Raw genomic sequence first — 72,089 nt, 5'->3', positions numbered from 1 at the left:
TGCTGGAGTATACAAGAATTGTAATTGACTGCTATGCCTAGTGAAATTGGTCACTATATCGCTATTGTAGGTTTTTATTATTATTTTTTTGTTGCTATGCTGAATAAACAGATTAGCATAGCCAATAGGTCTCGCCTTTGGGAACTTATAAGTGTTTAACCAGAGATATTGACTTTACCTATGTCTTTAAGCTGTGCTGTACAGAAGTTTGCAGCATGCTGAAAAGTTATAATAAAAAAGTGTCATAAGCATTTTTGTCATCTTAGATATGACCAAAAAAGCATTATGCATGACTAAACGACCATATTAAAAAAGTAATAAAAATAATGTCGAGGTTTTTTTTGTTTTTTCAATGCTGGCAACTTGTATCTGCATGTCCCAATGGTTGCTTGTTGTGTTTCTTTTTGTTATGGGGGGCATAAATAACAGGAGGGTGAAGGTCAGTCAGTCAGTCAGTGAGAGAGAGTCAGTCAATGAGAGAGAGAGGTAGTCAGTCAGTGAGAGAGTGAGAGTCAGTCAGTGAGAGTGAATGAGAGTGATAGAGTGAGTCAGTCAGTGAGAGAAAGAGAGTGAGTCACATGGTCAATTGGGCACAGAAACACCAGGGATTGAGTGGGTAGAGGCACTAATGACTGAATATTTAGAGAGCTAAAGGACTGAATGGGCAGAGGAAAACCAAGCACAGAATGGGAAGAAAGGGGCAATGGACTGAAGGGGCAGAGGGCGGGGAGTCACGCATGGCACAAGTCATATGGAAAATAGTCATGGGGCTAATTACAATTCTCACTCAAAGATTAAGGGACTGGTTTTTTTTAACACACATTTACATAATCATAAAGAAATGTGAAAATAACATTTTTAAGGTTTACTTTTTATAGGTCATGTGTATTTTTCCACATATTTAAGTTTAACTGAGCTCGAAAATGGTTGAAAGTAACAGACACACGGAACTTGGCAATTACATATTTTAACAAGTTTTATTGTGTAAACTAAATATTGTGGGTGGGTTTTTTAAACATTAAATGTGTTGTGAAAAGCCGTTTGTTGTCTACTGCTGTTCTTTATCCAGCTTCTTAGCACAAAAGTTACTCATATTTGCTGTAAGCAAAGAACGGTTAATGGTGAAAAATTCTCTATTCCTCGGATTAGAGTTTGTAAAATGAACCTCTTTCTGCTTCTTTCTCTCTAGTAAAAGGGACGCTACCAGTGGAATGAAGGCTTACAAACCACCAGAGGCAGGGCTTTAAGTGGGCCGGGCCCTGCCAGTGCCCAGCATCTGAAGTTCTAAAAAACAGGTGCTTTGACGGGTCCCTATCGGGCTCCCCGTTTTTGCCTACCCCATCAGGGTAAAACGGGTCCCTATCGGGCTCTCCATTTTTGCCTACCCCATCAGGGTAAAACGGGTCCCTATCGGGCTCTCCATTTTTGCCTACCCCATCAGGGTAAAAAAAAAAATCTTAACTCTGTAGCAGTACCACCCATTACTGCCTTTGTTTGTTTCTTCTTAGAGACTCGATATAGTACTTTCACAGTCCTACCATTACAGTACTGCAGCAATTTCAATGTTATATGCTGCAGAGCCGTAGTTGTTGCTTATTTATCTTATGCAACTAACATCCACTGGCAAAACCAATAGTTCTTGCTTCTTGTAGGTGTAATGTTACTTGTAGTATTATATATCTGGATGCAGTCACAGAAGCAGCAAAATGCCTTTCGGGCGACACACTATGCTCAGCACAGATTGTTTACCTTATGTGTTTTTTTATCCACATACTTAATTTGACCATGTCTTTGAGAGACACCCCGCCCCAACCCCCTTCCTCAGTTTTTTCATCCTACTTAAAAGCCTTGTCCAGAGGCCGAACAAAGTTTGCAGATGCAAGGTGACATCTCAGCCTCGGACCAAGGGGAACGAAGTTCTCTTTCCATTAGTATGGGTTGTTGGAAGGGCTCTTTAGGCCCGCCGCCCGCATTCACCCTCGACTTGTGCCATGGGCAGGATGGAAAAGGAATTACAGTAATCAATGATATTTTTGATTTCGACCTAAAGAAGTCATGTATTGGAATTGTAGGAAGAGGGCGAGGACTGAGTGGTCCCGCGAATTTAACTTGTATGAAAATTCGGAGGAACCGCTTGGTTTCTCTTTCGGTACTATGCAATACCCACCATGCTTTATATGTGACATATTGGTTTTTGTTCATCCAGCCGCACTATGTTTACAAGATCATCACGTTATGGGTCACAACAAGTGTATTTCTCAGAGTTTTAATTTAATTTAAATGAGTTGTTTCCGGGTTTCATTTTCTTATAGTAACTGTCATGTTTTGTAAATGTACTGCATGTCTATCATATGTGAGATCTGCAATTGAATTGATAGAAAGATGGACCCTCATTTGTACATATTATCTTTACAGATTCCCCTGACGAAGTACCTGCTATAGGTACGAAATGCATTGGGAAAAGCTCTACACATATATACGGATTTATGATCATGTTATACTTCACGATGTGAATTTCAACATTGAGAATTGATGAAATAAATCAAATGATGATTCAAATTTGATGAACTTACTATCCATTGGTTTTATATGATTTACAATAAGAAAGAGATCGCAGTGTCGATCCAACACAGCAGCGCCCAGAGGGTCGCTCCCAAGATAAAGGGAACGCTTCTTTCAACATAGATTATCACACCTGATGTTCGACTAGGTGATACCTCCGTGGCACGCTACATTCTTACAACCGCTCAACATTAAGCCTGTGCCCAACCGCCCCCTTTCTAATACCCCGCAAATTTAACGACATGAACAAAGGACAGGAACTGAGCTCAATTTATGGATGAGTAACGACTAGCAAGAGAGGCCAAAGACTGAATGGGCAGAGAGCACTCTATAAGGATGGAATGGCTCTGATCTAACATCGTCGTCCCTGACTTTGGCTTCAGAGCATGAGCCAATAAGATGCGGCCTTTTAGGAAGGGATGTGTCACTCACCGACTGCGGACGTGATAATAAAGACATTTGTGTCTCAGGCCGCGAGGGATTCCCGCGGTCTCGCTCCTTCGCCAAACTCTGCACTCGCGACTCCAAGTTTATCTGTGAAAATGGTCATTTTCTTACCCCCGCTTCACGGAATGCTATTAAAATGCTAATTTAAGAAGCACTCGAAAAGGCCCTGGAACGCACAAGAGAGCCACTGATAGCAGTTAGCACATGAAGTGTACATTAAAGGCAAGACTCTGCGCCATTTTTAGGCTGACTCTGGTCTTAAATAACTGAACAGCTCTTTCAGTGCGATTTTTGCTACCTCAAGAACAGAGTTAAATATTGCTTGTCGCTGGAACTTTAAAGGCATTTGGCTGTGAATCTAGCAGGATATTTTGACATCTCTAAAGCAATGAAACATCGGAAATAGCACTGTATAATCAGTGATAGAAGTGGGCGGGGACGGAAGGGCACGGCGTGCCCCTACTTCTAAAAAATTGTTCAGTCCGTTCCCCTACTTCTTGCTTTCAAAAAAGCGCCCCGGGACGGCAAGAATAGTCCAACTTTAAAATGATAACTTTTTTCTTTCCGCTTCCAGGGGCTGCTCGCACTTCTCTGTTGAAGTCCAGAGGCTGCAGCAGCCCCCGCCCCCCCTGAGCTCGCGCAGGCCGAGGGCAGGCCATTGTCATTCCGATTGAGGCAGATTAGCCCCTTTAGAATGACAATGCGCCCGCCCTCTGCCTTTAACATATAGTGCCTCTGAGATCGGAGTTGATTAGTGAGGAGCTTTCCCCAAGCAGAGTACTGTGGGATACTTGACACCTTGGTGTTATGTTGTGCTTACTTTTATTCCATGTGTTTTGCTTTAAGGCTCGTGTCAAGAGCGAGCCACTCTGTAGAATGTAATTACTGCTGTAAGGTTCGTATTCTATGTGTGGGCAGTTGAAGCCTTCCTGAGCAACTGATAAGCTGTGCTTCCTGGCTCCACCTGTTTAATCTTCTATCTCAATAAATCCTGTGACATTCAAGCTGCCTCCATCTCTACATTACAATTGGCGACGATCGGGATCAACACCCTGCAACCTACAACCTTGGATTAATTTTTTTTCTTCTTTTTCCTCGCATATCAAGAAGAAGAGAATCGATTTACGGAAAAGTATTTTTATCTCTCTCTACTATCAATTGAGCCATCTATATTTCAACGATTCAAGCTGGTTCGTATTTTAGCCTTTTTTAGGGTAACAGAGACTTATTGACTTACAAGTTCCGGTTGGTCGCGCATGCCGGCATCTTTTAATCGGGAGCCGAGTTCCAAGCGCGATCTCCCAACGCGCGACCACAGAATGTCTTGCGTCTGTCACACGCTCCCAGTTAATCGCGTGATGACGTATTCGCGCTAAGGTCACGCTGCGTGACCCAGCGTGGCGGCCATTTTGAATTGGTCGGAAAAAAATCTCGGAAAGTCATTCACCGAAGCTCACACACCGAGGGAGTTCAAAAAAAAAAAAAAAAAAAAAAAGACAATTGAACTTTATTGAACCAGCGCTAGTCTACCCTTGGCTCACAATAATTGAATAACGTTCTTTCAACTAAGGAGGATAAGATAAACAGGTGAGATTGTCGGGGCACTTATTTTCCTTTTAATCAACCAAGTGTATTAATTTAAAACAAGATACTATTGAACAAACCCTTTACATATTATATATATATGGATTCTGGGGATCAATCTCAAAGTGAAAGTGGTTCTGAAGAAATAATGGCTCAACAAAGTTTTGTTATTAGTCCCCCACAGCCTTTTTGGTCTACTGGTTCACAACCTGACATGAAGTGGGTGGAATGGAAGGAATATTTTAATAACTACATATGTGCAATTGACGAAAATGCTAAAATGAAACCGGAACAAAAGAAAAGAATACTCCTACATTCTTTAGGTCCTAAAGGTTTAAAAACGTATTCACGCATGCAAAAACTAATGGATGCTGATTCAAGTGAATTTGATAATGCCATTGCGGATATGGACAGATATTTCGCACCCAAGGTTTGTATAGGTGTAGTGAGACATAAGTTCTTTCAAAGGAAACAAAAAAAAGATGAATTAGTTGATGAGTGGGTTGATGACCTCAAAAAACTTGCTATTGACTGTAAGTTTGGAGACCTACATGACGAACTAATTCGAGATCAATTGGTTATGCACAACGACAATTCTCCGATTCAAGATCGCCTCTGGGTAAATGGTGATGCACCTCTTGACGATGTACTTGCGATAATGAGGAAATCGGAAATGTCGGGAAGATGTGCTACTGTAGTTAAAGATACTGTTAAGGATTCAGACAAGACATCATCTTCTGTCTTTAAAATCCAAGGAACACCTAAATATCAGAATAAGCAAGTCCAAAACAAACATTTTGGTCAACCTTTCAAGACTCAAGGAGCGGATAACAAAATGGAGGATAAAAGATGTTACCGTTGTGGTAGCAAAGAACATATGGCTTACTACAAGTCGTGCCCTGCTCTACGGAAAAAATGTAGTGTTTGTGGTCTCATAGGCCATTTTAGCAAAATGTGCCGCAGGCGTACTAACGTCAAATGTATTTGGAATGAGGATGTGAATGTTAATGAAAGTAGTGAAGAAGAGGATGGTTGTGTTAAGAATGTGAGAGGGAATTACATGTTGAGCATTACTGAAGAAGGCAATTACATGTTAAATATTACTGATGAAGCTATGGAAGGCAAACCTATATGTGAAGTTTCCTTTGGTGGTGTTAAAGTTAAGGTATATGCAGATTCAGGATCTCCATATACGATTATCAACGAGGAGATATGGAAAAAATATTTCACACAGAAAATAGGGGATAAGTTAAATGCCTCAGATGTTACTCCAGTGAGTTATACAGGGGGTAAAATTGAACTTTTAGGCTTCAGATGGCTCACCTTCATATTCAAAGGTAGGGTGACCAGGGGCAAGTTGTACATAGCAAAAAAAGGTCCCTCTGTTCTGGGGTGGTATGACCAGAAAAACCTCCACATCATTCTAGACCCCAATAGCAAGGAGAAAGTGCTAGTTGTAGATGAGGGCAGTAAATTGGAAGATATTTTGAAGAGTAAATTCACCAACGTAGTAAACGGACAGTTAGGCAAACTTATAGGTTTTGAGCATAGAATCATGCTCAAAGCAAATGCACAACCTAAAGTGCATAAGGTCAGGCCTATTCCCATGTTGATAAGGGACGAAGTCAAAAAAGAGATTCAGGGTCTATTAACTAAAGGCGTAATTGAAGAGGTAGACTCTTCTGAGTGGATTAGTCCAATAGTCGTAGCGAGGAAACCCAACGGAAAAATCAGTTTATGTATTGATTTACGCCATCTTAATCAAAATATTGTGATTGAACGTTTCCCCTTGCCCAAAATTAATGAAATGGTTTCCTCCTTAAGGGGAGCGACTTGGTTTTCCACAGTAGACCTTTCCGCTGCATACCACCAGGTAGTCTTGGATCCTGAGTCTAGGCATCTAACAGCCTTCATCACACCATTTGGCTGTTTCCAATTTATAAGGATGCCATTCGGCCTTGCATCAGCCGCGGCTGTATTTCAACGCCTAATGCACAAATTGTTTGGTGATATGGATGGCATTTGTTTTTTTCAGGATGATGTTCTGATTGCTGGCACTGATAAAGAGGATCATGACACCAAGTTGTGGAAAGTTTTTAACACACTAAATTCTGCTGGGTTGACTGTTGAACTGTCTAAATGTAAAATTGGGGAAAGAAGCGTTTCATATCTTGGCCATATAATTAGTGAAGAGGGTGTCAGACCAAAAGCCTCACTGATAGAAAGTATTGTTACCTCACCTGCACCTGATTCTAAAGAAGGAATCAAATCCTTTTTGGGTATGGCTGAGTATTGTGCCAAGTTCATCAAAGACTTTGCTTCAAAGGTATATAACATCAGATCACTACTGAAGAAGAATGTGAAATTTGAATGGTCTAAAGAGTGTGAGAAAGAGTTTTCTGGGATCAAGTGGGAGTTGCAAAAAGTGAGCGCCTTATCTAGTTTTGACCCTAATTTGGATTGTTGTCTGACAACGGACGCAAGCGACAAGGGTTTGGGCGCAGTCTTATCACAAGTTGATGAAAAAGGTAAAGACAGAATAATTTTATTTGCATCAAGAGCCTTGTCACCTGCTGAAAGCAGGTACCCTATTATAGAAAGGGAAGCTTTGGCTTGCGCTTGGGCGTTAGAACACTTTCGCGCATTTGTTTGGGGAAAAATGGTTCACATTAGGACTGATCACAAACCGTTGGTCCATATTTTGTCCACGGAGGGCACTGCTACCGCTTCTGCTAGGTTAGCAAGGATCTCCATGCGTATGAAAGAATACATTTATGAGATTACATATGTGCCAGGAAAAGACAATGTTGTTGCTGATTGCCTATCAAGACTTCCTTCCCCCCTAGAAGAATGCGTAGATGACCCTTGGGGAAGCGTTAGTGTAGCATTTATACACGATTCTGGGTTTCCGGCCATTAGCAGGGAGTATTGGGTAAGAGAACACAATGCTGACAAGGAATTGGTAGAGGTCTCTAACTTTATTTGTCACGGCTGGCCGAAAGAGAAGTTTTTATCTGGCATTGTGAAGCCGTTTTGGGAGGTGCGTTCTGAATTGTCATTTGAGAAAGAAGTTCTACTGAGAGGGGACAGGATTGTTCCACCTTCTGGGCTAAGAAAAAAAATATTAGAGTTGTGTCATGAGGGACATTTCGGCATAGTAAGAACTAAGTTAGCTGTTAAAAATTTGTTTTGGTGGCCCAAAGTTGATAGTGAAGTGGAAACTTTTGTCAGAGGTTGCCCTGTTTGTAGTTCTGCAGACAAATCTTTGAGGACTCTGAGACCAGCCATGAGTGATGGACTCATCCCTAGCATGCCTTGGGAGACTATTGCTGTAGACATATTTGGTCCTATAGGGGACCCGAAGGAATATGGTTTAGTTGCCATTGATCTGTTTACCAAGTGGCCCGTAGTTAAGTTTGTAGATAGAGTGGATACTCAGGCTATGTTGAAGTTTTTGGATAAAATTTTTATGGCGGAAGGTTTACCAGTTAACATCTTGACAGACAATGGTGTACAGTTCTTGTCCAAAGTTGCTAAAGATTATTTTATGAAGTGTGGTATTACACACAAAACGACCTCATTGTATAATCCCAGCGGGAATGGAACTGTTGAACGCTTCAATAGAGTTATTAAGGGAATTTTGCAAGCTGCAAATTACAAAGGTTTGGATTGGAAATTGGAAATACAGAAAGCTGTGTGGTCCTACAAAGTGACTTTAAATAACTGCACAGGAGTCTCCCCCTTTGTGATGATGCGTGGCAGGTTACCTAGGTGTAAATTCAACCCTGGTTGGTTATTCAAAGATAATGTCCAACGATGGTCACCTGTGGAGGTCAAGAAAAATTTGGAATTGGTGCATGACAAGAGCAAGGCTTACTATGATCAGCGCCGTGGTGTGAAAAATGTAATTGTAAGAACTGGTGATTGGGTCAGGATTAAGAAACCGTACAAAGTTTTGAAGGGTGAGAACAAGTTTGATTCACCTAAACAGGTTCTTGAAGTTCTTAGGAACTCAGTCAGGTTGAGTGACGGGAAGGTTTGGAACCTGAAAGATGTGGCTTTGGATATTTGCCAAAACCATGATGCGATTGAGAGTGTGAAAAGCAAACTTACTGATTGTGAATTCTCACATAGACCTTACCATGTTGAACAGGTACCCAGCTCAGTTGACACTAGTCACGTGCGTGATAATGTGACCTCTTTTCCCTATGTAAGTTCTTCTTCTGTTAATAATGACACTGTTCCAACACCCACATTACCTACTGTTAAGGTTTCCAATAGGAAGCGAATTTTGCCTTGTTGGCTAAAGGATTATGTTCAGTAGTATATGTTAAGTAGTTATTAATTCCCTTTTTATTTTCCTTCCTCCCTTGCCTTTTCCCTTGCAGTTCTCTTTGCCTATTATTGTGAGGGGGGGAGTGTGTTATGTTGTGCTTACTTTTATTCCATGTGTTTTGCTTTAAGGCTCGTGTCAAGAGCGAGCCACTCTGTAGAATGTAATTACTGCTGTAAGGTTCGTATTCTATGTGTGGGCAGTTGAAGCCTTCCTGAGCAACTGATAAGCTGTGCTTCCTGGCTCCACCTGTTTAATCTTCTATCTCAATAAATCCTGTGACATTCAAGCTGCCTCCATCTCTACATTACACTTGGTCAATGTTGTACACGGAGAGAAGTGAACTGGGCAGGAGCAGTGACCACAGTGACAGGACAGAAGAGGCGACAGGAAAGGAGAGGTACTAGGGCAGGAGAGGTGTCAGGGCAGTAGAATTGACAGGGCAGGAGAGGTGACGGGGCAGGGGAGGTGACGGGGCAGGGGAGGTGACGGGGCAGGGGAGGTGACGGGGCAGGAGAGGTGACGGGGCAGGAGAGGTGACGGGGCAGGAGAGGTGACGGGGCAGGAGAGGTGACGGGGCAGGAGAGGTGACGGGGCAGGAGAGGTGACGGGGCAGGAGAGGTGACCGGTCAGGGGAGGTGACCGGGCACGAGAGGTGACGGGCACGAGAGGTGACGGGCACGAGAGGTGACGGGGCAGGAGAGGTGACGGGGCAGGGGAGGTGACGGGGCAGGAGAGGTGACGGGGCACGGGAGGTGACGGGGCACGGGAGGTGACGGGGCAGGGGAGGTGACGGGGCAGGGGAGGTGACGGGGCAGGGGAGGTGATGGGGCAGGGGAGGTGACGGGGCAGGAGAGGTGACGGGTCAGGGGAGGTGACCGGGCAGGGGAGGTGACGGGCACGAGAGGTGACGGGCACGAGAGGTGACGGGGCAGGGGAGGTGACGGGGCACGGGAGGTGACGGGGCAGGGGAGGTGACGGGGCAGGGGAGGTGACGGGTCAGGGGAGGTGACGGGTCAGGGGAGGTGATGGGGCAGGGGAGGTGACAAGGCAGGGGAGGTGACGGGGCATGAGCTAGAGCGGTGAAAGGACAGGAGCGGTGAAAGGACCAGGAGCGGTGAAAGGACCAGGAGCGGTGAAAGGACCAGGAGCGGTGAAAGGACCAGGAGCGGTGAACGGGGCAGAAGCAGTGAACAGGGCAGGAGCAGAGAACAGGACAGGAGCAGGGAACAGGACAGGAGCAGGGAACAGGACAGGAGCAGGGAACAGGACAGGAGCAGGGAACAGGACAGGAGCAGGGGACAGGAGCAGGGAACAGGACAGGAGCAGGGAACGGGACAGGAGCAGGGAACGGGACAGGAGCAGGGAACAGGACAGGAGCAGGGAACAGGACAGGAGCAGGGGACAGGAGCAGTGAACAGGGCAGGAGCAGTGAACGGGGCAGGAGCAGTGACTGGGCAGGAGCAGTGAACGGGGCAGGAGCAGTGAACGGGGCAGGAGCAGTGACTGGGCAGGAGCAGTGACTGGGCAGGAGCAGCGACTGGGCAAGAGCAGCGACTGGGCAAGAGAAGCGACTGGGCAGGAGAAGCGACGGGACAGGAGAAGCGACGGGACAGGAGAGGCGACGGGGCAGGAGAGGCGACGGGGCAGGAGAGGCGACGGGGCAGGAGAGGAGACGGGGCAGGAGAGGTGACGGGGCAGGAGCAGTGAACGGGGCAGGAGCAGTGAACGGGGCAGGAGCAGTGAACGGGGCAGGAGCAGTGAACGGGGCAGGAGCAGTGAACGAGGCAGGAGCAGTGACGGGGCAGGGGAGGTGACGGGGCAGGAGAGGTGACGGGGCAGGGGTGGTGACGGGGCAGAGGAGGTGACGGTGCAGGGGAGGTGACGGGGCAGGGGAGGTGACGGGGCAGGAGAAGGAGAAATGACGGGACAGGAGAAGTGACGGGACAGGAGAAGGAGAAGGGACGGGACAAGAGAAGGAGAAATGACAGGACAGGAGAAGGAGAAGTGATGGGACAGGAGAAGTGACGGGACAGGAGAAGTGACGGGACAGGAGAAGGAGAAGTGACGGGGTAGGAGAAGTGACGGGGCAGGAGAAGTGAAGGGACAGGAGAAGTGAAGGGACAGGAGAAGGAGAAGTGAAGGGACCAGGAGAAGGAGAAGTGAAGGGACCAGGAGAAGGAGAAGTGACGGGACAGTAGAAGGAGAAGTGACGGGACAGGAGAAGTGACGGGACAGGAGAAGGAGAAGTGATGGGACAGGAGAAGTGACGGGACAGGAGAAGTGACGGGACAGGAGAAGTGACGGGACAGGAGAAGGAGAAGTGACGGGACAGGAGAAGGAGAAGTGACGGGACAGGAGAAGGAGAAGTGACGGGGCAGGAGAAGTGACGGGGCAGGAGAAGTGACGGGGCAGGAGAAGTGACGGGGCAGGAGAAGTGACAGGGCAGGAGAAGTGGCGGGACAGGAGAAGTGAAGGGACAGGAGAAGTGAAGGGACAGGAGAAGGAGAAGTGAAGGGGACAGGAGAAGTGACGGGGACAGGAGAAGTGATGGGACAGAAGCAGGGCCGGACTGGCTACTGGGCAGTTAGGAATGCTGCTGAGCTGGTGGTTGATTTCGATAATGGGCGCCTGCGTGAGCTAAACGAAATTCGTTTTGCTTTCAGGATTTCGCAGCACACGCAGGTCTCCATGGACGAAATCCGCCTCCACTGCAGTAAAATCAGGCAGCAGCTCGGCAGCATTCCTAACTGCCCGGTAGCCAGTCCGGCCCTGGACAGGAGAAGTGACGGGGACAGGAGAAGTGACGGGGGCAGGAGAAGTGACGGGGGCAGGAGAAGTGACGGGGGAGGAGAAGTGACGGGGGCAGGAGCGGTGACGGGGGCAGGAGAAGGGAGGGGGCAGGACTGTTCCAATTGGGTGCAGAATCTAGACTGATTTGCATATGGCTGGGTCCAAACTGGAATGGCATGGTGAGCAAAGAAACAATGGATTTAGGCCCAGATCTCTGTACTGGGGTGAATGTATGATATTGTTCTGCATTCAGTTGTTCTTTTTGCTATATTATGATTGAGCAGCTAGCTGGCGACAGGAATATGAAGGAGCCTTTGTGGGTTTCCGTGAGTATAGATTCTCCTGAAGAGTTCCTTTCTCTTCTGAGCCCTGCATAACACGTGTACAGGAGGAGCCCTGTATTCATGACCTCAATGTTTGAGACAAAAAATAATCATGGATTTCTGAACATTGAGTAAAAGCATTAAGGTAACATGTTGTTCCTGGTTAGTGTTTGCTTTTTCCTGAATTAAACCTCAAACATGTTTATCCATTGTTTTAATTAAATAACGTTATAAGCTGTAACTGGTCAGTGAAATGCTAAACGTACTAAAAATTGGTATGTTTTGCTATTTCTAGCCACGCCCCTGACTCCGCCCACTGATTCAATCTTCGGTTATTCCCACCCCCTGATTCTCCACCCACAGTTCCCCTACTTTTTTTCCCCACTTCGACCACTGTGTATAATAATACTCGAAGTAACATAACACAATTAAAATATCACAGGGCACACCTAAACAGTCAAAATGCGAACACAAAACAACGCCCACGGTAAACACAACACAATCAAGTTGCAATAATGCGCAGAAACATAGCACAACAAACAGATATAACAACAACAACAAGAGCTGGAAATAACATCCTTCGGACGTTTTTACTGGTTTAGGAGATCCGATTACTGCTCTTCTGCTTAATGACCACACACAAGCTAAGCGCGTGTAAAACTCTCCACAATGTTTGCAAACACAGCACTACATGTCCAACAGCTTCCGAGGACAGGGCTCAACTCTGTAAACACTGATCTAATACTTAAAGGTTAACGCTGGCTAATGTTGTCCGTCACTGTTGCCAGGCACAAGTGCAGCATTTGTAATATCACCTTAGCCCTGTGTCTCTCCTCTGGGGAGAGTATCTAGGATTCCCCAGTGCCCTGACAGAAATACAGTGGGCTCTTTTTGCACGAAGTAATGTGAGGGGGGGAGGCGGGGCACTTATTGCTGGAGATCACAACCTGCCCTGTCAGGACGGAGAGACGCCACATCCTTTTAATAATGCTAATTACTTTGAGACTTAGATAACTGGAGCACTGACTTGCCTTCAATGGGATTTTTTCATGACATTTTCAATACAATTACCATTAAGATTGCTGAGGTCAAGTGTTTAGTGGTCCCAAATCAACTCACCATGCAGACCTGAGAAGGTCTAATACCCAACAGCGGCCAGGGCAGACCCCAGTGTTCGGTGCCTTCAGCGGGATACCTTTCACCACTAACAAGCATCCTCATTTTAAAGACACCTTCATGTCTAAAACCCCCTCCAACTGACATTGGCTAGTGCTTTCCCATTTGATAAAATAAAACGTTGTACCATTAAGCCAGCGGAAACGGGATCTGTGTTGAAAGGTTGACTCCGTGTTGAGCATTGGGTCTTTTCTCCTTTTACATGGTTTCATTGTTTTAAGTTTCACCCTGTAAACCGCGTTCTCTTCCCACTTAGTCCTGCAATGCCTGGAAGCACGACCTCAACATAATTTCTTATGCCGACGACACTCAGCTGATCATCTCCCTCACAAAGGACCCCATCACCGCTAAAAGCCAACCTCCACGGTGGAATGAAGGCCGTCGCCGACTGGATGAAGACCAGCCGTCTGAAGCTGAACTCGGACAAGATGGAGGTCCTCATCCTCGGCTCCAACCCTTCAGCCTGGGACAACTCCTGGTGGCCGACGGCACTAGGGGCAGCCCCGACACCCACCGACCACGCACGCAACCTGGGAATCATCCTCGACTCAACGCTCTCAATGACCAAGCAAGTCAACGCCGTCTCCTCCTCCTGCTTTAACACCCTCCGCATGCTCCGCAAGATCTACAGATGGATGACGACAGATACAAGAAAGACAGTCACCCAGGCCCTCGTCAGCAGCAGACTCGACTACGGAAACGCCCTCTACGCGGGAGCCCCGACCAAGCTCATCAAACGACTACAACGCATCCAAAACGCCTCGGCAAGACAGATCCTCGACGTACCACGCAATGGACCACATCACCCCCACCTGAGAAACCTGCACTGGCTCCCCGTCAACAGAAGGATATCCTTTAAGTTCCTCACCCACGCACACCAGGCACTCCACAAGACCAGCCCAGCCTACCTGCACAGACGGCTCTCCTTCTACATCCGCAACTGCCAGCAACGCTCCGCCGACCTCTCACTCGCCACCGTCCCGCGCATCCTTCTCCCACCTCGCCTCCAAGACATGGAACACCCTCCCACTGAGCCTACGACAGACCCAAGACCTGCTGACCTTCAGGAGGATACTCAAGACCTGGCTGTTCAATCAGTAGTGCCCCCCCGCCCCAGCACCTTGAGACCCTCGCGGGTATGTAGTGCGCTTTACAAATGATTGATTGATTGATGTAGAATCGCCTCACAACGGCACCACTTGCGATTTGGCTGCACTCCAGGCTTCCACAAAACCCAGTTTTGTATATATATGTGTGTGTGTGTGTGTGTGTATATATATATATATATATATATATATATATATATATATATATTCATTTTCACATCCTCCAACAAGACACCGGGACACCGTGACAGCGGTGCATTCCAGGGTCAGAGGTACGGGACCCACGTCTGGGCATACCCTTCCCACTGGAGTCAAGCTATCCTGACTGAAGACGGCTGATAGCCAGAAACCGGTCCTAGGATGCTTGATTCCGGTCCAGGAAAGACATGGCTTGGCAGTTCGGGCTGGACTGTTCCCATGAGGCACAGGGTCAAGGCTGATTTGCATATGGTCATGTCTGAACTGGGGGGGTGTGGAGTGCAAAAGAACGATGGATTTAGGCCCAGATCTCTGTACTGGGGTGAATGTATGACATTGTTTTGCATTCTGTCCATCAACTGTTGTTTTGCACAGATCACAGTCTTTACCAGCTTATTGTGAGGATGGCACTGAAAAAGCGCAAGCATAACTAAAGCAAAGACATATATTGGACTTCTTAAACAGTTTATTTTACAGTTTTTTATATGTAAGTCCATATATAATATATATGGTCAATGTATGGAGCAAGTACATTTTTGTGATGAGATTTCTGAGGGCTGATTTAATCACTGAAACACAAACGCAATCATGGTGATCGATGATTTTGTGCCCCTTATAAATAGTATCATTATATGGGTAGCGTCTTATCTCTTCAACTGGTATCATGGTATCTCATCATTAAGACCCAAGGTGGACGCCACCATTGTTGTGTTTTTGCATTTGGACTTGCAGGAAACGTCTCCAACACGGTCCATCTCATATCATGAACTGTGTGGTGAAATTCCAGAACATGCGCAGTGAGTTTAGTTTGCATTGGATGGTGCTTCTGTGGTCATCATTGATGCATATTTTCACTTGTCTACTAGTCATGACAATGTAACATTGTCTACAATGACAAGTCATTAAATATATACATCACTTTGTTCTTTGTAGTGAGTTATTTCACTGCAGTTTCTTCGGAGACGGAGAAACTGTCTGTGTGGGAGGTTTTACCATACGGCTTGGAGATGGTGGCTATTAAACTTTAACAGACTGTTGAGGTTTGTGGGTCTCTTGCGGGTTTTGTAGACATCCATCCATTTGCAATGTTGATTTCCTAGTTCAAGAATGAGAAGCGTTCTTCCGAAGCTTTCAATAGGAACCTAAAATAAGGGTCCAGGCTGTTAGTCCATGTTACAAAGGTGGGTACCATATTTACTGGTCCGTCAGATAATCAGAATATCATCTACGTATGTGCCCCAGAAGTTTTAACATGTCCTTATAGGGGTTTCCTTGCGCATATATGTGCTTAATTTCAAAATGCTGCATATAGAGCCTGTCAAACTTGGAGTGAAGGCATTCCCCAAGGAAGTACCTTGTGTTTAGAGATAGGGTGTCCTCAAACTTAAAGAAATTTTGCTTCAGAGCTAAGGTAGCATGATTTTACAAGACTGATTGGGATAATATGGTCACAATCAGTATGCCCTAGGAGTCCATAGTCTACTGCTAATGCCTTGGGGAATACTAGTGTATAGTGCTTCCAAATTGAGTGGAAATCATTCTGGTATTATTTTCCTCATTGGGGATTTGATAAGGTTGAGATCGTTTGTGTCCTTAAGAAATGAGGGCAGGAATTTCACTCGTGGTCTGAGGAAGAAGTCGCAGAAGGTTGATAAGAGTTTCAAGGAGGGCTCCTATTCCCAAGAAAAAGGGCATCCTAGTGATGGACTTTTCCCTTTATGTATCTTAGGCAAGGTGTACAAATATGGAATCACGGGTCTGTTTTGATCAAAAAGTCTGCTTTTCTTTTTAGAATCCACCTAGAGGTTTCAGCCTTTTTTACCATTATCCTGATTTATTTTGCAAGCTTCCTTGTTAGGCCAGAGGTTAGGATCTGGTAGGTTTGGCAATCGCTGAGTAGATCTAAGCACTCTTTTCTGTACGCATCTGTTACCATAATGACTGTTGCGCCAACCTGGTTGGCTGGTTTAATTGTTGTGCTGTCATCACTCGATAGTGACTATATGGATCTCTATTCTTCTCTTATTGTGTTGAGACAGATGTCTGTTGGTGATTTAATATCACCTCTTTTATTACAATCTATGCAAATGTCTGTATCTAGGCTGGGATTGTTGCTGTTGGGGAGCTGAATGTGGAACGGGTGCGTAAGCTGATGTTATTACCTTCTCGTGTTTCCAGTTTGTCTTTAAAGAAGGCATATAACCAATTTTTTTGGAAAGAAGTTTGACAGTTCTTACTGTAATTTAAAGTGGTCAGGTTTGGGTGTGGACAACAAACCCAAGACCCTTACCCAGTATCCTACTTTCTGCTTCTGTTAAGATCCTCTGAGACAGATTAATTACAAGGTCTTGCTGGTACTGGGCGTCACTTCATTCCCTCTGCTTCTCATCACCTTCGAAGGTTCCTTCTGCCATTGTACTTGCTTGACGGACCGCTAGCACACTCCCATTCCCACTTCTAATTTCTGCCATGGGCACTATCTCCAGAAACACTTGCCACAGGCTGCAGGCTGGAAAAACTTTAGCCACACATCTCATCTCACCATGTGTTTAGAAGTCACCACCCAGTTTTTCCGCAATCTGAAGGAATATTCTAGGATAAAGTCACATTTTGGCATCCACAGAAGTAATCCTAAATCCCTCTTTGCAATTAGTATCACCCTGAATGATAACTTTATTTTTCAGTTTTTTAGAACAATACAAAGAAACCAATAAGCAGGCAGTGGTGGATATGGTAGTAGACAAAGTGCACATAAACCAAATACAGCTTTACAATCGACATTGCCTAAAGTACTGGGCACATCAGACTCCACATAAGAAAATCCAACCTCACCTCACAGGGTTGGACCCACCTCAACCTCAGCAAGTCTGGGCCATAACCCCCTATCAATGTCGTCACCCTGCTATCATCAGCCTCATTGCTTTCCTATTAGGGTCCATCCGATGTTGGATTTAGGAGTACTTCACATAATTCTTTCCAGTCCTTCAGATCCTTTGCTAACTTGTTATCTCGTCTGCTAAGTGTCATATGGGTTGCCTCCACTAATGTCCACTCCAATATGTACTTGTGCAAGTGTACTATCTCAGGCGCTTGCTGATCCATCTAGGTGATGGCAACCTTAAGTCTAGCCACCACCAATACTAACTGTAACAAGCATTGCTAAAGCAATGCTGTAATCGAGACCTAAAAATGTATATTGCAGTTTCCTACCTTTTGGTAATTTGACATTCCCTAAATGGAAGCACTGTGACGAGAGAGTCGTGTGGTCCCGGCAATATCAGCAACTACCTGGTGCCAGAAGGTCTGCACCAGGCAGCAATGCCAGGCTAAATGCAGAAAGTCGGTGCCTTCTGGACTACATCAGGAACAGATGTCAGAATGTGTCCTGGTCAAGCGGTGCAGGGCCCTAGGAGTAAGGTAAGTCCTGTGAAGAATGTTGTAGGGTATAAACTTAAATCAAGCATTATTCGAGATAGAGTTGGTTAGTTTATTGACCCATGTCCAGTCCCGTCAGTCAGTGGGATGTAGAGGTCCAAATCCCAGGCCAGGCGCTCCTGGGGGAGACACCCAGCAGCCTACGCACACACGGCTCTGTGGAGTAAGGTTATTAGGTGGCGACCAGTGCTGCAGCTCGGTAAGACCCCAAATATTTGTGAGGGGATGAGGGCTGCAGGGTATGAAGGTCAAGTGACCCTAGCTATTTCAGTCAGGCTAGCATGTTGCAAAAAGTGACCAGAGCCAAGTGTAAATTCTTGTTGTGCCTCCTCAAAAGATATAAATGTTTGTCTGGGGTATAAGTCCCCCAAAAGCGCGCACCTTCCCTCCTGCCAAGTCTGGAAGGATATATTGTGTAATAACTGCCTAATCGGTTTCAAAGTCCAAATGCCAAGCTCCCTGTGGAACTGGGCCAACTTCAGGACAGTCTGAACAAAGCGCTGCCAGATGTAAGTAGTTTGTCGCACTATATAAGGGAGATCCGCTGAAGTGCCTGCACCCTCCATCAGTAATTCCAGCAAGTGACCCACGCTGCACTGCCTTGCGGTAGCCTTTTCTCCCAATTCTCTCATGAATCGCACCATCTGGCTGCGTGTTGAAGGTGTGCAGTATAATAATATAGGTCTAGTCAAGATAATAATATAGGTCTAGTCAAGGAACCTCTATTCCCCCATCTTAATATTGTTTTAGTTAAAGTCATCAGAGCCACCCTGCTGCACCGCCCTGCCCCTAGCAGTAGGTTTAGAATGGAGTCAAGCTGATTCATAATCATGTTCGGAAGAAGACATGGTGAGTTCTGCAGTACATAAAGACACTGTGGGAGCAGTACAATTTTTGTAATAGGGAAAAAAACGTTAAAGCGGGGTCCTAGGGCTATTTTAACGACCCAACGCACACATGCCCTACTGACACTGTATAACTAAGAAGAGTGTCCGGGGGTCTAAAAAGAAACTACGAATCTACTATTGAGACATCAAAATGAAAAATGTTATGTGATGTGACTATGTGTCATACCGCACTCAAATTCCTATTCTAGGAAAAAAGTGCCCATCAGTTCCCGCCTGATTCCGCCCTGCATCATTTGGGCTCTCCTTGCCCAGGAGAAGGTGCAGTATGTCTATCAGTGTGATGTTGATCAACTTCCAAGGAAGTTTTTGGGACTACTAGATTATTTTTTGCGGGTAACTGAGTTACAGTGCCAAAATTAAATGTGAAAAATAAGTGTAATGTTAAAATTAGGTAGTTATTGAGTGGAGACAACCATGTTTTATTAGATTCCCTCAAAACTCCCAATATTAAAATGTGAAAAGACTATCAGATTTAACATAATATCTGATATTCAGTAGGGTCAACATGTTTCAGCAGATGTGACGCTAAATATGTCACTGCTTTCATCAGGACCTAGATGTTTAAGGCTACTGTATAAAGAAAAGGAAAAATATCACCTGTATATTTTTCTCGAGTTCATTCGTTCTTCTCCACTAAATTTAGTAGGAGGAATAGCATCACCCCACCTGGCTGCTGCTCAGGTAAGAGGAGCACCGCTCTTCCTGTCGGTACCCCGAGCGTCCCTCTGGGCAATCTGGGGGGGCCAGAAAGCAGTGACATGTTTAGCGTCACATCTGCTGAAACATGTTGACCCTACTGAATATCAGATATTATGTTAAATCTGATAGTCTTTTCACATTTTAATATTGGGAGTTTTGAGGGAATCTAATAAAACATGGTTGTCTCCACTCAATAACTACCTAATTTTAACATTACACTTATTTTTCACATTTAATTTTGGCACTGTAACTCAGTTACCCGCAAAAAATAATCTAGTAGTCCCAAAAACTTCCTTGGAAGTTGATCTATCAACATCACACTGATAGACATACTGCACCTTCTCCTGGGCAAGGAGAGCCCAAATGATGCAGGGCGGAATCAGGCGGGAACTGATGGGCACTTTTTTCCTAGAATAGGAATTTGAGTGCGGTATGACACATAGTCACATCACATAACATTTTTCAATTTGATGTCTCAATAGTAGATTCGTAGTTTCTTTTTAGACACCCGGACACTCTTCTTAGTTATACAATTTTTGTAATAGCCATCCAGCCCGTTAGGGAGAGGGGCAAGGTAGTCCAGAAAGCCACGGAGTCCTTAAATCCTGCAAGACCCTCTCTACATTTAGGCATAGCTCCAGAGATCTGGTGTTTGCCACCTTGAGCCCCAAATATATCAACAGCATCAGATCCCAAACGTAGGCCCAAGAACGGCAATCGATCTACCGACGTGCCTATATGGGAGGCAAGTGGAAATATTAAGGATTTATTGCGGCTCAGACGAAGTCTCAAGATGTTTCCAAAATCAAGAAGCAGCTGCAAGAGCCACGTCAAGGCAACCCTGGGTGAAGAGATTTTGTCGGCATATAGTGTCGCCAACTAGCCCAGTCCTGCAGTTCCCGGCGCGCCCATATAGCTAACGGCTCTATTGCTAATGCAGAGGAGGAGGGAAGTGGGCATCCCTGGCAAGCTCCCCCATCGAATGTCTATGCCTCCGAGCGGCAATGACCCACTCTTACCCTTGCAGTCAGTTCTTTGTAAAGGAGCCAAACCCACCTGCAGGATCTAGGGCTGAAACCCATGACCTGTAGCACTTTGATCAAATAACCTCTATTTATGGTGAAGGACTTTTCCAGGTCGACTGCCATGAGCACCAGCTATTCATTAGGATGTTCTGTCTCCTGTAAAACATGCGTCAGCCACCTAAGGTTCATGCTGGTGCATCTTTCCGGGATAAAACCACACTGGTCCTCATGGACCAGATGTGGCATATGTGGCTATAAATTAACAGCCAAGGGCTTGCTGAGCATCTTCACGTCACTGTTTATCATTGAGAGGGGCCTATACACTGTTGGGTCAGTGGCATTACCTCCTGGTTTAAGGAGCATACAGATCTCACCTAACTGCATAGTTGGCATTAAAAACACCCAGCTCCGAAGCCTCTGTGAAGACTTCTATGAGGCCTTGTGTTAACCTTGTTGAAAATGCTTGGTAGAATTAAGGCAGGAGCCGAACAATACCCAGCGTCTTGGCTCGTGGGAGCATATTGAGTGCCAATCTAAGCTACTCTAGCCCTAACTGCTCATCCAGCTCCTCTGAAGCCACCCATTCCAGTTTGGGGATAGCCAACCCTTCCAAGAAAGGGGAGTAAATGCTGATGCTAACGTTCTTGTCTGCCGTGTATACGTGCCGAAGATGCGCGCAAAACACTACCACAATACCTGCCCTAGAAGTAACCCTGGCCCCATCCGGGGTAACCAAACTCAACGTAACCAGGAGGGAATGCTTCTTATAAAAGATCCAGGCAAGTAGGCTCCCAGATTTGTCACCTTCACAATGTAATCACTGCCGGTTTTAAAGTATATTTATCTAGTCGGCCACAAATATCTGTGATATGTCCCTGTATGTCGCGTTCTTCCTGGAACTGAGCTAGGTGGGTGTGCTGCCCGATTTTGAGCCAGCGTGTGCTCCTCTTTGCCCAGCTTGGCCTTGAACGGTCTACGCACCGCCCAAGTTAGTCCCATACAGGCACCCCCAAGTATAGGTTTGAGTGCCTCCCCTTCCACGAATATATTCCCTGTGGTGCCCTAGTTCAACTCGAAATAACCTGCTAGGGAAAACGATAGAGACGCTCACCCTGTAGGATCTTCTAATATAACCACAGGCATCTGCCAAGATCGAGCTCCCATCCATGCATCCCCCAAGGCAACAGTACAACAAACCCTGGTGTGGTCTGATAGGAACCGTGCCAAGTGCGTTACTTGAACATCGTCCAGCCTAGGGAACCCTGAAACCAGTACCCTGTCCTATCTGCTGCATGTATTATGTGTGGTAGAATAACAAGTGAATAAGTTGCCATCTGGATGTCTCTGCCACTATACGTATTGAAATTGTAACGTGCATCGTCTACCCTCCCCGTCCACTAACGCTCTACCGCTGAACCACTATAAGATTCAAACAACATGAACTGCACACGCTGCACACCCATGGGCGAATATAGCACAACCATACGACTATCTATTTCCACCCATTGCATGTGCCAGGTCTCACACCGCATCACCAGCCAGTCAAAATACGACTAGCTAATACCCAACGTTCAGACAGCATCCCGATCAGTCAACAGAATTAGCAATCTTCGAATCCTATATGTCCTCATTCACATGCAACAAGGTGGGGCACACGGCACAGCAAACGAATGAATAGCGTATGTGCCCTTGACCCGGAAAGCCCCAGGCACACCTATCCCACCCAATGCACGGGCACAGAAACTTCAGACACTATGCCAACCATCCTCGCTAGTACATACATTCCCAACAGTCGGGCATGCAACCCACATTTTAACCCCTCCTCTGCATGCATTATCAACCATACTTCTCATACGCCCCCGATATCACCCTCCGTGCCAATCAGGTTATCAAGAAAAATGTCTTGCACTTGACAGGAGAGATCCGTATCAGTTTCATCCGGCTGTGCCTGTGGGTCCACATCCCGTGTATCAGTTGGCCGGTCCATGGTAGTAGCATATTGCCATCTTCACTGATCGTGATTTTTCGGGGCCCCAGAACGTGAGAGTTAGGGCTGGTCGCCCTCCCTTGGGATTGTCCTGAAAGTCCTCTGGTGTGCATCCCCCATGTCTAGCACCTGACAGGTAGTATGCTGGTTCACCTCTAATCTCAAGAGATTCCCAGACATCCTCCGGTATCTCAAAGAAGTGGGCCTTCCCTTGGTGTAGGATTTTGAGCTTTGCTGGGTACAGGAGCATATACCGAAGGTTGAGAGCCCTCAACTTCTTGTTGACGCTAAGATACAATTTACATCGCTCCTGCATTTGCTTTGTGTGTTCCAGAAAAATGGCAATTTTTCCACTGCCGAACTGGGGGACTGACCCTTCAATGAGCCGCCCAAAGGATACAGTCTCTGTCACGGTAGTTCAATATCTTGCCAATAAGATCCAGTGGAGTGCCCCAGACACAGAGGCGTCTTCAGGGCCCTGTGCGCCCTCTCCACAACTAACAGTTCAGAGAGACCCTGCAGTTTAAGTTCTGTCCTCACCCAGTTCTCCAGAAATTGCTCAGTTAAGAACCCTTCCAATTCCACCAACAAGCCCAGAAGTCTTAAAATACTCAGATGATAGCGGCCTTCCGCGTCTTTAGTCTGCCGTGATGGTGTTCATTTGCGCTACTTGGCACTTGAGGGACTTTATCTCCCCCTTGAATGATAATAGTTACTTCAGGACCAGCCAGTGTACGATAGATAATGCAGTAAAGCAGCTGCTGAAGGACTTCAATTCTTATTGGTCATTTGAAAACACACGAGATGTACTGTTTTCATCACACAAGTCATGACATCATGGAAGTGATCAATGATAAATCTACCACTTCATACAGCGGAAGCATTATCATAAGGCCTATGCTGACAATCCTTGGGAGTTTCATGAAATGTTTGTCATAATTCTAGTGCATATATCTAATTTCAGGAACCCGAAGACTGAACATGCCATTTAGTCTCGCTGTATGAAGCCATCTGTGCCTATTTCTTGAGAAGCTTATTAGAATAAAACAATAATTGTTCAAAGGGTGCGAGGAAAATAAATGCTAGAACACTAGGGGTAGTGGCACTTTATTCCCTGCATGTTCCTATCATAGGGATCTCATTTTCTTTATACTCACAATATAACAAACTACATGCCTAGTATGTACTTTCCTTAAGGATAAGCAGACTCCATTACCATAGCATAGAAAACAGTTTTATTTTTCTCATTGGGCATGGTGACGAATCTCATTCCTACAGAGGTTACTGCACTTTTTGCTGATGGTATGTTTCAATTCCCTAAATATGATTTTGAAGGCTCATCGCTTTGGGAGAAAACAAACAAACCAATGCGCCCTCAGGTTTGCACTGATCCAGTGGGCTCCTCAACCTAATCGAGTTATGATACTGCTAAGGACTTCATCTTTGGTTTGCCAATTATGATGTTTCTTCCACCCTTGCCTCTGTTAAAGTTCACAAGCAAAGTTACGTCTCAGGGCAATGACATGGAAACTTGTCAGTGTAACCTTTTCTTTTAAGATATTAGCATGAACACCAAGACTAAGAAAAATATTTTCTGTGTCCAACATTATTTGCTCAGCTCTAAAAATATATTGTATTGTCAACAACAACAGGTCCAAATTAGTGCTCGCTCAACTCCGATGAACTTCACAGACCAATAACTCACACACAGTACTATTAACTCATCTTAATGCAGTAACATTCTTTATTCTATTCCTTTAGCGCTACAGGGGTTTTACTTTGAAAATATGCTACATTTTATGTTCAGTTCAACAGAGTTCACTTCATTATCCACAGCCGAAGAGCCTCCCTTTACTTGGCTGATGTATGATTTCCTCACTAAACCACTTGCTACATTTGATTACACTGGTTGCTTTACAGCTTAATTCCAAGGGATGGTTCGAACTGATGAATTCCACATCTACAGCATGAACACAATGTTCCTTATGTTCAGTATTCCATACTCAATTATGCCCCTGCTATCCTAAGTACATCCTAAAGTCCAAACTCTGGGACATTTATTGATATGCAACTCTAAACCTTTCACAGTTTCTACAATCGCAGCAAGCCTAACCTGGCTTGTCTTGCCAACTTACAGCCATGTGTTTTCCCCTCTTCTAAAGTTGCAAGCCGTGATGGACAATGGTAGTTGTGTTCTCAGGGTAAATTTCTCCTACTGTGGGTTGCACCCTTGTTTTGTGGATCTGTTAACTCAAATGTCCCTAATATCGTAACATTTCTCTTTTGCCCACTCCTCAGAGCTTCTGACATCCCCTTTTCGAGATAAATTGGGTGAAATTATTGATATTTTACAGCACAAAAGATGTGTCTTTAACATTCACAGCTCATTAACAAACACAATGGCCACTCTGCATCTGAAATAATCTGCCTTCTAAACCCTCAGTAACCAACCAAGTTGTGTGTATTATTTGCTTTCTTCAATGCCTCCAAAGCAGAAGTTAATTTCTTTTCAGAGATATTGGGATAGCCTCCTCGCATGTCCTTCGCGTCCGACCGTTTTCTAGATCTTTACCGGTTATCATTCTGATCTTGATTCCATGAAACTACACCACATCGAAGTGAGAAGCAATTCTGATGTTCTTGCTATCTACATTGTATTAGAAATGATCATAAGTTATGTTATGTTATGTTAATAACACTTTTATAGCGCACAGCTGCCCCAGCCAAGGGGCGTCCCGGCGCTTCTGAAAGAGTACCCAAACACAACACAGCCGTACAAGGGTAGAGATGTACAGATCTGGAACCTAAGGACTATGAGGGAACAAATACGTTTTAATAGCCCTCCTCAATTTCAGCAACTCATCAATTTCACGAATGTAAGACGGAAGTGAGTTCCATAGTTTTGCAGCCAAGACCCGGAAGGAGCGACCTCCCGCTCTACATAAACCGAGGAACCACGAACAGGTTTTGGCCCAGAGATCTCAGGGGACGCGAGGGCACATAAGGCCTCAAAAGATTATCAAGAATCTGGGGAGAGGCCAGCTTGAGGATCTTGAAAGAAAGGCACAGGGTCTTAAAATGGATCCTTTGTGCCATAGGCAGCCAGTGTAGAGAGCGGATGGTACTCTCAGCAGAGCAGAACCTCGGTAGCCCCACCAGGGCTCTAGCTGCAGCATTCTGGATACGTTGCATCCGGGCGATTTCAGCCTGGTTAGCCCCCAGCAGTAATGAACTGGCATAATCAAGCCTAGATAGAATGGATGCTTGTATAATCAACTGCCTAGTTGAAGCATCAAAGAACCTCAGGATAGGTTTCAGCCCTCGTAGGATGCCAAAACAGGTGGCCGCCACTCTCTTTGTGTGGCCGCAGAAACTGAGGGCAGGATCTAACCATACCCCCAAGTTTTTGACCTCTGAGACTGGAATAGGAGTTACACCCAGCTCAGGAGGCCACCACATGTCACCCCAGAGATCCGTTCGCTTACCCACTATCAGGACCTCCGTTTTTTTAGCGTTTAGCTGGAGACAGTTGGAATTCATCCAGCTAGCTACTGCCAAAAGTCCATCCCGAAATCTGGGGGCGTCAAGGTCGAGGTCCCCACTCAAGGCGACCGCTAGCTGCGTGTCGTCAGCATAGGAGACCATAGTCATCCCCCACTGCTTGACGACAGCAGCCAGCGGCCTCACATAAAGATTGAATAATGTGGGGCTCAGCGATGAACCCTGCGGCACACCCAGCTCCAGGGGATAGTATTTGGAAGCAAACGGCGGGGTGGCAACCTTGAAGGACCTATCAGCAAGGAAGGAACGGAACCACTCGAGTGCGGTGCCCTCAACACCCGCCTCTCGAAGGCGTTGGAGTAGGATTCCGTGCGAGACCGTGTCAAACGCGGCACTAAGGTCGCGTAAAATCAGTGCCGCAGTCTGACCAGAGTCGAGCACGGAACGAAGATGTTCCGTCATTGAGAGCAAGGCTGTTTCCGTGCTGTGACCAGCACGGAACCCATTCTGGGAAGAATCCAGAATGCACGCCCTCGCCAGATGTTCGGACAGCACCCCATTCACGTGGGCCTCCATAATTTTGGCGGCCCAGGGGAGGAGAGAGATAGGGCGATAGCTCTCAAATTTAAGAGGGTCCAGAGTCGCCTTTTTGAGAATAGGTGTCACAACAGCCTGTTTCCACTTTACAGGGACATCACCCGAGGCAAGAGAAAGATTGATGAGATGACACACTGGAGGGAGACAGACAGCAGCAGACTCTCTAAACTGGGCAGGCCTCAGGGGATAATCCGGCGAGCCTGATTTAATTTTAAAGGCCAGCTTGTGGAATGTCTCCATCGACAGACAAGGTAGTGAAGACAAGCAACTTTCATGACTATACTAAGTGCTTTCAAATGCCAATGCCTCTGGTAGTGCTGGAAAGATTACCATTTCACCAGTGTTACCACAGCATCAAGCTCAAACTTCCTGTAGAATATGCTGCTGTGCAACCTGTCCAGAGATGGGAACTGACACATCCTGTCTTCATCCATTATAATCAATGTGCAGTTTCATAATTGGTTGATCATAAAGTGCCCTCTTATGCTTGCCATTGTTTCTGCTGCAGGAGCCTGCTGCCCTGGTTTCACCAACTGGTCTGGCATCTCATTTGCTGATGCCACCCATGCCACTTGTAGGCCTTGATAAGGCATAGAGAAGCCCCTGCATCGCTAATCTGATTCTCCACTGCTTGCCTTTTCACATAAAAGGCTCAAACTTGTTGATTTATCAGTCCTCCTAACAAACAACAATGAAGCATCAGGGGTACAAGGCAATGATGACTGCACTTATCTAAGATTTGGTCTCATGTGTTCAACAAGTCTGGGTGCCAGGAACCTGAAGCCACATACCCCTAGGCTTCCAATGGCATGAACCCCAAATTTAACAACAAAACACAATGGTTCAGCACTCCCCACAGTGAATAATAATAAACAAAGATTTGAAGAATCCGTTCAGTAGAGCTTAGAAAATTCTCTTATTCTTTTTCTTCATACAGAACGTAGCCAACGCGTTTCATCCAGAGGACTTCTTCAGGGCTACAAAAGTGAATATACAAAGTACATATATTACAAACTACTATTTCCAAATAAAAACAAATATTTTAATACACCAACAACAAATACGTGATCACTCTGTACAGAATAGAAATCACACTTCCACTATGTACACTGACTTGATTCACCTACTAGACGTATTTTCTCACATATTCATCATATTTGCTTTAAAAAACACATCAGAGAACAGTTTTAATAGAGGGAAAGGGAGAACCTGATAAACATGATCCTGTACATTTGCATTTCTATGGGGAAGATCTACTCATATTGTATACTGAGATGTCTTGTTTGCTTTTTTAAAGGGAGACGGCATTATGTCAATTGGTGGTTTGTGGCAGGAAATGAATTTTTTTAATTATATACACCATATATTTTTTTACATTTAAAGCTAATGTTGCCATGTGGAGCAGCCACTCATATTTCAAAAATAGGTCATTCTAATTGCTTACCAAAAGTAATGAAGCTATGTCGATAGTTGATTTCAACAGAAAATAAGTATATTCGTGGAATTAGTAGTCCAAAGATCCAAGGGTAATCAGGGATGGCCACCTATTGCACAAAGGGAATGCTCTCCTTACTTTATTTTAATAATTGTAACCACTGTTGTGACCCCAATATTTAGGAATGAAGATCCTACATACCTTGCCAATATATTATTTACAAGTCCTTCAAGTAGTAACTTTTATTTTTTTGCAAAAGTGAGTTCTTTAGATGGTTTCCAAGTTTCGCATCCAATCACTGTGGCCTGTATAATCCCCCTTCGCGCAAAAAATAAAAACGTATATGGACATTTAACATCATCGCCGTTTTGCTCATTTTATGTTAAAAAAATATGGCAAATAGAAAAGCTAAGCCTCCACATGTATATTCCCCACCGCATAGTCAGACATCAAATGGGGACCGAGAGCCAAGGTGAAGTGCCTCTCCGAGCATCCACGTAAATCCCAAGAGCCCAGAGACCCGCAGCCAAACCCCGACTTCGCGAGCAGCCAGTGTGCACTTCACGTACACTCTAACCGCCCGCAAACCCGCATTCAGCCAAGCTCCCGGAGATCACAAGGGCACCCCAAGTGACACAGCCCTCCAACATCCGGCTCCCCTGAGTAATGCAAAACTCCAAAAGCCACACGCATTTAGAGCGCTAGTGGTAATTCTACGTGAGCAAAAATGCCCAAGTCACCAATCAATTAGCCGAAGCACTGGACTCCGAAACAGTAAACGCGGAGCACTCCAAATGCTATTGACAAAGGTAAAGAGATAAATATTTTATTAATGTTAATATTGCCCCCAAAAATTTGAGGTTCTGAATATAAAGTGAAGTAGCACACAATTTTATACAGAGTGTACTCCATGAAATATCGCTTTGCTAAGATATAAAACACCCATAGTAGCGTAGAGTATGGGATATAGGGAGCCAGGAGAGCCTACCCTCAAACATAAAAGTCCCCCCTGGGTCCTCACTTACTTATTAGTAGCGTCGTCACCCTCCACCACGTCGCAGGTTTCGAAAGAAAGTGGATGGAGATTCATGCAAAACCACAGGTTTAAATATCCCGCAATTGACAATCAGCTGTATATGATAAAATCACAAGTGGCCAAAAACTACCCGATTCGGGCCGCCATCTTGACGTGGACCCGTGTGTACATGGAAAGCTTTGACGCACTTAATTAAAGTCGTCTAAAGAGGTTAATAAAATAAAAGGACACTGCTTTTGAGTATCTTTTTTAGATTAAATAACCAAACTCTATCAGTTTAACAACGAATACATAGATTGGTAGAATACGACTGATTATCGGCGCCATATTGAAATTGGCAATCGTTCTCCGTGTTTAGAATCACTGTGTCATATCCACTTAAACAATATTTTTGAAAAAATCCAAATTCCAAGCGACACGCATCGCCAGATCATTTTAATTGATTGTAATTAGAGTTTTTTATATAACTATTCCTAATCCTTTGCATTGAGTGTATTATCGTTGTTATTTGACCGATCATGGGCGCCATTTTGGATTGGGCAGTCAATATATGCTCGTGATCCGGACATCTTCCATATTTTTATATATATTCTGTTTATACAACCATAATTTATTGTTTGACAAATTGCGCTCCCTCAGGTCTATTTCATTTAAATTGAAATTTATTTATAAATATTGGATACTTAAATTGGAAAGCCTAAATTAGTGCCATATTGACACGGGTAAAGCAGAGGTGCGTAGGGAGTGTTCTTTATGTGATACTGTAGCCAGTATAAACATCTCCAATCTATTTCATTTAGAATAAAATATTATATATATTTAACCAATACTTTAGTTATAAAACAGGAGTCTGCACCTTCTTTACAGAAGGGAGAGACACAATAGAATCTAAGTGTGTCCCTTATGTAATACTTTGCCCAATAACATTTAAACAGAATTATAGCAAACGGAAATAGTAAAGATCCATACGGTGTTAGAGTTTTTACTTGTGCCCCACGTGCGTGAATTTATATGAGACACATAAATACATTGAATCAATCAGATTTACAGAGAAAGGGCAAAATGCCCACATTCCTAATTACATTCGTTCTCAAGCTCATCAGGTGGAACTGTTACCCACTAAGCCTAGCGGGAGTCATAAACCATGACAACAAAGTACAGAAGGTGTAATTACATACTTAACGAAATTTCATAAATTTTTACAGAAAATTATACAATTCATTATTGATATTCAAGCCAATCGAAATACTACCAAGGCGACAGATCCAACTGGCCTCAGTCTGTCTAAGAGCCTTAGTTCTATCCCCACCTCTTACTAGCGGTTTGACCTGTTCTATTCCATAAAACCATATTTTCGGTTCCTCTGGGTGTTTTTCATGAATGTGTACAGACACTGGATATCTTTCGTCCTTATTCTTGATTGCCCTCACATGCTCTTGTATGCGAGTTTTAAGACTACGAATACTGCTGCCTATGTACATTTTATTACAGGCACAGCCGATGATGTATACCATGTGAGTGGTATTGCAATTTATGAACGAGTTGATATTAAACTCTCTTTCGGTGTTATGTTTAAATTGTGATTTTCTATGTAGTCCCAACAGCCAAACATTACAGGAGCCACACGGTGTGGAGTTGTGGCCACTTGGACAGGTTCTGGAATGGGGTTTGGAATGGCTTAGATGAGGTCCTTGGATGGGTGCTCCCCCGCACGCCGCGCCTGGGACTGTTGCACGTGTTGGATGGAGTGGGGGGGAAACCTCTACAAGAGGCATTTATTGTTACTGGGACTCACAGTTGCCAAAAGAGATATAGCGCAGGCATGGAAGGACCCGAGGGCTCCGACATTGGTGGAGTGGAAGAGGGGGCTAGATTTTTGTATGGGGATGAATAAGCCCATATTTCTTGCCCGGGGCTGCCCTTTGAAACATTATAAAATCTGGAAACGTTGGGCTGATTTCAGGGGCATTTGGCTCGAGCCTCCGGCAGAACAGGACCCGGTGCTGGATGTTTGAGCGTGCTGTGCCGGTGGCTGTGTGTACACAAATTGCTGACATTGTATGAAACCGTGCGGGGGGGAGGGATCCGGGAGGGTTGGGGTTTGGGGAGGGTTGGAGGGAGGGTGGTTAATTGGATTCATTTTATAGTATTTGATGTAAAAAGACATGATGGATTGCAATGCGTTATGATTGGCAGTTGTCTCTGGGGAACAGAGCACTGCGATTTCTATGTGATGTATCAATAAAATCTGTTTTTAAAAAAAAACATTACAGGAGCCACACGTGAAGAACCCATTGGGTTTCTCAGGTAGCCATGTCATTACACTCTTTCTCAGATCCTGTACATAGCTTGGACAGAGCATATTCTTTATAGTCTTGCCCTTCCTGTACACTATTTTTGGTTTTTCAGGAATGGTCCCTATAGGCAACTTGGCTGATTTTAATAGATGCCAGTTACGGCAAAGAATGTTATACACATGATGGCTCTGAACATTATATTGAGTTATGAAAGTCACACTTTTGGTCTTGGGCATTTGTATGCCTTTTGATTTCTGCCTGAGGGTGCTCTGTCTATTCACGTTTTGTATTTTCTGCTCTGCTCGTGTTATACACTCTTTGGAATAGCCTCTGTTCGAAAAGTTACTTTTTATTTGTTCAACATTGTCCCTAAATGATTCGTCAAGGCTGCAGTTGCGCCTTGAACAAACAATTTCTCCATATGGAATTGCTTTGATGGTACTAGCTGGGTGTGCACTTTCAGCATTTAACATATGTGACAACGCTACTAATAAGTAAGTGAGGACCCAGGGGGGTTTTATGTTTGAGGGTAGGCTCTCCTGGTTTAGTATATCCCATACTGTACGCTACTATGGGTGTTTTATATCCTAGCAAAGCGATATTTTATGGAGTACACTGTATAAAATAGTGTGCTACTTCACTTTATATTCAGAACCTCAAATTTTTGTGGGCAATATTAACATTAATAGAATATTTCTCTTTACCTTTGTCAATAGCATTTGGAGTGCTCCGCATTTAGTGTTTCGGAGTCCAGTGCTTCGGCTAATTGATTGGTGACTTCGGCATTTTTGCTCACGTAGAATTACCACTAACGCTCTAAATGCGTGTGGCTTCTGGAGTTTTGCATTACTCAGGGGAGCCGGATGTTGGAGGGATGCGTCACTTGGGGCGCCCTTGTGATCTCCGGGAGCTTGGTTGCCCTTGGCTGAATGCGGGTTTGCGGGCGGTTAGAGTGTACGTGAAGTGCACACTGGCTGATCGCGAGGTCGGGGTTTGGCTGCAGGTCTCTGGGCTCTTGGGATTTACGTGGATGCTCGGAGAGGCACTTCACCTTGGCTCTCGGCTCTCTCGGTCCCCATTTGATGTCTGACTATGCGGTGGGGAATATACATGTGGAGGCTTAGCTTTTCTATTTGCCATATTTTTTTAACATAAAAATGAGCAAAACGGCGATGATGTTAAATGTCCATATACGTTTTTATTTTTTGCACGAAGGGGGATTATACAGGCTACAGTGATTGGATGCAAAACTTGGAAACCATGTAAAGAACTCACTTTTGCAAAAAAAAAAAAAGTTAATACTTGAAGGACTTGTAAATAATATATTGGCAAGGTATGTAGGATCTTCATTCCTAAATATTGGGGTCACAACAGTGGTTACAATTATTAAAATAAAGTAAGGAGAGCATTCCCTTTTTGCAATAGGTGGCCATCCCTGTGTACCCTTGGATCTTTGGACTACTAATTCCGCGAATATACTTATTTTCCGTCAAAATCAACTATCAACATAGCTTCATTACTTTTGGTAAGCAATTAGAATGCCCTATTTTTCAAATATGAGTGGCTGCTCCACATGGCAACATTAGCTTTAAATGTAAAAAAATATATGGTGTATATAATTTAAAAAATTCATTTCCTGTCACAAACTATTGACATAATGTCATCTCCCTTTAAAAAAGCAAACAAGACATCTCAGTATACAATATGAGTAGCTCTTCCCCATAGAAATGCAAATGTGCAGGATCATGTTTATCAGGTTCTCCCTTTCCCTCTATTAAAACTGTTCTCTGATGTGTTTTTTAAAGCAAATATGATGAATATGTGAGAAAATTAGTCTAGTAGGTGAATCAAGTCAGTGTACATAGTAGAAGTGTGATTTCTATTCTGTACAGAGTGATCACGTATTTGTAGTGTTGGTGCATTAAAATATTTGTTTCTATTTGTAAATCGTAGTTTGTAATATATGTACTTTGTATATTCACTTTTGTAGCCCCGAAGAAGTCCTCTGGACGAAACGCGTTGGCTACGTTCTGTATGAAGAAAAATAATAAAATAATTTTTTAAGCCCTACTGAACGGATTCTTCAAATCTTTATTTGTTTATTATTATTCACTGTGGGGAGTGCTGAACCATTGTGTTTTGTTATCCGTCATCCTAGATCAAGATCAGCTGATGGGCGTTCTTACCTTCATCATCCGGTTACGGTCATTTGCAGCATATTCATTAATGGTTACCTGTTGTGTTCTTTTCAACATCACCGGTGCTACAGTGACTTTTAATATCACTGAATTGACCTTTCTACCTTGTTTACTATTTCATCACTGTGGGAAAAATAGATGGTTCTCGACCCATGCTGCCCCGCTTTTGATCCAACTTGGTTGGAGTGTAAAGACCTATATTACACACATTTGTAAATTCAGGTATGTGCTAATTGCAGGGCTCATAGGTTTACCTTCTTGTCCTGGGGATTCTACCTAATGTCATCAAACTATTGTCCCATAACTAGAACCTTCCGGTTGACACTCACTGAAAGCTGACAGTGTCCCAGATTCTGAAGGGAACAGACAAGAAGCTGTACCATGAGCTCTCCAGAACAGCACTCTTTCAAGTGAAACCAAGGGCAGCTCTTGAAGTACAGAACTATCCAGACACCTATCATAGATTAGTATTTGGGGTTGCCTGCTCCCGGATTCATGACCTTATATACAAAAAGCCAACCCCCATGGCAATATGGCACGAAGGTGAGAGGCCAAGACTGTAATTAACTCAACTACAGGTGAACCATCAAGATCCTCTTTGGTAGTGCTGAAAAGGACAGCATAAGACACAACAGTTTGGTTGCAAGTGTGAATGCTGTTGACTGAATGCTTCTAAGCAGTCTAAGAAATTGAGAGTTACAGAATAAATGTGAAATTGTATTCTCATATTTAAAGTAATTACATTTTGAGAAAGTCTCTCATTTGTTTCTTCTATTGATTAATGTTGGATGTATTACAAAGAACCCATTGTCCTTTACAAGCATTCAAGTATTTCTCTGGCAGTGATTCTTGATGTACTTTTATGTAATGCAAACACTTGTAGGACAAAAAGAAGACATGAGAATTTTAGAGCAAATACTAATCAGAGATGGTGAGAACTAGGTTTGTTCCCTGGTAATCAGTTTGCAGTGGAGAACTTCGTTATTTAAAATATAAGTACTTGGTCTTCTCCATGCAGCAGTGAGATCCTAGTCCTTTTCTCCACGGTGTCAAAGCAACGCAAGCATAATGCAGACAAGAGTGAATGTAGGTGAATAGTACCACTGTCTGCCAACTGCACAGCCTCAGCATTTTAGACGGGCAGTGTCATATATCCAGTATATAGGGTAAACAGATTGCCAAAACATAATACAATTCCAGGTGATAGACACAAAAGTAGTACTAAATCTTGTGATGAACAATGTGATAGAAGGACTGCACTGACATCTCACGGGCACACGAGACAGACTATATGTTAGATAAACACAAAAGCTTAGTGCTTTAGAGGTTGTGCACTTTGTTCCTGTGCAGAACGATTTGTATTGCCCAAGGAAAACACATACATGAAATTATTAGTTTCTGATTTTCGTTTGCATTCATAGACTTGTACTTATGCGGTTTAGAGACAAAATATAACTAAAAGCCCTGAAAGCAAAGTATTAAATGGGAGATTGGAAAGCATCAAGATGGGCCTGCGTGGAAGTGGAGTGGATGGTGCAGAGAAATGCATATGAATTGTAGAAAACATTTTTTGCATTTCCTACAATATGGAATTAAAAAAACAAATAGGGTGTCCCTTTTAAAATGTAATATAGCATTAGCACAAGCCTGCTTCTTGTAGAATGTAAATGGTGCAATACAACGTTATCATTAAATAACTCCACTCCCTCCCACAGGCTGTGATGATGCTGAGATGGTCTCCCGAGACGCTGCTTTGCCCCTTTTATACCCTGCAGGGTCTTAAATTAAGCTGCAGCACAAACGGGGAGTCTGTAAAACAATTAAGTTCTGGCCCGGCTGCAATTTAAAGAGAGAAGAATAGTGGGAATGTGAGTTTACACAACATTTTCACATTTTAGAAGGTGCGCTCGCCTGTTCCGTTTTCCAAAACTGGGACATGTATTTAAATTTGAAAATAATGTAGGGACAACCCACAAAAAACAGGGTCTGTCTGGGCAAAGCTCGACCACCTGAGGTATCTTCTTGTAAAGAACTGAAGCAAAGTTACGATTGGTTAGTTAAAAAAAACATAATGTCTTTAATACCATACATCTACTTTCACACAATCGTGATCACGCACATTAAATACTATTGAGGTACTTTTCCAGTTCCTGGAGACGTCACAATTAGAACACCTGAATCAGCGAGCAGTGCACAGAGACGCTGCACAGTAAATCAAATGAACAAGATGAGTTAATACAACTCTGTTGGGAAAGGGATTACAACATCGCGAACAGGTGGAGATGAAGAATTCTCTGTAATGGCATCTATATACAAGCAAAACAACAGGAAATTCTTGAATCAAGCTGAATCACAGGAAGGGTTGGGGGTGGGAGAGAGACAGAGAGAACCCACATGCGAATAACAAGTGGCCGTGCCCTAAAGGGCGCAGTGTAGTAGGCTGGTAACACACCTCCACTCTGAATGGGGACACAAGCAGGCCCAGATACGTCCAATCCTTATTGGGCCTTATTGGTGAGTAGTAGCAGAGTCTCTGAGGAATACCAAACTCACAGCTTATATCTGAGCATGTCCATGCCATGTGAGGTAAGTGACACAGTCAACACACAATTGATGGCTGGATATTATTAATCAACCCGGACCACTAATAATTACAGAGATGGCATTTCATGCAATCCTTTTTAGCACAAAACTACTAGATGGTGTGGGATAGGCATGTCACAAAGAAATTGTTATGAGACCTGCTGTTAAACCTTCTCCTTGGAAGTACATTTAAAACTCTAGCCACGCTACCCAAAATTCTACCGAATTAGAAGATCACATTGTCGTAACTGCCTTGATTATGAAGTACACTGATGGCGAATGTTGGGAAATGAAAAGCTGTTAAAGTGCTACCTAGGAAATATGCGATCAAATATGGAAGCGCCAGGTAACTGTTGAGCAATGCCAGTTCAACAGTTTACCAGGCTGTCACACATTTTCTACCTGGAAGTATGCCACTCTTATGAGTAAATCAAATTATCTTTCATATGCCCTACTGTGAGGCCCGCCTCTTCAACAGTACGGATCGTGCAAGGATTTGCATGTCTGACTGCAAGACCAGGCTCTTCTGCTCAGGCACAGCTGGATCTTCTGACGAGATCAAGTGATCCCGTAATAAAGACCACATTCCTATTTCCTACCTTTTTGGCAGCTGTAAAAAGGCTAAACACTCGGCTTAACAGTGATGGGTATGGTACCAGAATATAGTCTGTAATATTGTACCACCAGAAATCCGTAGCAAAAACATGGACGACCAAAATATCTACTAGATAAGTTCTGGTATACTAATTTTTATTCTAGACTATCTTGAGGATATATGCATCTTCAAGGGATGTAGAGTTAACAATAGTAAATCTATACTTAATGATATATACTAACCTTCTTAGTATTAAGGTCATCGATAGTTGTGCTACAATATTATTTTAGCATGGTATTAAAAAAAAACAATACTCTGAAATTCGAGCGGGTGAAGTCACCTGTGCAGCAAAAAGTACTGACTGCTATGGAGGATGCTTTACTACAAGGGAAGTAGCTGTCGAAACATGCTACAAAAACAAATTGTTGACATGCCATACTTTGGGATGCCGCTCTCTATTGGAAAGGATACCTTAACACATGCAAAACTCTACATCAATGGATACATTTGTACAAGAAACTAGCCTAAAGGCACCCTTGATGAACATTCACAATGTCAGTTATGCCAGTATATATGACTATCTGCCTATCATTTTGTTAGCACAGTTCAAATCAGAAGCCTTTTTTTAGATGACCCCTGCCAATGAATTTCAAGGTAAGAAAATAAGGAGTTTTTGAGGGAGTGGGTAAGTGAGCTAGAGTTCGAGAGAAAGATCAACTCCAACTTGATAAATAGCAGCATAATATGATGTAATGCCATTGTGACATTATGCTTTTATCAATCCAATAAATCAGTGGCACCCCCTACTGTTAGATCTATTGCAACCTTAAAGTGGGTCAACAATTATGTAATCCTTTGGATCTAAGCGGCTTTCACTCACTGCTAATCTAGCTTCCACGGTTTAGTTTCTTCAAGGTCGGATTGGGATATTGAGGGTTTTCAATTACTCCTTCCCCAAACTTTAGTTCCAGGAAACTCCGGTGATTGTTGGGTGCCAGAGCAGTGAAGCCAGCAAAGGCTATAGGAACCAAGGGTTTAAGGAAATGTTCTGGGAACTCAACATCCTGCTTATGGTCCATCCATGTGTCCTTAGTCATTATCCCGTTCCGAGGGTAGAAAGGCCAGAGGTCGACATGCAAGTGGTTAGTCTCACTGTACTGCACCCTGAAGAAGTCACCTTCTATGGCCTTTTCCCACACATAACCCTTTTCATCCACAATGGATCCAGATTCAATGTTCCGCAGCAACTCACAATTAGAGATATCTTCAAGGTAAATGCCAAGATCAACATCATAATCCCAGGGGATGATGTCCTGATACCGGACAGCTCCAAGCAAAGAACCACCTTCCAACCAGTACCGTACACCGGAGCTCTCCAAAATGCCAATAACATACAAAGCAGTCTCTCTCAGAGCTTTTAGGCAACAAGGTGGCGTCCAGCGGTCCTGATAAAGGTATTCAGGAGTATCATCATGGACTGTGCCAAAGCACCGAGGGGTTTCTTTGCTGCATCCGTACCACTGTTGCTTCTCATCTTCCATTACCACCCGCCGAATCCCAAAGTCTCTAAAAAGCTGTGCTCTGATGGCCTTAAAATGGTTGTCTGCTTTCCACTGATTGTGGGAAGACGTGAAGAGAGGCCGGTGGGGAGCTGGAAATGAAATGTCCTCCAAAATGCGTATTCTCCATCCACGCAGAGACGACTGGATAAACAGGGAGTAATCAAGTGGTTTGGCAAGGGGAGCAGAGAGGTTGAACAAGTCCCTAGTTTGCAGAAGGACAACTGCATCGCCACGGATGGCACTGCAGAGATTGCTGGAGGCAGACATTCTGTATGTGGCTGTCCATTCCTTGAGGTTAACTTTCAAATCCAAGCAGTGCAGTGGGCTCAACGACTCAACTGGGGCAGCCACCATGTGCGCCCTGCTCCTACTATGCTTGTATTCATCCAACATCTTCTCAAGCTGTTTTGAAACATCTATACGGACACCATCTGGCACCAAAGCAACATAGTCAGTCCGGACGTAATGCTCAGGCCTTGAAGCATAGGCTGGCTGCTCAGGAGATGGCTTCAGGATCACTAGATGAACATGAGGGCTACTAGGTAGTTGCAAAGGCGGGTAAGGAAAAGTGTCTGCAACCACCACAACAGGTTGAGCAGGGCTGTGCTTCAAGAAGGATTGTACCACTGCAGGTACATAATTCTCAAAGTCTTCAAATTCACGAATGAGGACGGTAACACCAGGGGTGCTGGAGTTTGACAGCCGGTGGAGGGACAGGCTTACAGGCTCCCGGTGACGCGGTACCAAGCGCTGGTGGAGCTTGGTACTATAGTACAAGATGATCAAGTTAGCCACAATGGCTAGCGAGAGGACCCACTGGCAGAAGCTACACCTCATTTTGCAAAGGTGAGCTCTTAGTTTCTCACTCAGGGAGTAGTTTGCTCACCCCAACAGGGTCTACTATTCTTCTTTTAATATACAGCAAAGGCAGCGTTCCATGGATTTTCCTCCAATGGAATCTAGCCCACTTACCATAAGCCATATGGAAATCCCAAAGTCAAAAAGATGGAAAACAAATTAAATAAGCTGTATGCAGAATTAACGTTTCACAAAATAACATCCACTGGAATAATAATCACTGTAGAGCGCTGTCTGTATAAGTGTAACTAAAAAGTAAAAGATGTTTTCCCAACTAGATGCACAATGAGTCCAGTGCTCGAAGAAGGGTCATCTGCATGTTCAAACTGTTGACATCTTGTGTAATTTCATTCATTCGTGCAGTAACCGAGGCATTCAGGAAGTGATAGGTCGAAGTCTTCGAACCCTGGAAAAAAAAATATTCTGTGAGTGTCAGGAATTCTACAAACAAGTCCCAGTCAAAACCTACCATTGGTGTGTCCTTTGCAAAATCACTTGGAAGAACTTGGGTCCAATACCATTCTTTCTAACATAAATCCCTTTTGTAGCAATAGCCTCATTTGGAAGCACTTCATAGATAGCATTTGTATGGTCTCAACACAAACCCATACTGAATTATGTAACTGGATTGATGCAAACTGCAGGGGTCTCAAATTGGCACAAAGTAGGTCAGAGATTCCCTTTTTGAACATCATGATAAAGACCTCTGAGAGTGAGCTGTATACGTCACTATATCACACACCCATCAGAAGAAACACTCATCCTTCCTATACAGGCCACCAACCAAGAGCACTCAAGCATTCCCTACTCATCTCCCAGTTCCTTCGGATTAGAAGGAACTAATTTTTTAACAGGACTTCTTTCAGGAGGCCAATACTTAGTCCAATAAACTGTTAGCAGTTTAGGATACTAATGCAAAGTAGTCAAACGCCTAAGGAAAAGAGTGAGGTACTGCCCTAGAGATGCACTGCTTACCTCCACGGACAAATAGAACAATGACCGTCTAGTATGCGTTACCACTTTTTCCCCGTATTTCACATCAACTGAGGAAATGCATTCTTAAGCACTGGCCAGTACTCAATGCAGGCGAACTTAGCCTTGAACTTCCTCTTTACATTTCACAAAAGAGCATAAAACACCATCTTGTAAGGGCTAGTATACCCTCGAAAAAATATAGGCCATACACTCACCGACCTTTGGGGAATTACCCCATTAGTGGGACACTCAAACTGTGGCAACTAAAGTGTTTGTCAATTTACACTTGATTCAAAGGAATTATATATGTGAATATCAGATTTGCCTTTTGGCAATTTTTAAACTGCAACACAATGAATGCTATTTATGCTATTACGTGTCCCTGTAATCAAATCTATATAAGCCAGACAACACAGAAAATCTGCATATGTATCTGCCAACACAGCAGACTGCGATGCAAAGTTGCCTATGGGCCTCTGATCGACCACTTCACAGCAAATGAACATACTGAAAAAAATACCTTAGGAGGCAAGTTACTACTGTGATCAAGCTACCACCCAGAAGTACTAACATCTCAGCAATACTCAACAAAGACAAACTGAAATGGATCCTGCATGTCAATAGCCAACATACTGGCCTCAACCATATGGAAAACAGGACTTCACTTCTCTAAATTGTACTTATGAACAGGACTTGATCTATTGGATCTGTAAACTGTTTTTTTTCCAGAGCAGGTTTTCAGTATATTCTTGACACTCTAAGGTTTTCACTATTGAATGTTATCATGCTCTTTTTTTGCATCTGAATAATTTAAAAAGCCTTGTATTGTATTTTTCCCTTTAGTGTTCACACCTCAATTCGATAATCACAGAATTTTAACACCCCATTGGTTGCATTTAATTTTGGCATGTTAGTGAATGTCCTTTTCCAAAGTACATATTGAGTCATTCTGTTTTGTATTCTTTTGAATATGCCTCACCTGAGGTGGTTTTCATTTTAGCTTCTCTTTATATTTATTGATCTTTATTCTAATTCCTTGACTTGATTTTCTGGACTAGTTGAACCAGTCTTGCTTTGAGTTATCTTCTTTCCTGCGCTTCTACAGTATGACATTATGGGGCTGATTAGGATGTTGGTGGAGTTTCCTCCGACCAACATCCCTGCGGTTTCCAGACCGACCGACCTCGGGTTGGCGGTCTGAAACCGCAACCACGATGCGACTACACATGGTGCGGTTGCAAACTCCCTTTTCCCTATGGGATATTGTGCGGTGGTCGGAAACCGGCCGCAGCATAAGCTCTCATAGAGAAATGGGAGTCACTGTAAATCCCTGCACCGTGCCACACGGTGCAGGAATTTACACGGAGGCACCTTAGGTGCCCTGGCCCCCAACGGGAGGCCGCTAAAGGAGGTGGGCCCTGCTAGGGGCCCCCAAAGTCACCTTCTGACAGGCTTTCCATGTCGGAAAGTCCAAAATTGAAAGCTTGCTGGAAACAGACATCATAATCCAGACAGTGGAAACGCTGTCCGTATGGGATTATGGTGGCTATTCCAACTGGCTGACGGGCTCCTTCAGCCCGTTGGAAGCCAGCCAGAATGAGCGGTCAGTTTGCATTGCGACTGCAGTTATCGAAATACGACGGGCACAAGTCAAACAAAGGATGTCGGTCAAAAAGCCTCCAACCCGTGTCTGAGGCTTTCTGATCGACATCCTTATTAGGGCCTAAATGTTTTATTAACTTCGTCCCTTCCACTCACACAAAATGGACACCAATATTAGTTAACTTTCATTACACTTGTGCCTTACATTTGCTAACATTCATCATACTTGCACATTCTGTACCACTGTCAGTTTGCACGAATGCTGGAACCCTTTCTTTCTCTCCTTATACTCTTATGTTCATTGCGGACCAGTGCTGCCCTATATCGAAGTGCCTGGAGTGAATAACTTGATCCTGTATTAATTACTTCATGGCTTAACTCACACAATATGGCTGCCATTGGTTGCCAACTTTCAATACATCATTTACACATGCCCTTATGGCACCTTTCTTGATTTAGTTTTCATGACTAATTGTACCAGTGTCGTTAGAAGCTAGCCTCTATCCTGTACTCTGTACTAGTATAGTATGACATATGTTTCATTATTTTCGCCCCTTCCACTCACACAAGATGGCTGCTATGACTTGTTAAATATTATGACACTATCACATTACACTTGTTAAACATTCAGCTTATAAGTATCTTGGCATATGGTTCAAAGAAATGGGCAGAAATATATGCCATTCTTCACAATTTTAATTCTATACAAGCAGTCATATATTTGCTATCAGGAGTTTTCATTTATACCCAAGTAAGTCCAGCTTTGCAGCGAAAGCAGCAGTTTATAAGGGTAAAGCTCTCACCAACCCCACCTTATCCACATGAAGCCCTTTCAGTGCTTTTTGCCTCCAGCACGGACATCACACAAAAGTAGACTTTTGTATGCTTTTTATTGGTATCATATTTTGTTTATCACTGCATTATTTGTAACTGTATAAATCAAGTATCACATTTTGGATTTCTAAAATTTGAGTTTCTTATTTTAGGTTGCTCCCTTTGGGCAGCAAAGGGACTTTGTGAATGCTGGGAAGGCAAATTTATGAAGTGTGGAAAAAAGAAAGTATCTCAACAAATAAGCGAAGATGTGCAATTGATGCGAGTGAAGGGTTAAGGCAGATACAGGACGTTTTTAATCTAATTACAGAATAAAAGGAAGTTTTATCATTTGGGGGGCACAATCAATAATGAGGGATGGCCAGCAAAATGTATATCATACAGTAGACAAATTAGTGTTCCAGGATTATATGGGTTGTGTGAGAAGTTAGCCCACAGCCACACTAAAGTCAAAAAACCAGAGAATCACACCACAGCAAAAAGTGGGGGTGACCATAGGAAGCAGACCCTACTCTCCTACACACCCACCCCCCCCCCCAAAACGCAGGGACATTAAACTAACCTTGACCAGTTGAGTCTTCATGTTCTAAGTGGAAATATCTTGTGAGTCCATCTGCATTGGCATGGTCACTCCCAGGTCTATGTTCCACTGTAAAGTCCATCCCCTGTAAGGAAATGGACCACCTGAGCAGTTTGGGATTTTCACCCTTAATCTGATTTAGCCACAAGAGGGGCTTAAGGTCTGTCTGAATGTTGAAGTGAGTGCCAAACAAGTATGGTCTCAACTTCTTCAGGGCCCAAACCACAGCAAAGGCCTCCTTCTCAATAGCTGACCAACGTTTCTCTCTAGGGGTCAGCCTTCTGCTTATAAAAGCTACTGGCTGGTCTTGACCATCTTTATTCAGTTGTGAAAGCACAGCACCTACCCCCAACTCAGAAGCATCTGTATGAACAATGAATTCTTTGGAGTAGTCTGGACTTTGCAGAATTGGTGCAGTGCACATGGCCTGCTTCAGGTCATCAAATGCATTTAGACAGCTGAATGTCCACTGAACTTTCTTTGGCATTTTCTTGGAAGTTAAGTCATTAAGGGGTGTCACTGTGGAACCATACCCCTTGACAAATTTCCTGTAGTACCGTCAGGCCCAAGAAAGCTTTGACCTGAGTCTGGGTGGTTGCAGAGCAAGACCCAGACCATAATGGACTGCTCCAATGGTTGAACCTGGCCTCCACCTACAAGGTGGCCCAGGTATACAACCTGACTCTGCCCTATCTGACACTTGGTAGCCTTGATAGTTAGGCCTGCCTTTTGCAGGGCCTCCATAACATTCTTCAATTGGATCAGGTGATCTTCCCAAGTGGAGCTAAAGACAGCAATATCATCTAGATAAGCTGCACAGTAGTCATCCAGACCTGAGAGGACTTGGTTCACCAACCTTTGGAATGTGGCAGGTGCATTTTTCAGACCAAAGGGCATCACCACAAACTGATAATGCCCACCAGGGATTGAAAATGCTGTCTTTGGCTTTGCATCATCAGCTAGTCTGATCTGCCTGTAGCCAGCTGTCAGGTTAAATGTACTCAAAAACTTGGCAGATGCCAATCTGTGAATGAGTTTATCTGTCCTCGGTATTGGATGGGCATCTGTCCTCGTGACAGCATTGAGACCTCTGTAATCCACGCAAAACCTCATCTCTCTCTTACCATCTTGGGGGTGAGGTTTAGGCACCAGGACTACTGGACTGGCCCAAGGGCTCTCTGAGGGCTCAATGACTCCCAATTCCAACATCTTTTGGACCTCTGTCCTGATACAGTCCCTGACATGACCAGGTTGCCTGTAAATCTTACTTTTAACAGGCAGACTGTCCCCAGTGTCCACTTCATGAGTGCACCAGGTAGTCTGTCTTGGAGTCAGTGAAAACATATGTCTGTAGGACTGTAGAGCTTGTCTGCAGTCCTGCTGCTGTTGGTCAGTGAGGCTGCCTGCCAAGGCTACACCATCAACTGAACCATCATCAGGGTTCTGAGAGAGCAGGTCTGGGAGAGGGTCACTCTCTTCTTCCTGTCCCTCATCAGTAGCCATAAGCAACCCCATGTCTGCCCTCTCAACATATGGTTTCAGTCTGTTGACATTAAGCACCCTGTGGGGGCTCCTGGGAGTTCCAAGGTCAACCAAAGAGGTGACTTCTCCCTTCTGTTCAACAATAGTGTGGGGTCCACTCCACTTGTCTTGGAGAGCTGCTGGGGCCACAGGCTCAAACACCCACACTTTCTGTCCTGGCTGGTAAACAGTCAGCACAGCCTTTTGGTCATGCCAGGCCTTTTGCAATTCCTGACTAGCCTCAAGGTTTTTGGTTGCCTTTTTCATGTACTCGGCCATCCTGGAGCGGAGACCAAGTACATAGTCCACAATGTCTTGTTTGGGAGGTTTGAGAGGTAATTCCCATCCCTCCTTCACCAGACAAAGGGGTCCTCTTACAGGATGCCCAAACAAAAGTTCAAACGGGCTGTAGCCAACCCCCTTCTGTGGGACCTCTCTGTAAGCAAACAAAAGGCAGGGCAGCAGGATGTCCCATCTCCGCCTGAGCTTTTCAGGGAGACCCTTAATCATGCCCTTTAAGGTCTTGTTGAATCTCTCAACTAGACCATTGCACTGTGGATGATAGGGTGTGGTAAACTTGTAGCTCACTCCACACTCCTTCCACATTGTAGTCAGGTATCCAGACATAAAGTTTGCACCTCTGTAGGAGACAACCTCCTTCGGAAAGCCCACTCTTGAGAAAACTCCCAGGAGGGCTCTTGCCACAACAGGTGCTGTTGTGGTCCTAAGGGGAATGGCTTCTGGGTATCTGGTGGCATGATTCACTACCACCAGAATAAACATGTGCCCAGAGGCTGTTTGGGGATCCATTGGTCCAACAATGTCATGCCTACACGTTCAAAGGGAACCCCCACCACAGGTAGTGGTATAAGGGGGGCCTTTGTGGTGCGACCTGATTTGCCACTGGCTTGGCAGGTGACACAGGAGCGACAAGACTCCTTGGTATCCTCTGACATATGAGGCCAGTGAAAGTGAGGGACAAGCCTGTCCCATGTCTTGTTCTGGCCAAGATGTCCTGCAAGGGGAATATCATGGGCTAGTGTGAGAAGGAAGCCCCTGACTGCCTAAGGTATGACCAACCTCCTGGTAGCACCAGGCTTGGGGTCTCTAGCCTCTGAATACAGGAGCCCTTCATCCCAATAAGACGTATGGGTCCCACTAGCATTCCCTGCAGCCTCAGCAGCAGCTTGCTGTCTGAGGGGTTCAAGAAAAGGGCAGTCCAACTGCGCCTGCCTCAGATCTGCCCTGAAATGTCCCCCTGTCCCAAGAAACTCAACCTGATCAGGCTCAAGTTCTTCTAGGACAGTTCCTTTCTAGGTCTCACAATCAGGTTCCTTAGAAGGCGGATCTTCTTCCTGAGGCAAGGGGGAAGGCACTGCCTTAACCCTACTGCTTCTCCTCCTGGTAGGCAACTGGTCCATTGTTCCAGAATCCAGTGCCTGTTCATTGTTGCAATTTCTGACCTGTGACCTAGTCACAGCAAGGACATGTGCTGATATCCCTAACATTTCTGCATGGGTCCTATACTCCACTTCAGCCCAAGCTGAAGTCTCCAGCTCATTTCCAAGCAAACATTCTACAGGGAGGTCTGAGCTAACCACAACCTTCTTGAGGCCAGTTACCCCTCCCCAGGGGAAATTAACAATTGCATGTTCTGTGAGTGGTAGGGACATTGCTAGCATTGGTCAGTAAGTAATTTTCACCTAGTATGATCTGTCCAGGGTCCACAAAGTCAGGTGTCACCATTGTGACACTAGCACATGTGTCCCTGTAGGCCTGAGCCACTTTATCATTAATTAGAGTTTGCCTGTACTTGCCCACATTATTGGGACTCACAGTAGAGGACATAATTATGTCCCCATCACAGATCAAAACAGCTTGAGTTGGTATTCTGCCTAGGCCAGAATCCATCTCAGTTCCTAGGGTTAACCCTACTACACCCTTCTGTTTAGAACCACCACTTGGAGCTGAACTAGGGGGAACAGTTGCCTTGGGGGCAATGATGGCTGGAGCTGCTTCCTTCTTGGTGCAATCACTGGTCCAGTAAGTATTTACTTTACAAAACTTGCACCATGGTTTCTTTGGGCCTTCTTTCTTCTTAGATTGTTGGGAACCCCCACCATTAGAAGCTTTTTGGGGACCTTGAGAAGACTTCTGGTCTTTTGTTTTCTCCCCACCCTTTTGGTCTTGCTTCTTTTGGTCACCACCTTGGTTCTGTACCTTCTGCTTCACTCTGGTTCTGACCCATTTGTCTGCCTTCTTTGCCAATTCTTGGGGAGAGGTCAGATCAGAGTCAACCAAGTGCTGATGCAATAACGGGTTTTGACAGTCGTTACGAATTTGTTCTCTCATAATAAGGTTATACAATCCTGTATATTCACTTACTTTACTGCCCAGCAACCAGCCTTCCAGAGCCTTAGTAGCACAATCTACAAAATCAGTCCAGTCCTGAGTCTGTGTCTTTTGTGTATCTCTGAACGGCAACCTGTACTGCTCAGTGGTTAGGCCAAACCCATCTATCAGAGCTCTCTTCAGGACATAGTAGTTTCAGCATCCTCTTCTCTAACAGTGAGGAGCTTGTCTCTTCCTTTGTCTGCAAAGGAGAGCCACAAGATTGCTGCCCACTGACTTTGGGGTACCTGCTGTACTTTGCAAGCCCTCTCCAAAGCAGTTATCCATTTGTGGATGTCATCCCTAATCTGATAAGGTGGGGCAATCTTGTTCAGGTTTCTATGGTCATGAGACCTTTCCCTACCACTAGGGTTGTTGCTGCCACCAGTGGGCTCTAGCCTACAGAATGTCTGTTCGCATTGGAGTTCTGGTCATAGCATTGCAGCCTGCTGTTTGGAGCCCCGGATTTGCAAGCCTTGTGGGAGAGAGACCCACCGCTGATAGAGGAGGACGGGACTGCGAGGCCCACCAGGCTGTGCGTGAGCCACCGAGCACACCTGCCGCCTCTTACCGCGTCTCCGCCCCCCTGCTCTGAGCTCTGAAAACTCCTCGCGGCCCCCGCTCCGCGGGAGCCGCTCGCATTGGAGTTCTGGTCATAGCATTGCAGCCTGCTGTTTGGAGCCCCGGATTTGCAAGCCTTGTGGGAGAGAGACCCACCGCTGATAGAGGAGGACGGGACTGCGAGGCCCACCAGGCTGTGCGTGAGCCACCGAGCACACCTGCCGCCTCTACCCGCGTCTCCGCCCCCCTGCTCTGAGCTCTGAAAACTCCTCGCGGCCCCCGCTCCGCGGGAGCCGCTCGCATTGGAGTTCTGGTCATAGCATTGCAGCCTGCTGTTTGGAGCCCCGGATTTGCAAGCCTTGTGGGAGAGAGACCCACCGCTGATAGAGGAGGACGGGACTGCGAGGCCCACCAGGCTGTGCGTGAGCCACCGAGCACACCTGCCGCCTCTTCCCGCGTCTCCGCCCCCCTGCTCTGAGCTCTGAAAACTCCTCGCGGCCCCCGCTCCGCGGGTGCCGCTCGCATTGGAGTTCTGGTCATAGCATTGCAGCCTGCTGTTTGGAGCCCTGGATTTGCAAGCCTTGTGGGAGAGAGACCCACCGCTGATAGAGGAGGACGGGACTGCGAGGCCCACCAGGCTGTGCGTGAGCCACCGAGCACACCTGCCGCCTCTTCCCGCGTCTCCGCCCCCCTGCTCTGAAAACTCCTCGCGGCCCCCGCTCCGCGGGAGCCGCTCGCATTGGAGTTCTGGTCATAGCATTGCAGCCTGCTGTTTGGAGCCCCGGATTTGCAAGCCTTGTGGGAGAGAGACCCACCGCTGATAGAGGAGGACGGGACTGCGAGGCCCACCAGGCTGTGCGTGAGCCACCGAGCACACCTGCCGCCTCTTCCCGCGTCTCCGCCCCCCTGCTCTGAGCTCTGAAAACTCCTCGCGGCCCCCGCTCCGCGGGCGCCGCTCGCATTGGAGTTCTGGTCATAGCATTGCAGCCTGCTGTTTGGAGCCCCGGATTTGCAAGCCTTGTGGGAGAGAGACCCACCGCTGATAGAGGAGGACGGGACTGCGAGGCCCACCAGGCTGTGCGTGAGCCACCGAGCACACCTGCCGCCTCTTCCCGTGTCTCCGCCCCCTCATTAATCCCCGGCATAAGACCAGGAAGCATAACGCGTTAGCGGGACGCGTGTGCGGGACGGATCCCGGGACGAAGCCCGGACTAAGGGCGGACCCTCTGAGACCCTCCGAGAACCGAGGAGACCGGACTGGGCATATCCATTCATTTGCAGGTACTGACTGTTTCTGGAATTTTTGTAACACCACCGCCAATTACTTTGTCATTTTCTCCCTATTACCTATAGATGGCTACCATCAACATTGAGCAACCCATGCAGGATAAACAGGGTTTGCTGCTAAATGGGACATTGGATAATTACTTTCCTAAATCATCACCTGATATTGCTAGGGAGATTGTCCTGGCGGAGCGGCGGGCAGACCGCCGCCGTTCCGTGGAAAGCATAAAGAATGGGTCTGTTTCACTACCTTTAACTCCCGTGATTGGTCCTCTTGACACGGTTACTGGTATAATAGCTAATGAGCCGATTCTTATATTGGATAGCCTACTCCCGGAAGTAAATATGGTTTTACTTTCACCAGATACCGTATCCAGGGCGGATACGATTAGCCTGCCTGTAACACCAATCGCAAGTAGTTCAACGACATCGAAGGGAGATGTTCAATCACAACTGCATGCAGCCCGTAACAAGGCCAAAAAATTGCCACCGACGGGGAAAATGTATGGTCCGCCGCCGAACAAAAAACGGCGGAAAAGGTGGGATCCGTTGCAACCAAAATTGAGCTGCTCTGACTTTGGCAAAAAATTGGCAATGGTTGTCAAGAATCCCTGTGTTGCACAATCAGATTTAGAGGGGATCCACACCATATCGACATCCTCAGCCATACCTAATACACCTGCAGATAAGGAGGACAGTATGGACACTAGTGTGATCGATGATGTTCATATTGAGACAAAGGGTTCTGTATCCCTACTTGACATTGAGAATCTGATAAAAACTTATTCTGCATCTATTCTGGAGAGGTTAATGGAAGTGGAGTGCAGACTGTCTTCAATTGAGAACGCATTGGTCAAAAAAGATCCTGTAGACCATAAAGGTGTTATCAATGTAGCCAGTCAAGTATCTAACAATGCACCACAAATTTTGTCATCTACAGCCCATCCACCTCCATCTACTTCCACTTGTATTGTTCCTATCCCTTCCGCAATTACAACTGCCTCTAAATCTAAGGGGAATACAGTATCAGCCATTGTACATCATCATGTATCCCCCAGACCATCTCAATCGAAAACTGCTGATCAATTGTTGGGTAATGTCACAAACAAAACTAGTGATAATACATCTAAAAGTATTGGTAATACAGCTAATCTAGTTTTGATGAATCCAACAAGGGAGACGAGTGAAACTAGACACACCTGGGGGAAACCAAAAAGGGTCCCATTGCCCGAACTTCCACCAGAGGCAGTACCCTACGTGGTTGTTCTAACAGGTGTGCCGGTCCTTGAACAAAATAAGAGGGAGGGTTTTTTCCAATTGAAAAATAAGGTAACGCATTGGCTGAGAATGCATAGGCCAATCGCAAATCATATCAATGGGGAAATAGTTCATGTCCGTCGCCTTGAATGGTTGGGGGGTAGAACCAAAGACATTGATGGTGACGTTGTGGTTGTGAATTTTAGGGATCCCAATGCGGTACATTTTATTTTGAACTGGCAGACAGGGAGTTCTAATAATACTATAATTCCAAGACCCCCAACGTATTTTTATCCAAGGTCATTGGTGTTTCCATCTCAATATCCCCCTTCACACTGTATAACCCAAACTCAGCCACCTAATTACCCTTTTGTACAGAATGTTGGGAGTAATCATCATGGCCAGTACCCTCCGATTCAACAGAGTATGAGAAGTATGCATTATGCCCCTTGCCCTGTGACAGCCCCAGACCCCCTGGGATGGAACTACGTTCCATTTAGAAATCAAAGTTTTCAAAACAGAAGGATGGACCATCTAAAACCTTTCACACCACTTGAAACGTCAAATCGATTTGACGTTTTCAGTGGCCTTGATAACTGCGATTGAAGTTCCCCGAACGGGGGGGATGAGGGAAGAGACATAAGGAATCCCACTGTTCTGGAAGAAGTAAATGAGCATAATTCATTGTCAACTCTAGTATCCCGATCCCCGGTTAAAACTGTAATTTCTGATATAAATATTCCTGAAGAACAGGTAGAACCAACACGCATCTTAAGCCATTCACCTTCCGAGGGAATATCATCGGCAACCCAATTGGTAACACACACTGGTGATAAGACGCCATGGGTCAATATTGCCATGCCCTCTGTACTTGGGGTGCCGGTTAACCTGGTTTGCTGGAATATAGCCGGGGTTGCTAGCAATTTGAGGGATCCCGAGTGGGCTACTTTTATTGAATCCTTTGATTTTTGCTTACTCCAGGAAACATGGGCAGTTGATACTCCCCACAGGGTAGGCTATAAGACCTATGGTATTGGGGCAACCCCCTCTAGAAGTGGAAGGTCGTCGGGGGGTCTCTTGATTTGGGTAAAAACTAATCTAAAGGTTAATATTGAGGTGATAGACGTGAATTCTGTAGATATCCTAGTATTAAAAATAATAACCTCCAATGGGAATAAACTATTCCTAATAAATATCTATAATAGGCCAACCTCCTCTTCAAAGGAATCTTCTACTGTTTCTAAGCTGGATTGCTTTTTGAGAGGGTTGGATCCTAGGGAGGATTTTGTTATTTTGGCTGGGGATCTGAATTGTAACTTTGAGCCTGTTTCGGGCCTAAGTGAGATTTTTGAGGAAGAAGATCAGGCAAATAATATCCCCTTCCTCAGGAACATCAAATCGGTTAAATGTTCCACTTTGGCTCTCCAGCTGATCAATTTATGCACAGAGCACTTCCTTAGGGCTTGTAACGGTCGGTTACCGTCTGACATCTTAAAAAAACCTACCTTTAGCAGGAACACCTATAAGAGTAATTTGGATTTTGTGATAGTTTCCATCCCCTTTTGGTCGTATCTTATAGATCTCGAAATAATGGAGAGGGCCGAAAGCGATCATTTTCCCTTAAATTTGACTTTAGATGTTGCACTATTTAGTGATCCTTTTTTACCACTCTCATCTGAGGAAGGTGTTGGTGACAGTAATGAGATCCATATCAGTAACAACAGGAGATCGCTAAAATGGCCATTTATTTTGGATCGTAGTGATATTCTTTGCGAAATATACTCACTTTTTGCTGGGACCTTTGCCTCATACTTAAGTCTAACTCCTGAGGAGGAAGTAAAAACCCACTTTTTGACTATACATCAGGAGTTTTTTCTTAAGTTAAAATCATTGGTAACAAAAATGCCTAAAAAAACCCAGCAGAAGACCCAGAATCTGTCTCACAGTAAGCCTTGGTATGACAGATCCTGTAGAGAGTCTAAGAGGGAACTGTTAATTGCGATCAAATCCAAGTCGCAATTGGATGTACAAAAAGCTAGAAATAACTACAAATCTGTCCAAAGGACCTCAAAAATTGCGTGGGAGGAAGAGAAATGGGCGGAATTGTTGTTAGCCGCAAGATCACGCGATACTGTAGCTTTTTGGAGGTTGGTAGCAAATGGGAATAAAGTAGGAAGGGTGGCAAAGGACACCTTTCTAGATGAGCAAACTTGGGTAACCCATTTTACTAACTTGTATAGGAAATATGATGATCCTCACATAGCACCCGAAACAGTAAGTTATGAAACTCCAGCGGATCCGCTTGTTTTTACCTTGGGGGAAACAGAGCTGGCTATAAGCCAAGTAAAAACCGGGAAAGCTCCAGGTTTGGACAAAATCCCTGGGGATCTTTACAAACATGACCCAAAAATATGGGCACCCTATATCAATTATCTGTGCAATAAATTATCATATAGCTTAGAATTTCCTGAAAGTTGGAAGGGAGCTGAAATCGTTTTAATATATAAAAAGGGAGACAGGAAGGATCCCTGTAATTATCGTCCAATAAGCTTAATGGACATCCTTCAGAAAATTTACTCACGCCATATTTTAGTACGAGTGAGTAATTGGTTGGATGAAAATTTATTTTTGACTACATTTCAAGCCGGGTTTAGAACAAAAGTCAGCACTATAGACCAGTGTTTTAGATTCTGCTGCCTCTATTGGAAGTACGTAAAGGTAAAAAAGGCCCATCTATATGTTGCCTTTGTTGACTTAAGGGCAGCATTCGATTTGGTCCCACGTGATCTTCTGTGGAAAACGCTGAGTGCAGCGGGCATGCCAAACAATATAGTAGCCCAGATTATAAAATTACATGAAGGGAACTTTGCAAGAATTAGATGGGGTCCAAATGGCGAATTATCATGAAAAATTCCAATTGAACGCGGAGTTCGCCAAGGCTGCGTCCTGGCCCCCACGCTTTTTTCCATTTTTGTGAACGATATTCCCTCATACTTAGAAAGATGCAAAAATGACGCACCTAAATTGAACGGCGAAAGGGTAGCATCTCTATTATTTGCTGACGATACTATTCTGATATCCCAAACAAAAAATGGCTTGCAGATTTTATTGAATACCTTTAACGACTATTGTAGTCAAAAGGGGCTAGAGATTAATGTAAAGAAAACGAAATACATGGCCCTAAACCCAACCAAACCAGATAAGGGGTGTCTAACTTTAAAAGGAATAAAGTTGGAATCAGTTCCTCATTTTTCATATCTAGGGGTGACACTAGATTCCAACTTCACCTGGAAAGCACAATTGGAAAAAAGCAAATTACTATTTGCTCAGAATGTTAAACCAATACTTAGAGAGCAAAGTTTAAGCACTAGTAAAGCGGTGTTTCCAGTAATGGAACTTTTTAAATTCAAAGTTCAATCATCAGTGCTTTACGGTGCAGAACTATGGGGGTCGGGGTCCAAGGAGACCTTTAGCCTCCAAGATAATAACTTCTTGCGAAGCTTGGTAAGGGTTCCGAGAGGAACACCATTAGTACCCCTGCAATTGGACCTTAATTTTAAAAGAACAGACCATCATGTTCTTATTAGACCGCTTATGCTATGGGTAAGATTGTGGCATGTCCCTGAACTTCAGGCATATAGAGAAGGGCTGATAGAGATCATGGCGCTGGACAGCCAGAAAAAAATCCCATGGCTTAGACATGTTAGTACTTGGTTTAATAACATAGGTCTGAAACATTTTTGGGAGAACCCGGAACTGTTACCATCTAACCCCAAATTAGTCCTGAAAAGAGCCTTTTGGTCCTATGTAGCAAACATGACTGTAAATAGCACAACCAGTGGTTCACTAGTTTCAAAATTTCTAACTTTTAAGGATGAACCCTTTTACGAGACCTTTATGGACGAAATAGAGCCCCCACTTGCCAAAACATTATTTTTAAAGTTCAGATATGGTAACCTTTTAATAAAATCAACTTTGGCTCGTTGGGCAAGGAACCGTGATCCATCTTCCGAGGCATTGGACGAAGCTTGCTCATTTTGTGAAAATAATCAAATAGAGAATGAGCAGCATATTCTTTTCTTCTGTCCCTTGTATGGTCAAGAAAGAAAAAGATGGATCAAACCAATATGCCTACTGTTAGGCTTGAGGTCCTGCCCTCAGGCTCTGAGAATTTTAACTACAAACACTTCGCAACAGATAACATTTAGTGTTAGTAGATTTTTACTTTCTATTTGCTACCGCAGGAAAAAAATGGGCCACCAGCTGTAACCGAGTTTCCTTTATTTATGTACTTGAATTATGGACTTGAATTTGCTTCCGAAAGCACCACTTAACTAAATTTGCTTTTAGAATTACTGGGGTGTCCTCCAGTCTCATATGATTTTATTTTCATGCTCCAAGTATCTTCTAACATGTGTTGCACAGATATTTAGAATGTGTTTAATATTTTAATTGAATTTGTATACTTTTATTGAATTGTAATGCTTATATTGTTCTTTTATGGCGTAAAGCCGAAATAAAGATTTGAAAGAAAGAAAGAATGTCTTCTCTCTTTCAAGAGCTAGGTTATATTTTGCAAGGGCAACTTCTTGCCTCTTGATCCTCAGCTTGACCTCTTTCACTCTAGCTTTATGCTTTCTTCTCTGAGGGGATGTCAACCTCCTCTGAGCAGAGGCATTGGACCCTACTGATGAGTCAGAATGCTCAGAACCACTGGAAAGTGATCTGTGCCTTCAGTTTCCACCATTAGGCCTATGTGGAAGGTTAGAGGGGGGACTACCATGGCCCTCTCCACCTCCAGATAGTCCTGAGTTGCCCAGGTCAGGTTCATCAACCTCATCCTGGTCAACATCCACATCATCATTAGAGACCACTGGATCCTCTCCAGTAGGATTCTCTTCTGTTGAGGGATGCCCCCCCCTCTCTACTACCTTGGTTACCTGGGTCTGATGCATTCTCTGCATCATGAGCCACTAAGATATCTACCAAGTGGTTAAAGGTTGCACTCTGTCCTTGTCTTAACTTTCTGACTCCACACAGGCTTCTCAGTTCCTGAAAAGTGAATGTGTCATACTTAGAAGGCAACCTGAGATTGTCTTCTAGCAGAGGTCCACTAGGCCCTGCTTCCAAGGACATGGCTAGTGTGGTGTGGTGTGTGCACCTATCTACACTATTTGTTTCCTACTAGAACCTCTCTAGGAGTTGTAGTCGGGGTGTGCTAAATGTAAATGTAAAATGTAAATGCAGGTGTACTTATATAGCGCAAACCTGTCACCCAAAGGGCATCCTGGCGCTTGCTTAGGGAACCCGTCCTGGTATTCCCCTGTGAGAAACCCCGGCAGGGTGTCCACAAGGTGAAAGCCAGGCATCCCGCCGCGAGGGGCCGTAGTGGAGATTAAGCAAGCTATTGCCCAGAGTTGCAGAGTGTGACCCCGTGATTCGAGTAGGCACCGGAGCGAGAATTGTCGAGTCCATGGAATTTTGAGCCCGAGACCCGCCGAGGCGGGGAATCGAACCCTGGTCCACAGCCGATCTCAGCTTCCGGGTCTGCCGCCTCTAACCACTGAGCCACGCTTCTAAGCCCTTACCACCTACAACTGCTAAGTTCAGTAGAACTTATGTATATAAGACTTGATTTATATGTACCTACAGGTATGATATGATCTTTCAGATGAGATCTCGAGATTATTTGGTAAAACAATGCAAGCTCTTATCCTATCCGCTGCACACCAATGTGAGAAGTTAGCCTGGTATATGATGTCCACTAGTTCTAGTGGGCACCTTGCACCAGTCTAAACGACCCTTATTGATGGTGTTTGTTAAGTCAACCTTATAGAAAGCTATCCTAGGGGTAGCAATGGCCAGCAGTCATCAGGCTAAGACTTCAATAGGTGAGTTAAGCAAGTTGTTTTACCAATTATAATCCCTTGAATAACAAATGAAAGGACACCACACAAGGTATTATATCAAATATATATGTATTTAATCTGAACACAACCCCTCTGCACTCTTTATGAGGTCAGAGGTAAAAATACAATACAAGTCACACAATTAATATACGATAAGTTGCACAGTATACGTTATGCCCTAGGGGCCTCACAAACCATATACTAAGGAAGAGGTATGAGAACCATAAGAAAATTAGAAAGCAGGCCTGGGGCATCGCTGGGGTTTCTCTAATCGACCAAAGGTTAGGAAGCAGGAGGCCCACGGGAGAAGCGTGCAGTGTCTAAACACAGATGCGGGTTACCATTGACTTTCTATGGAGATCGTAAAAGTTACAAATATACAATTTAAGGACACTTCCGGATGGACTAGGATGGAGCCCTTTTAAACTAGGACACTTCGAGAGTCAAGACCCACGGGAGCACCAAAGTACTCGTGTTACCTCACCCAGGGAAGCCGGGTGCATAGGTGCCTTTTCGTGTCGGGTTTCGTCATCGTTTTCTATGGAGAGCTGCAAAGAAGTGCTGCAGGCGACCAGAGGAAAAGTGTCCGGGTGGATCCAAGGGTGGATCGAAGATCTGAAGAACCTGAAAGCAGAAGGGACAGAGTCTGGGTCACTAGCCAGTGACCAGGAAGGAACCAGGCGATGTTGGGTGATTTCAGGTGAAGTAGTCGAACTTGTCTCTTCAGCCACGAGGTCCAGGAGGCATCGACGATGACCAGGCGCTGGAATCGAGCTGTCCCATGATGGATCTAGTTGACTGCGGTGCGGTATCCGGATTGGACCTGACAAGCCTTGGCAACCGCAATCCACGCAAGATGTCGAGATAGGCTCTATTGCAGACCAGCAAGGTCTGTGGTGCTTCTCCTTTGCAGGGAAGCTGGAGCAAGCCTGGAGCAACCAGGAAAGCGAGTTAGTTTCAAAATGAAGTCTTCAGGGGGCTCACTAGCGAACGGACTAGCAACCGGAAGACGCGTTGCACTCAAATGCAAAAGCGGGGCCCACGGAACACTCGCGGAGTGTGGGGGCCTGGGCTTTGGTGCAAATGGTGCTCGGGGCTGGGGCTTCAAGCACCCCAAAGCACAACTTCGAGATACCTCGTTGAAGGAATGCAGCTTGCAAAATGCAGGATGTCCAGGAGTTCCGGTCCTACGTCTCTCATGTCCGCCACGTGTCTCAGCTTTGCTGTGGATGTGGGTCGGGTCGGAGATGTCTGGAAGTCCAGGTCCTGTTTCGCAGATTCTTCGGGATCCGGTGGGAGCTTCGAAAATGCTGGCCCGCAAAGTTGCTGTTGGTGCCCGTTTGAACAGGGTGGTCACTCCTTGACCACAAGAGAGATATCTTCCATCTTCCAGTCAGAATGGAACGTCGAAGGTCCAGGATATGTCTTTCAAAGATTTGTCCAGGGTAATCTAAAGTCCTAGGGACACAGCTTCTATACTTATACTAAGGATGGGGGCTGGACTACCTAGCTCGGTCCCTCCTATGGGTGGACCCGAGAAGGGGGTGGTTGCACCCCTTTCCCTTTGTCCAGTTTCGCGCCAGAGCTGGGGCTGTGTGCCCCAGCAACTGGTTTGAACTGGGCTATGCATGGAGCACCTTGTGTGCCCCAGGCAGTGTCTGTAAAACATTCACTGAATGCAGCCCACCCTGCCCCAATACACTAAAAGCCTGTCTGGGGAGGTGCCAGCACCTCCCTGGACAGGAAACCCATTGTCCAGGCCTCCCCTGCCGGAGTTTCGTCCAGCAGCAGGAGGTCAGACTCGTGTCTGTGGCAGCAGCATCCATTTTGTGATGCTGAGGCTCTGTTTAACTTTAACCGGGTAAACCAGTAACTAAATGTCTTCTCCCTCTAGAAGGGTGGAATGCTACCCCTCCCCCCCCCGCCAGGACTGGCGGGGGGTAGTATCCCAAAGTGTTTGACGCCTTACACGACAGTATAGGGTATGGCTATATCATAGGACAGCTATAAGGAGATGGTTCTGAAAGCTGCAGAGGGGCTCAGCTCATGCTAGGGCACCCTCTCACATAAAACTAAGCACTCTGCCTCCAGGATTGTCGAGGCCTACCATAGGAGTGACTTATAGGTGTATATGTGTCAATAAGTATAGGTAGATATAGGGATAATATATCTAAGTAAGGGGTGGTTACACCACCTTACCCAGGCTGTGTGAACACACCTGTGGTGTCAGTTTGGAAGGCAAACCAGGGGTAGCACAATACAAGCTGCAGCCCCTGGTAGGCCTAAGGTGCACCTATGCCCTGGGTCCCTATGGTACACTATACAGGGGCTCACAAGGGTGACCCAGTTACCAATCTGGTATGTACTTAAAGTACATGGTATCAATTTACAGAGAGAACAGCTGGGCTGTGGGTCTGATTGGCAGGCCCACAGCCACACTAAAGTCAAAAAACCAGACAATCACAGCAAAAAGTGGGAGTGACCATAGGAAGCAGACCCTACTCTCCTACAGGTAGCCATGGCAATGGTTTTTAGGTATAAACCATGTATAACATGTGTGACTTCTATAATTAGTGTTTCTAGCCTCCGTTGCGCCCTCAGGGCAGCAGAGGGTGTTGTGGAAGCTGTAAAGGCAAATTTACTAGTCTAACTCCAGTTCTGGAATATTTTGGGCAAAGACAAAAAGTTATTTTGCATTGCCTGCAATCGCTGCCCAGCAATGCTACCAGAGAGCTAGGCTCAAGTCAAGAAATTAGAAATTCTGTATTGAAGCAGTGTTCATCTCAGTCATTAGGCCATAAACAGCATCTTCACTCTTTAAACTTCCCTGCTCCCATAAGTATTCTACTGATAGGAGCATTCATAAACTGAATAATGTGAATGCCGTATTCCCGCTGACTCCACAATCCCTCCATGCCCACTAATTTGGCTTCCACTTTTAAAAGTAGTGCATGCCTGCAGAATGCCTTTCTCCCAGGTACATATCTAAAGTCAGCTAATGCTTTTTGTGAAAATAGTAATGAAAAAATACAAAGTATGCAAATGTGCTGTTTGTATTTGTTTCACCTGATGTCTAAAGATCACACCTTATACCTTCGATGTTCAGAGCACAGCTGATCGAGCACGTAGCCTGTTCTGATGTTACATACTGCCTTCTATATAAATATCCTTGCTCCCTCTTCTGTGGTGTCCACTTCTAGTCATTTGCAGCACTGTGACCTTAGATCCTGGCTAGTTAATACCAACTAATTCAGAAAAGAGACTTAGTACAGGATTGGCAACAGGAGATTATTCACGTTTTCCTTGGAAAGGATTTGATCAACCATCTTCCTTGATAAGAAAGTTGAGTCGCTGGTGACCCCCAGTTGGAGAGCAACCAGCGGTTCCCAAAGGAGTTGGAATTGTGGCAAATGAGGTGAACGCTTCCAGCTCCTTGGCCCAGAAATTGTCCGGGACAACGACACAATCTCAACTTTCTGAAAACAAAGTGGGATGTTTCAATATTTTTAATATCCGTCTGAAAAAAAGCAAATCTGAAAGGAATTTGGATTAACCAGAAAATATTGTTATGGGCCAACTTCGCAAAGTTTTGTTTTAGAGCCAGGAATGCCAACGTGAAAGCTGTTAAAGGTCTAATATAAGGGCATATTAATGGACAACATGATATATTTGACCAGGTATTTAGATCAAGTATTATAAAATATAATATGCTTCTTTCTCAATGGGATATGTAAAAGAACTACATTTCATGTAAAACGTTGGTCATGCAGAACTGTAAACATTTCGATTATGTAGCTTAATCAAATGTAAAGACAGGAACATAAACTGCCTGAATCTACTCTGCTTGTAAAGCTAAACTTTTTGCAGATGAGACTTCAGCAGATTTGTGTTGTTGAATGAAGGCATCTTGAAAATCACACTGTTTGACCTTAAGATAGTGTTGTTTGTGGGGGAATTATAAAGAGGCCTTACTTACATCACCTTTCAGTCGTGTCCAGCCTTAATAAGTAAACGCTTGTTTTAATGGAATTCTACGGACGTTCGCACTATGAAGAATGTAGGTTAAATGAACCTGGTGTTCAACTAATTGCTAGAATACTGAAAGAATTGGACTATATAACGTGAGCTCTATGTTGACACTATGTTACAAAGTCCTAGCTAAGCAATGCATGCATGCTATGTTTGCATGCATGCGTAGTGTTTTAGAACTGGGTGGGTTTTTAATATTATTTAATTATTTTTGATTGAGAGAGGTCTCGATTGCTGGTTAGAATTCGTAATAACTGACAATACATGACCTGAACCGCGTAACCACTCAGTGTTTTTTGCGGCATAATGTAGATTTCTAGAAAGTGGTCCTTAAACGTCACAGCATGCAAATAAGGTTAACATCGGGCCGGTTTTCTACTAGCACCACCTGTAATGTCCTAGCCAGTACAAAAATAAGCAACATCATTTAAAGCCTATATTTTTAGCCCTTTTCTGAACATACCTAAAACAGTAAATATTAAAAGAGGGAACACCGGTGAAAGCTTGAGCCAGACTTCTGGCTCTGCTGGAGGTCCTGTTGGAACCTCAAGCCCATTGCAAGCCGAGCTTTCATGTAGCTTCTGCCTGCCTCACTCCCTCTACCTGGCGTTTCAGCCTGAGCAGCCACCGACTATGGGCCTGAGGAAACGGGTTTGAGTCTCGCTGAACAGCCTGTGATTCTGGGCAAATAGCTTAATCTCCTTGTGCCTATACACAATGTGTGTCCCCTTGTGAACTGTAACTGATGCTCATGTGGAGGGCTCCAATACCTTTGGGTCGAGCTTGTGCTATATTTTAAAAAGTGTGTTGAGGAAAAAAAATCCTTAACATAAAGAACGCCAAATTATATTCATTTCCTGGTTCATTTGTACAAAGTGAAACCAGAAAACCGCGCTACATAGCGGCTTCCCCGCTTAAATGTTGTGATCTTCGGCAAAAAAATCTATTTCACCAAAAAGGTTTTTTCTTCATCATCGCATGTGAAGGCACTTTCAAATATGTGAACTCAGACTACCTGTTGTACAAAACTAACAGTTTTAATAAGTACTTCTCAGTGCAATACTACAATGTGCCATATTAATGTCAAATATGTTAAAGAAATACACGTTGTAAATTTCGAATAGACTTTATTAAAGGTTTGTTGTATGTTTTACATAACAAATATGATCAGGGCTCGGCTCCTGCGTTCACGGGATCTACGGTCTGAGCCAGAACCTTGCCTAGTCTTGGCTCTCCTTTTTAAATTGTTGGCTCATGAACTTTTAGCAAATATAAATAGAAACCATGTTTAAATATGTTGAAGAGCTGCTTTAACGTTACCTTACTTATAATGAAAGCAAACGAGGGCAGAAGTCATACTAAAAAAATAATACTGCTTTCTTTAAAAGTCATATTTAAGATCATGTACAGGCAGTGCTTGAAATGGAAAAATAGAAGTGCAGATTGTTTCTGAGAAGTGCCGGTACTTTCCAATTAAAAGTGTCTCTCTTGAGAAGTTCTGGTACTCTCCCTCTTAAAATAGAAAAGTCCGGCCCGTTTAAAGCACTGTGTCCAGGTTTTTGCAGCCTCTTAAAACAACAACAAATGGCCGGCATTTTTCTCTTGGAAAAGTGGCAATCTACATGCAAAGTATGACTGGATATGAAGACGGGATGTTAATACTGAATCCATTTGACAGCTATGTACATCTAGGAGGAATAAAAATGCATGCATCGAGAGCAAACACATTTTCTGCTGCATTTGGTTACACGGCAATTACATATCCAATTTACACTGACCGTCTGTGAATTCAGCATCGTTCTCGTAGTCCGTATGTGATCTTTACACCAATCATAATCCGTAATTTTAGCATTTCCGGGGCACATGAAAACAGTTCCAGGACGGAACCTATTCTGGGAGTCGTCTTGAAATGGACGGTATTATTAATATGTAAGATGACCTACCATTGGTTTTAGCCCAGCCACACCAGACGTCATACAGAATTTCGATGTGCTGATTGGCAGTCTGGTTCGCACGTGTCTTTCTCCGATCCGTCTTCGTTAAAGTTTGCGAATGCCACCTTTTCGTGGAGACAACAATGTAACTAGATGCCCATCTAGGCATGACGCCGTCTTGACAGTTTGTCGCTGGTTGGGCCTGAGAGGTTTTAGTAGCCAGCTGCAGCCTGCTGCTTTGGGTAGGAAGGAGTGGCTTGGGGCGAGGCATGACATTCACAGGGAGAGCCGAGTCCAGGGTCTTGCTTGACTCTAAGAGTAGTGTGCAGGGGCCCAGCCCCCTGTGCAAATGTTTTGGCATCTTAATCGCGCGACGAACCATGTAAAGCTATGATCAAGGCTGCAATAATGTAAAAAGTATATTTCTTTAACATATGGAAGCTTTTTCACATTAGTACTTTTTTCAGCTTGTATCATTGCATTAAAAGCGATTAATTTGAAGAATTAACTATTCATGTACCCCACATATATTTTGACAGCAACGCGATTAGTGGATTAAGGGAAGTTATTTGAACCCTATATCTGACCTAGATGCTTATGCATAGAGTACCGTAAAAGAATAGTCTGTTAAGTGAAACTCGACGTTTTTGTTCAAGCCCACCCTGTGCTGGTGTATTTCAAGAACTCTCATCTGCTATAATGGGGGAAAAATCAGGGCTGTTAGAATCAAATATTAGCCGGGGAACACAAAATTTGGTCAAGTAGAAAAGTCAGGATTGATCCCATGTTTTCTGATTTTTTCAATAAACAATTCAGTTTCTAGATGGGCATCCTCTCGCTTTCTAACACAAGTTAATGTGTTGTCTTTAATTGGTAGCACACAAGGTTAGAGCGTGGGTGGCAAGAGAAATCACATGAAAGTTTGGCTTGTTTTGGTCACTAAGAGGACCTCGAGCTAAACTGAGCTGTAAGCATGACATACATGCACACAACTCCTGACGCTGGACGTGGCGTCTGGAATGAGTTATTAGGAAGATGGCAGTGTGCACTGGCACTAACCGGTGTTGTCCTCAACTACCATGTTGGCCTGACCAATCACTCACCATCCACCGTATGCATCACACTAGTGACAAAGCTTGCCAACTGCCTCCCATGCCAGTAGAGTTTAACTACACCTGCACTCTGCATTCTCCCCACCAGGCGAGTGCAGAAGCATCTGAAATGCCGCTGCTACCGCTACTCCCTGCACTGCAGCGGAAAGAACTGACTGCGAGTGACGTGCTTGTGAGGATGTTTCCCCTGTGTGATAGCGAGGCACTTCCTCCTGACTCTAGGTCGCAGCAGCGTTGCCCCACCTCTGGAGGGTACCACCAGCTGTTTGCTTGCACACCAGACGATTGGGCACATGAGTTCAATCAGCCAAGATAACTACAACTCACACTCCCTTCTTTATGCAAGGGCATCACAGGTTCCTGCCTGTTCGTCCCCGCCCAGTAAGGACACTAGGCACCACATCCTGCGGTGCCAGTTGCATGTACGTAAAAAAAAGCCACACACAATGGGGAACACGTAGCCAATGACATACAAAACTATTCCACCCAACACTATGACCCACTACCCAGCAATACCCTCCTAGCTAAGCCTAGAGACTATTATCCTCACCCAACATTGAGGGGCTGAGACAGCCCAACAACATCAATAAGCTGCACTACCATGAGGCGACAACCCGGGGACCCCACCTTGAAGCCACTATATGCATCCGATGGGGTGGCCGACAACCCTCTCCCACACTTCAGTGAAGTGAGCGACCTGGCTACTGCAGTGCCCTGTTTAGCACATGGGAAAACCTCACTAAAACAATGATTTCAAGGCTACCAAAGAAAGGGACAGAGAGCTAAAGAGATCCCTCCATGACACAGGTGGCGATGACTACAAGAAGGCCATATCTGCATTGAACTCAACTTTGATGGCCTAACACATCTGGATTTTACTATCTTCTTCAGACCTGGCAACCTGATGGGGAATCCTTGGATATCTTCTATCCAGCAGTGATAACGTGTCTGTACGTGAAAGGATGATGATCCGCATAATAATATCATCCATTCACAGAAAGACCTGTTCTAATTGCTAACACCTCAACCACTTTGCAAAAGTCTGTGGCGGCGACTTTCCAGACTCACAGAGCGAAGACTCGCTAGAGAATGCGTGTCATTGCAGATGCAGGAGACCATACCCTCCAACTGTGGGAAGAGCTGGCTCCCAAGACGCGGCCAACAAAGATCATGAAAAGATTCCTAATTTCATTTATGTTAATGCAGCAAAACAAAGCCAACCGCTCTTGCTTCATGTGCCTAGTGCTAGTGGGAACGAAACCAGTAACATCCCTCAACAACATCATTGCATCGGTGAATGTGATGAGCAAAACCCAATTTCACCTATTAAAATCACCACCTGCGATCTTCCTGACGACAGTCTAAATCTTTGCCTATGGAGGGTCAGTTCCCATCCCACTGGATAGAATGTCCTACTGTACCATCACCCATAGTGAATTGACCTGTGTGACAGGGTTCTTCGTTGCAGCTGAAGGAATCGAAATGCTCCTGTGCTACTCCACTATGAAAGAACATTGGCCTGATCCATTTTTCATTAGCCATCACCGATAAAGGCATTGAAAAACATCACAAAGACATCCATCACTTCTTCAAAGGGGCTGGCTCCCTGAAAAGTCCCCCACATTAACCCTTATGTGAATCCAGTTGCTATCTGTCACCGACTGATGCTTTTCCACCTTTGCTGGTTGTGGAAGCTGAGTTATTGAAACTGTAAAAGGTGGGAGTCATCAAAAAGCTTTCTGGGCACACGCCATGGTTCTCTCCTATTGTTGCTGCATGCAAGCCCAAGCAGCCTAGGGATATAGGTATTTGTATTGACAAGAGACTTCCAAACAGCCATCCACGGGGAATGGCTCATGACGCCAACAATCGATAATCGCATCACAGATCTGAACAGGTTCCGCTGGTACTCGAAGTTGGATCTCACTCTGGGTACCACCAGTTGGTACTCCACAAAGACTGCAGGTATATCACTACTTTTTCAACCCATGTTGGTCTCAGGAGGTACTGCCGTCTCAACTCTGGAATCTCATCAGCTGCTGAAGTTTTTCAAAGCGCAATGTATTTCTCATGACCATGTTGTTGTCTTGCCCTACTTGTTTCCCTCTCATTAGGTCCTGACTATTTGTAAAGCACTCTGATATCCTATTGGGTCATATTTGTGGTATATAAAACTCTATAAATAAATATATTCATGAAACCTTGTCGCGAAAGAAGGGTGTCCTTAGTGTCAGTGATGGCATTCTGATACATGCCACCACCATTTCGGAACACCAGAGGAGGCTGACTGCCATCCTCAGAAGAATAATGTAAGTGGGGCTAACATCAAACAAGAACAAGCATTTACAATGCAATAGGTCTTGCATTTGCAAGAGTTTATAAGCTATTGGCATTCTAAATGACAATGCCTTTTATTTATCAGTTTTAAAAAACAACGTATAAATAAAAGGCATCATCATTTACAAATGCCAATAGCTCAAACTTTCGCAAATGTGAGATCTATTGCATTACAAATGCTGCATCTGCGCCCTATGCATCCTGCAATCTGCGATGTTGTTACGCCCAGTGAAAGTTAGGAGAAAGTAAGAGTATAGCTATGCACTGCTACAGTTAATACGTTAGTAGTGAACGTCTTAATTAAAGCAGTGCATAATTATATATTTTTTCGCATAACTTTTGCATTACTTCAAATACATGCAGGGGGGAGTTATCAGCTGCCCCGCTGGTATGCTGATCCAAACAACAACAGCTGCTGGCTGCGACATTTATGCAAGGACGGGGTGGGGAGATAATGAGCTCAACATTGCAGCATGTCCAAGGCCTGAGGGCAGAGCGGTCTGTTAAAAAGAAAATTAAGTAAAGCATGTGAAATGTAAGAATGCACAACAAGGGCATGACGGAGATGAGGGGCTGTGAACAGCAGGCACCATTCATGTCAGTGGGACGCCCAGAAATCGGAAGGTCCTGCTGCAACTAAATATATTTGCAATTCTATGGCAGGACGGAGGCTCCGATTATGCTTTCTCAATTTCTTTACTGAAAAACACAGCAGCCAATCAGTACGCAGTAAAGAAATAACAAACTACAATACCCATAAACCCAGGGTAACCATAGAGTATGTGAATGTATAAATAGGGTCATAGAGGTGAACACTTCCTCTTTCTTTGCTGCTTCGCAGCCAGTTAAGTGCCTTTCTTTCATTACATTGCTGTTTATACATTCTGTTTATTGATAATTGCAGCGCTTACTTGCTCTGAATTTGTGCTTCGTTTTCGCGCTGTGTGCGCTCTTTTCTTCGCCGCTCGGCGTGTTGGTTCGAGGTCGCTGACCTCGTTTGTCGTGTTGTGCGAGGTCGCTGACTTCGTTTGCATTTTTCCGTTATAGGAGCGCGTGTCACCTCCTACGTTTCTTCAACGCGCATTTCGCGTTGTTTATTATTTAGTGTGGAGCGGGAGTTGGAGCTGGTTGGGGCGCGCTGCCTCGCGCGTCTCTTCCTATCGGCAGCGGCTTCGCGCATACGCGAGAGCTTTGTTTACACGCCCGGTGAAGGCGTGTGTTTTCCTCAGCCGTCAGCTTGCCTCAGACGGAGGAAACATCTGGTGTTCTTCGACGCCTGCCCTTCGGTGCTGCCGCTTGAGCTCCCTGATGCCCTCTTGCATTTATTATCATTGAGGGTTGTATAAATTTGCATGGGCTCTGCCTAGAGTGGCAAAACTTGCTGGTATTCAGTGCGAGTCCTTCCTCCACGTGAACTTGTATTTTTGGTCAGGTTTTTCCTGCGTTTACAGACTTGCCCTAGGGGTACCACTCCCCCAATTTGGCTTTGCCTTTCCTAAGTTCAGAAAAACTTATCACTTCCCTTCCTGTGGGCTGTATTTAGTGGTCTTTGTCACCATGGCGAATTACTATCATGAGGAAGGTGAGGATTATTATGAGGAGGATGAGCCTTCAGCGTCCCTGGATGATTACATGGGCCAGGCATTGTTTCAGGCGATTGCGCCTTTGAAAAAACATCTTTCAGACTATGCAGCCCAACAGGGTTAGGTGCCTCCTGCCTCTAGTCGTAGCAAGAAATCGCCAAAAAACCCTCACAAATCCAAATTTGCTAAACTGGCAAAAACTCTCTCTGCTCCTTCATCAAGGAAGCGTGCTGCGCCTGCCCGTTCGGACCCCCCGTCCGACACAGATGATGGGTCATCATCTTCTTCCACGTCCTCTGAGTCTACTAAGCCTCCCCCATCCAAGAAATCTCGGAAGGAGCACTATGTTGATGCACCATCTTCTCCTAAGGTTTTGACATTTAATCCTGCGGACATCATTCATCCCAATTCCTCTGCTTGGTTGCCATCCCCGAGGTGGCTGATTATGTCCAATCCCACATCTGTTCCCCTTTTGAAAAAGATGTGCGAGCTCGTTTACGCTCGGAATGCCCTCGCCCTGATCTTTCATACAAGCTTGCTTCCACGCCTGATGAAGACCCTACCATGGTCACATATATGCGCAAGTACTCTAAAGATCCTACTAAGGGTTTGGATAGGTCATGGCGTTCGTGCCAAGACAAACTTCTTGATTTATTGGGCCCACTCACTAAGATTATGGACTTGGGTTACAGGGCGAAGGAGTCTGGCGATCCTATTGATCCAGATGAATTAATTGGTTGGTCCCAGCGGGCTGTCTGTTTTCTTGGGAATGCAAATTGTGCCTTGCGGCGGAGCGTCGTCGCTCCATTTTGATGAAGCTTGATCCACGTCTCACGGATTTAGCGACTTCGGAATCTGGCCCCCAGGCTCAAGGTTTGCTCTTCGGAGCTCCTTTTCTCAAAGAACTTACCAAGTTTGTCTCAACCTTCAGCGGGCTCGATAAGGCTCAAGCGAACCTGAGACGGGCCTTCCGTCCGGTTTTCGGCAGGGCCGGACGAAGGGGACGTTCGTCCGGCCGTGGGTCAGACCAACCCGCTCAACGGGGGAATAAGTCCCACAGAGGAGGACAAGGCAACTCCTCCACCAAATCTTCATTCTACCCTTCAAGAAAAGGCAGAGGGCAGTATGGCAAAGGCGGTTACAACGGTAGCCAAGGAGGACGTCCTGACTCTTCCGCCTCAGGTGAGCTTGATTCTCGCTTCCAATGTCATTCTGGGGGGAAGGATTCCGTTTTTTCTGCACAATTGGCGTTTGATCTCAAACGATGCCTGGGTGCTGGAGACGGTGCAAGGGTACAAGATAGAATGTTATTCTCGCCCTCACCAGCATCTCTGGCCACACCCTCTTGTTTTTTCCCGACTAGATCAGGCGGTTATCTCCACAGAAATCTCTTCCCTGTTGACCAAAGGGGCCATCGTTCCGACGTTTCCTCATCCCCAGGGATTCGTAAGCAACGTTTTTCTCATGGAGAAAAAAGGAGGAGGGTCTCGTTTAGTTCTCAACTTAAAAGACTTCAACGGTGGCGTTGTTTATCGTCATTTCAAGATGGAGGGCATCCATCTTCTCAGAGGCCTTCTTCAAGAAGGGGATTGGATGGTTCGACTGGATTTGAAAGATGCTTATCTCTCGGTTCCAGTTTATGCTCCTCATCGTCGCTACCTTCAGTTCCAATGGTTGGGCAGTTGGTACGAGTACAAGGTCCTTCCTTTCGGCCTTTCTTCCGCTCCGTGGTGCTTCACGAAGCTCCTTCGTCCTGTGATGGAATCCTTGAGGTCCCGCGGAGTTCGGTTAATCGTCTACCTCGACGATATTCTCCTCTTGGCTCAGTGTCCGGTTCTTCTTCTATCGCATTTGCAATGGTCCGTGGATCTTCTACAGTCTTTGGGTTTTCTAGTGAATCCCTTAAAGTCAAATTTTTCTCCATCCCAAACTATGGATTTTCTGGGCTTTCAAATAGATTCAATCTCATGTCAGTTACTTCTGCCAGGCCAGAAGATCAGGTCCATCAAGAGGGACTTGAAGTTGCTTCTCGCTCAAGAGACAGTCTCTTTGCGCTCAGTGGCTCGGATTGTGGGTCCTCTTTCTTCCTCCATCCAAGCGATTTTTCCAGGTCCATTACATTATCGTGCGCTTCAGCGCCTCAAAATCCGTCATCTCCAGAAGGGTCTTCGGTACTCGGATCATGTCCCTCTTTCAGAGGAAGCCCGGACGGAGATGATGTGGTGGCTGGACCACATGGAATCCTGGAACGGTCGGGCGCTCTTCGGGAGGACTCCCGATGTTGTGATAGAGTCCGATGCCAGCCTTTGGGGTTGGGGAGCCCGTTGCGGTTCAGTGTCAACAGGGGGTCGTTGGTCTCCAGAGGAGTTGTCTCTCCACATCAATTGCCTGGAGCTTCTGGCGGGCTCCTTCGCGATTCGATGTCTCTCTCCTCTCCAAACGAATTGTTGCATTCTTCTCAGAATGGACAATGTCTCGGCAGTTCGTTATGTGAACAAACTGGGGGGTACCAGATCCAGACTACTCTCAGAAATTGCGAAGGATTTCTGGCACCTTTGCTTGGACCGCAAGATCACGGTTATTGCCGAATACCTGCCGGGCTCCCGCAATCTGATTGCGGACTGGAACTCTCGCCATCTGCGAGATTTCAGCGATTGGAGGCTTCATCCTCGAGTATTTCGCAAGTTGTCCCGAATTTGGTGGACTTGTCACCTGGACCTCTTTGCCTCTCGACTCAACACCCAGGTTCCCCAGTTCTACAGTTGGAGGCCAGATCCGGAAGCTCTACCCACGGATGCGTTTCTCCAGGTCTGGCCTCCTCTGCTATGCTATGCATTTCCACCATTCCTCATGATTTCCCGAGTTCTAGCCCGGGCCCGTCTTTTCTCGTCGGAACTCATTCTAATAACCCCTCTTTGGAGGGCTCAAGCGTGGTTTCCAGTTCTTCTGGAGATGAGTTGCTCGTCACCGCTCCTCCTTCCACATGTTTGGAATCTGTTGCTGGACCCTCTTCGGGAGCCACACCCTCTAGTAATGTCGGGCCAACTCCAGCTAGTAGCGTGGAGAATTTCGGGGAACGCTGGAAAATCCAAGGCTTATCGGGAGACGCTACCAGATTCATCAATGAGGCTTGGGCCCCCAACACACATAAGCGCTATAAATCAAGTTGGAAGCGTTGGTGTGATTGGTGCTCACAGCGGTCGGTGGATCCCGTTTCAGCGGATATCTCTTTGATCATTAATTTTTTGGCTTCCATGGCATTCTCTGGGCTAGCTTACAGAACGGTTAATAACTTTCGTTCTGCGATTTCTGCAGGTCATATTCCTGTCGATGGTAAACCAGCGGGAGAACATCCCTTAATATCGAAATTGTTGCGGGGAATCCGGATGGTAAAACCTCCTTGCCCCAAATATGTTGCCCTTTGGGATGTCTCTATTGTTTTACGTTTTCTATCTGATTGGCCTTCCAATAATCTTTTATCCCGCAAACAACTCTCAGCTAAGCTTACTATGCTCCTGTGTTTGGTCTCTTGTAAAAGAGTGTCTGATGTGCGAGCTTTGGATCTCGCGGGTCGCACCTATTCTCCTGAGGGTGTCTCTTTTGTCATTTCAAAGCGAACAAAATGTAATACTGCTGCGGTTACTTATCCTTGTTTTCCTCACAACCCTCGGTTGTGTGTAGTCCAATGCCTAAAGGATTATGAGGTAAGCACTGCACCTTTTCGTTCTGATTCACAGGGTCAATTGCTTATCGCTTTACAGAAGCCTTTCAAGCCTGTTTCTCCAGCTACGTTGGCACGTTGGTTACGTTGGCTCATGCAGGAAGCGGGCATTGATATCTCCATCTTTGGGGCCCATTCTGCGAGAGGAGCTATGGCTTCCAAGGCTTTTTCCATGGGTGCTAGACTGCATGATATCATGAGAGCTGCGGATTGGTCATCTGAGTCTGTTTTCAAAACCTTTTATTTTAAACCAATTGTAGATGTTGCGTCTGTTGTGGTGGCGAAGCTTTAAACAAGCATAATCGGAGCCTCCGTACTGCCATAGAATAAAAAATTTGCTAACATTCGTGCCAAGAATTTTCAATTCTATTAAGGACAGGAGCCGAGGATTATCCCACCCTTATTTCATTATTGTCTTTATATTATGCTTACTGCATTTATGCTGTACCATTTTGGTTGCTGTTTATGAAATGTTTCCCTCCCTGTCCTGATTACTGTGTTCAACTCTTTTGGGGAACAGTTTTATGGCTTCTGTCTCTTTTCCTCAGGCTCCGACCTTAAATGAAGTGTGCCGTGACTTTCTTCTCCTGATTGGTCTGTTTCTGTTCCTGTGGCTCTGGGAGGTTCCTTCCCCACTTCCGCCGGATAATGACCTCTCCGGGGGACTACTTTGATGGATTGTTTAAGTTTTTACGTTGGATCCTTTACTAATTGACTATGGACAAAGAAAGAGGAAGTGTTCACCTCTATGACCCTATTTATACATTCACATACTCTATGGTTACCCTGGGTTTATGGGTAATGTAGTTTGTTATTTCTTTACTGCGTACTGATTGGCTGCTGTGTTTTTCAGTAAAGAAATTGAGAAAGCATAATCCTCGCCTCCTGTCCTTAATAGAATTGAAAATTCTTGGCACGATGTTAGCAAATTTTTAATTCTTTGGGATTAGTAGACTAGAATGCCACAGTTCAGGGACATAAAAAGCATCACTAGATATGACACGTTGAAATGGAATTCCGTACCTTGCTTATCCCGTCACCTGACTGTTGTGACCTAGTTAGTGACTGCGCCAAAGTGCGTGAAAGTGACTGCCTTTTACTTCCTGCCATCTACAACACAGACAGTAAATCCAAAGCTAAAAGAGGCGTTTGAAAACTGTCGGTGATGACGTCGCCACACCACGAGTGCTGGAAGGGAAGTTTACTAATGCAGTGGCTTCC

At 45.0% G+C, this 72,089-nt stretch overlaps 1 protein-coding gene across 1 annotated transcript; it reads right to left on the bottom strand.

Annotated features, from left to right (window-relative positions):
• Positions 1–35,693: 35,693 nt before the first annotated feature.
• Positions 35,694–62,072, bottom strand: FKRP (fukutin related protein). Its single transcript, XM_078660997.1, has 2 exons — positions 61,960–62,072; positions 35,694–39,644 (listed from the first exon to the last, which is right to left on the bottom strand). The coding sequence occupies exon 2, from the start codon at positions 39,215–39,217 to the stop codon at positions 37,706–37,708; it is 1,512 nt and encodes a 503-aa protein (XP_078517123.1). The 5' UTR covers positions 39,218–39,644; positions 61,960–62,072; the 3' UTR covers positions 35,694–37,705.
• Between the last annotated feature and the right edge of the window lie 10,017 nt (positions 62,073–72,089).

The sequence above is a fragment of the Lissotriton helveticus genome, chromosome 9, assembly GCF_964261635.1.
Source record: "Lissotriton helveticus chromosome 9, aLisHel1.1, whole genome shotgun sequence".
Lineage (NCBI taxonomy): Eukaryota > Metazoa > Chordata > Amphibia > Caudata > Salamandridae > Lissotriton > Lissotriton helveticus.
Note: the sequence above shows the minus strand (reverse complement) of the source record. Positions and strands in the feature narration are given on the sequence as shown.

Bases quoted from the DNA above. Each gene is read 5' to 3' on its own strand.
- FKRP (XM_078660997.1), bottom strand. From the start codon at position 39,217: ATGAGGTGTAGCTTCTGCCAGTGGGTCCTCTCGCTAGCCATTGTGGCT.